This window comes from Mixophyes fleayi, chromosome 2, assembly GCF_038048845.1.
Source record: "Mixophyes fleayi isolate aMixFle1 chromosome 2, aMixFle1.hap1, whole genome shotgun sequence".
Classification (NCBI taxonomy): domain Eukaryota; kingdom Metazoa; phylum Chordata; class Amphibia; order Anura; family Limnodynastidae; genus Mixophyes; species Mixophyes fleayi.
The window spans coordinates 90,444,398-90,516,486 of record NC_134403.1 but is presented as its reverse complement, the minus strand read 5'-3'; the positions used below and the strand labels follow the sequence as shown (position 1 = coordinate 90,516,486).

The 72,089-nt window shown below is 41.3% G+C and overlaps 1 protein-coding gene across 1 annotated transcript; it reads right to left on the bottom strand.

The window, feature by feature from the left end:
- Nucleotides 1–12,713: 12,713 nt before the first annotated feature.
- On the bottom strand, nucleotides 12,714–67,812 carry DHH (desert hedgehog signaling molecule). Its single transcript, XM_075199630.1, has 3 exons — nucleotides 66,648–67,812; nucleotides 18,224–18,485; nucleotides 12,714–16,447 (listed from the first exon to the last, which is right to left on the bottom strand). Exons 1-3 carry the CDS (start codon nucleotides 66,945–66,947, stop codon nucleotides 15,819–15,821), a joined length of 1,191 nt encoding a protein of 396 aa, XP_075055731.1. The 5' UTR covers nucleotides 66,948–67,812; the 3' UTR covers nucleotides 12,714–15,818.
- Between the last annotated feature and the right edge of the window lie 4,277 nt (nucleotides 67,813–72,089).

Here is a 72,089-nt window from a genome sequence, read left to right as displayed (position 1 = left end):
TTCTACCATTAGTCCAGGGGGTAAATGTATTAAGCATCGGTTTCTGCAAGTCGTCGGATATCGATGACTCTGCAGAGGGAATTTTAAACGCCAATCGCTTTCAAGGCAAGTTTTGCCTTGAAAGCCATTGCTGCTTTAAATTTGCAGAAACCGATGCTTAATACATTTACCCCCAGGAGTGCTCACCAAAATTTTGGAGTCTCCCAGACATTCCAGGAGAATAAGCAAGTATGGGTTATCTCTGTCCAATATGTGACTGGCTATGGGAGCATGTGTGTAATATATGGTTGGCAAAGAGGTATGTGTGCAATTTAAAAATATATGGCTGGCAATGAGGTATTGTCTGTGCAATATATCTGTAAATAAGAGTCAATTTTCTGCAATTTATGAATACTAAAGGCTTAATTGCTTTGAAATATATATGGTTGGCAAAGTGGTTATGTCTGTGCAGCATAAGAATGGCAAAGGGGTTATCTATGTGCAATATATGTCTGCCAATAGAAGTATCTCTATGCAATATATTGTTTTATACCGGTTGTATAACGCAGTCCAACTTTGTTTCCTTTGTTAATTTTATATGGGAGATTCCACATTCCCTATGGACAGCTGCTGAGATAGCAGGTTGGTGTAATTATATTTTTAACTAGCGCCTATAGGGAATAATCTCTGGAAGCAGTCTGCAGTGCAGATTATAAAACTCTTATTTTTCTGCACACTCAACAAAGCTAGAGTATTTGCAATTACTCTATGCAATATATGTCTGGTAGTGGAGGCATCACTGTGCATTGCTGGTTGTGGAGATAACTACAGTGGTCGAAGTGGAAATGCAGAAGTGACGGTATAGATAAATGTATGTGAATGGAATTTGATAGTTTTACAATGAAGGCAGTAGGAGAAGTGGCGGTATGGAATACCACCTTATATACAAGCCCACTTCCACCGCTGGGTATCTCTATAAAATCAATGGAGTATCACTGTGTATGGCTGACAAATTTAGTGGGTTAATTTTGTGAATATTTATGGCTGGCAATAAGAGAAGATATATCTCTACAATTATATCCCCATATTAGGAATGGTGCTATATTCATAGCCACAATATGATGGAACTATGACTAGTATACTGATCGCTCAATGTTGTGACTCTGCATGCACGGCTTCCAAGAGGAATTCAGGGCCCCCGGTACAACAAATTCATGGGGCTCCCCTTGTAGTCGAGCATGCAAAAAAACCAAACGGGGGTGTGGTCATGCATTTGGGGGCGTGGCAAATGCACCATTGGGGCGTGGCTAACACATCAAAATCACTAGGCTCTGAATTCGCCGGAACGTCACAAATGTCCAAGCACTCCTGACTTTCAGGACATCTAGCACCACATTGTAGTATACAAAGAATGCAGTGTGTACACAAACAGTTCAGTCTTGGCCTGCACCTTAAATTGGGCAGAACACTCACCAGAAATTGGCATTGTCCCTACTAGAATCACAACATTTCACATACTGTCCTGCTTTCTCCTACCTGTTCTTCTCACGTCCACCACCTGTGGCTGCAGGTTTCTTTAGTTGCGGCTTGTCTGGATCCTGGAATGCTGGGGGCCCTATTTGGGAAAAAATGGCTACATTTAGATAATTCCAAACAACCCTGGCGTTAAATCAATACCACCCACGATTAATAATTAGGCCTTCCTCCAGCTCCAATATTACAATGATATGCCCCTTCATCATCGCCATGCCTTATGATCACACTGCGCCCTCCATGCTGCTTTTGCCCCCTTCACCTGGCTCCCCTTCATCACACTATACTATGCTGCTCCCCCTTTTTCAATCCCACTGTGCCATGTCTCCCCCCCCTTTTAACCCCACTGTGCCATGCTGCCCTCCCGTTTTTTAACCCCACTGTGCCATGCTGGCCCCCGTTTTTAAACCACACTGTGCCATGCTGCCCCCATTTTTAAATCCCACTGTGCCATGCTGCCCCCGTTTTTTAACCCCACTGTGACATGCTCCCCCCTGTTTTTTAACCCCACTGTGCCATGCTGCCCTGTTTTATAACCCTATTGTGCCATGCTGCCCCGTTTTTTAACCACACTGTGCCATTCTGGCACTGTTTTTTAACCCCACTGTGCCATGCTGCCCCCCTGTTTTTTAACCCCACTGTGACATGCTCCCCCCTGTATTTTAACCCCACTGTGCCATGCTGCCTCATTTTTTAACCCCACTGTGCCATGCTGCCCCATTTTTAAACCCCACTGTGCTATGCCCCCCCATTTCTTAACCCCTCTGTGCCATGCTGCCCCCGTTTTTTAACCCCACTGTGACTTGCTCCCCCCTGTTTTTTAACCCCACTGTGCCATGCTTGCTGCGAATCGCGTCATTTTGAGGATCAAGATGCCATATGTGAGATATTTGCCTGCTCTCCCGGAGTCTCCTGGACATTCCGGGAGAGTTGGCAAGTATGCTTATCACTCCATCTTCGTAATGCGATCCTGGGAGGCTTCTTTGTTCCTCCTGTCAAATCCTGTGCGCATGCGCCGATTGATAACTCGGGCATGTGCACAGGTATCCAAACAGCAGTGACCCCAAGGACCTGGGTCATGTGTCAGGGCTGCACATGCGCTGTAAAGCTCTGCTCTTCGGAGCAGAGCTTTACAGTGCTGAAAACGATCAGAAACGGTAATGTACGCCAGCCTGAGTTGGCGTACATTACCACAGGTGTAAAAGTTTTTTCGAAAGTTGCTAAATTGTGGTACATAGCAATCCCCATAGACATCTATGGGGACTGTAATGTATTTCGAGAAAAAAAAGCAAAGTAGCAGATATCTATGATATCTGCTGCGATTCACCAATAGTAAATTTGCAGGTTACTTAGATTAGCGGCTATTCCCCGAAAACGGCTGTTTTCAGGGGATTTACAGGAAAAAAATTATTGATACATAGGCCCCTTAGGGGCACATTTATCAATATTCACATAAAGTGAAAAGTAGTTTTCAATCCTTATCGCAATGATAAGGATTGAACTATTTCTCACATTTATGTACAACCCTGCACAGAAACAGCAGTTCTGAAAAACTGCTGTTTCTGTGATGTAAAAAAACATACTTACCCCCCTTTTCGGAAGCGCTGTCTCCGGGTCTTCTCCTCGTTCTTTTCATTCTTCAATTGCGCATGTCCAGTTCCAAGAACTGCACATGCGCACAGTGATCCCCTCTCTATCGTTGCAGAGAGAGAGCACTGAGTGACAGGGAGGGATCATGTGATCCCTCCACACATGCGCTGTCCAGCTCTGCTCTTCGGAGCAGAGCTGACAGCATTGCATTTCTTCAATTCTGATAATGTACGCCAGCTTCATGATATCTGCTGTGATGCACCTTTATTAAATTTGAGTAGGAGACATCCTGGACTAATTTACACGGTAAGTGCACGATAGTGCACTACTGTTATTTCTTAAATATACCCCTTAGTCTGAAACCTCACCTAAAATGAACAAATAGCACCCCACTGAAAGTAACACAAAACTCACAAAATGTGGTCTTTCGGTACAATGAACAATTAGGGAATGTCTTCAAGTTTGCCTTTAACCGATGTTATTAATTGCATTGCACACATAACAAAATGTTTGCCATATTGATATGCAAACCAGATATATTTTTATTCATCCTCCCATCTGCAGAGGTACAAAATTGCTCGTAAATCTGTGCACATTGAGTGCATTACAATTCAACAGAAGTAAAACTTTGTTTCGCAAGGCTTTGTAAAAGACCCCTTCAATTCGTAAACTGGACTATGCATGACCCTAGCCAGCAGGTGGTGCCAGACACATTATTTATGAATGGAAACGTTTTGTTATGAAAGGTTATGAGACATTGGATAAATGTTTGAATTTCCACATACTCGCACAAAACATACTAACTCACAAACTAAATAGAAACAATGAGGTTTTAAGTAATACTAAACTGTAGGCTGACATGTTCAGTTCCCATAACAAACATCTACTTGTCTCACTCCCCTGATCTACAGATATGAAGAACTCTGCATGTTGTCGTTGGGACATAGATCATCCTGCAGTGATTTACTAGGGGACAACACTGCTGCACCCACATGTTTGCATTGAGAAATACCTTTTTGTATCCTATAAACCAAATAAATAAATGATAGCACTCTGCACTCTATTAAACATTAACTGGGACAGGGTGTGTATTAAGGATCATAACAATGACAGAGTAGTTGAGTATTTGTGCTAAATGTATGCTCTTTAACAGTCCCATATCCAAAAATAGAAGCATGATTTGTCAGCGAGTCCTAGTAGAGATTGGTATAAACACAGGTATATATATCCAAGTCATTAACATGTAAGAAAACACAGATCAGATGGTTCAATTAGACTGTCAACAGCCTATATTTCCAAATGATTATGTTTTAAGGACACCAAATTCAAAACATTAGTATGTTAGTTAAGCGCCCCTCTGAGATTAGTCTTATTTTGAGTTATATGGATCATGAAATACATCAGCTATGAGACATAGGTTTTGCAGTTACATAAAGTGGGAGCAAATTTCGGGGTGCGTGATGATCATTGGCCCCTCAGATACATTTATATGCTAGATTGCACATGTGTGCAACACAAAATACAAATGTGGAAATGAAACAGTGCAGACGTGACCGGAGCATCTTTATGTGCAGCTTCAAATCAGACAAATAGATGAAAGTAACGCACTCTTACCCAGGGCCGGATTTACCATTAGGCAACCTAGGCAATTGCCTAGGGCCCAGCGGTCCCCCGAGGGCCCTCCCAGGGCCGGCGGTGAGACCAACCTTTAAAAATGGGCCGCTACTTATGGGCCAGTGCTATGTGCTTGCCCACCTGGGCTAAAGTCTGCCAGCCAGCCCCTGAATAGGGCTATATGTTATGCTAAAAAAACTATAGTGCTATGGATTTTTTCAGGGAGGGGGCCCCAAACCAGTATCTTGCCTAGGGCCCCATGAGGTCTAAATCCGCCTCTGCTCTTACCGTTACTATGGTAATAGTGCGCATTATTACCATTAGTACAGTCATTTCAATACTGATTTTTGCTCACAGCCTTGAGAACTGCAGGCAGAAATCCACGTTAAAATGACTGTACTATCAGGCCAATTAGACTCCCCCATAGTGTGAATTGCTAGGGTTTTATTTTGATTGCACCTCCTGCCCCTGTTTGCGATTTCTGGTGGTAAAGTAGGCAGGACTTACTGGGCATGCAATCATTTATTTCAAAAAGCCACGTCACATATATTAGTTGTAAGCCATAGGTGGGATGTATACAGGAGGACTGACCATAGTTGTCAACTGTCCCTAATTTCAAGGGACAGTCCCATGTTTTAAAAAAAATATTTGACTCATAATGAGGACAGTTACCATAATAATTGTGCTAGTTATAAGAAAAAGTATCTTTTAAATGTAGATTTAAAACTATTTGCAAAAATCCTGGCTAATGGGCTAGCAGTGGTTATCCCTACTCTAGTACATCCTGATGAAGTGGGCTTCTTTCCTGGCCCAGAGGCGCACAATACAAGAAGGGCTATCAATCTTATTTATGCCATAACCAAATCTGCTGCTCCCATCCTGGTGGTGACTCTAGATGTAGAAAACGTTTTCGATGGAGTGTCCCGACCCTTTATTCAATACCCATTTCTTCATATGATCTTCGGAGGCAGCTTTCTTCGTGGAGCATCAGCTCTATATTACAATTCAACTGCAGCCGTCTTAACCAATGTTTCTACTTTGTCACCATTTCAAATTAAAACCATGACCAGACAAAGATGTCCCTTGTCCCCTATCATATTTTTGTTAGTAATAAAAGTGCTTGCTGCTGATATTGTGGGGATGAGAGCTGGCCTCTGGGAGCGTGAGCTGGCCCCTGGAAGCATGAGCTGGCCCCTGGGAGCGTGAGCTGGCCCCTGGGAGCATGAACTGGCCCCTGGGAGCGTAAGATCACTTTATATAAGTATGATTCTCCTAAGCATCACTCAGCCAAATGTCTTGCTGCCCTCTCTGTATAAGGTGCTGTATGGTGAGCCATCAACCTTTAACATTAATGTTGACAAATCTGTTTTGGGGCAACCATGTAAAGTAAAGTACTTGACCAGACCATATAGCCAATTATACACTGCCAATTATCCCTCCCTTATAGCTGAAGGGTCTGTATACTTTTATTATTTATTTATTTCATGGACTACAGCTGCAATCAAAATTTAAAGAAATATTTTTCCTGGACTTTTATATTTTTTTTCACTCCCTCTTTAGTTAATAAACGTGGACAGCAGCAATATCCTGAATATCAAAGGGAGGTCTTTGGTTCAAATGCGGGTTTTGTTCAAACGTTCTAATAATGCAGGCCTAGGAATACTGGATACACAGAAGTAGTAAGCTGCCGCACATTTAGCGCTGTGTGTTCTCTACCATTTCAGCATAGTTTCTAGCACCCCCTCTCGATTATGAGAATCTAAATGTCAGGAGGTATGGTTCCTGAGAGTTACAGTCATACTTGCCAACTTTTCCTTGTTGGCTTCAGGAAGATAACGGAAGAGGTGGGCGTGTGGGGGTGGGGCTTGACAGATCGCATCATTTTGGCCCGGCTAAGATGACGCAATATTTGCATCATTAAGACCCGCCCCACCACTTATCTATTGCAGGGATGAGAACCGGGAGGTTGTCCTGCTCTCCTGGGAGCCTGGGAGGTCTCCCAGAGATGCGGGAGTCTCCCAGACATTTCGGGAGAGTAGGCAACTATGCGCTAAAGAAAAGCAGCTAATCAATCTCTAGAGACTGAAGTGTCTTTTACATTGTGTCTCCATTACTGAAGTCATGTTGTCTTACCTGTCAGTCTTTGATAATTTCTTGGTCTCCATGAAAATGGCCATAGGCATCAATACATGGACATAGGACACAATTTCTGAACTGTGTCATCATGCCACAGATGGCGAAGCCAACCACGTCTTGTACTGGCTTAGCATCAGGGAGAATGCCAGACTCTTCAGGGAGTGAGGGAGATCACCCCTATGTCAGGCAGTCTCCCTGACATTCAGGGAGAGTTGGCAAGTATGGTTACAGTGCTTGTATAAAATCACTGATAGCAACACAGTAAATAGTATATTAGTTTTAAGGAATGTCTTGGATTTCTCCAATCCCTGTTATTTCCTGGACTGATGCATATAACATAAACACAAGGGGCCTGATTCATCTTCGGATGCACCATGCACACAACCTGCAGTTACATTAACGAGCATGGAACTTGAGCGTATCTCCGACTGTATTCAAATACAAGCGGATCTCAATATACGTTTCCATTTGAATCTGGGTATAGGTAGACTCTATCTAAACTTTACATGTCGTGTGTAGACAGACGGAACAGACTGCAGGATACGCGGAAGCATTTGTGCCATATATAGTCCCATCAGAACGCATGCAAAAATAAATATTTTTATAGAACAAATGAACAACTGTTAATACTATAATCAATAAAAATATTTGTAAACATTTTTTTTAACAGTAAACACATAAATCAGAATGTTTTTAATGTGTACTGTACATACAATGCATTTGTATAGTCTCTCTTACTTACATACACATGTTCTGTGTTATCTAGTGGGACGTACAGATGTAGTTTTTAATACAAAGACTATGCCGTGGCAGTCATCACTAGCAGTCGCCAAGTACACCTGCCCTGGAGCTGGTGCAAATAAAATGGCTAAAAAACACATAGGGGGGTATTCAATTGACGGCGGGATCGCCGCAAATCCTGCGCTCTAAAAATATTACCGTTAATACGGTAATTTACTCACTGGATTTCAGCGAGCTGAAATCCAGCGAGTAAATTACCGTATTAACGGTATTTACGCATAGATTACCGTATTAACGGTAATATTTTTAGAGCGCAGGATTTTCCGCAATCCCGCCGTGAATTGAATACCCCCCATAGTGTAGAGAATCCCAGGAGTTGAGTCGGCTGCATCTGAGTCATTGCGCACTTACTGTACATTACTTACGCTCATCCGCCCCCTTCCCTCCCGCGTGCTTCCCTTCCAGGTATAGCCAGACCTGTCATCTGCACTCAGAAACGAATTGCATGCAATTCTATTCACTGGGGTAAGTTTTGTTTCTGTGCATGTACAGAGCTACTTCATGCAACATACGGAATACAAAGGGACTTACGTCCAAAGATAAATCAGGCCCATGGTGTGCATCTTTCCAGCTGCTGTTGAACTACAAACCCCAGCAAAGTCTGTTAAACTACCCCTGCCACAAACTTTTTTACTTTTCTTCACAATCTCTGCTGGGAGAGGAATGCAAATAATAAAACTGGTTTGAATACAAAGACTTCTCAGTTTCAATGGTTAATAAAGATGGCTAAACAAAGGGCAGGTATCAGCAGAGGAAGAAGATCATTAACTGGTTAACAATCATGAACTATTCACTCTTGGCAAATACTTCACAAGGAAGGCTGAGGGCGAACCCCACTGCCCTGAATATACACAATCTCAGATACAACCATAAATACACACACTCTGGTACACATACGGATATCTAGACAAACAGGCTTAAACAGAAATCCTACAATTGTATCTACACACACAACCTCCAATGCAAATACACACACAAGTGCTGGCACAGTCTTTTACACACAGAAAATGAAACACATGGCAAACATGCATGTATAAAGCATTCCATCTGCTAGTCTTAGGTATATAGATACTGTAAAGTAAAATATGAGAGGATTTTACACATATCAGTGAATGCTGCTACATACCCATAAGCAGAGCCGTAACTTAGAATCCTAGCGTCTGGGGCGAGAAAGACAAATACCGTCCCCCTAGCCCTCAATTTTAACCAAATGAACCTAAAATAATCCTAAACTGTGCCTCCCTTCAGCGTTGCGCCCTGGGCGGTCGCCGCTATCGCACAGCCATAGTTACGGTCTGCCCATAAGCCATCAAATACCCACACAAGCACATATGCATAATAAAGTGATAGGTTGTTGGATTAAGGTTCCTGTGATGAGATCTCACAGTATACAATATATAATAAAAACTATTATGTAAAGATTCTCTAATATCGCTTTCATACTGCCGCTAATGCAATTTCCCTGGTTTTTCAAGCCGAGTTTTTGCCAAGGCACAGAGGGTCCCAGCTCAGAGACCCCAGAGATCCCGGGTCAACCCCATTCATACTGAACACGGGTCTGCCCTGGCAATAAGTGTCAGTCATCACAAGAGGAGCTTCCATTGGCTGAAATATACTGAGGTCATTTAAAGGGGAATAGTTTTTTTTGCACACAAAGATGAGGTCCAAGTGGGTGGTGACTGTTCACAGTATTGCTTTAATCATGGCCGACGAGTCACTATTGGGTAGCCCAGAGTTCCTGTTTTATTGTGTTTATTTGCTGTTTTATACAACAATTGAGAGCTTGATGCAGCTGCACAGTGACATTTCAGGAGGAGAAAGGAGCAATTCCTGGCACAGAGGGAGAATACTCGGCGTCTGTATATACACAGGAGGAGAGTTTTTCTCAGGGCCAGCGTCCCAGACACCCAATCAGCTGCTTTATGTGAGACCCAGGTTGAAAAACCCGGATCTCACCATTCATACTGCAGGCTAACCAGGGCCAACACGGGAATTACCCCGCCAAAAGTCCCGGGTCTAAATCCTGGGTTTTCAGACCCGAGGATTTTTCACTAGCACCATTCATACTGCGCCTAAACCCGGCTCGTCTGGGCTTGCCCCAGCAAACACCCGGGTTTCTCAGGCAGTATGAATGGGGTATAAGCTGCAGTTAGGCGACCTATGGCTCTCCATCTGATGGGTTGCTACAAGTGGCCGAAGTCTAAACTGGTAAACTTTACAAACCAATCAGACTGAATTGTTGCAATCTAATCTGATTTGAAAGCAATTAGACCACAAGTGAGGACATCCAAATATCACTAATCCGATTAGATTGCATTGATCCAAAACAATCAGAATGAAATTGGCTACACACTTATAGGCCAGCCAATGACCACACATATGTCTAATTTTATTCTTTGATAGATCTAATCAGATTCTGATTGTCTTTCATAGTGCTGCACACTATACAATGGTTTGCCAGTTTGGTCAAATTGAAAACATTGATCAACCAAAATCTTATATTGTGTGAGTGGAGATGAGAGGAGAGTTGTAGTCAATTCCTTTATTTGTATATTCATTTTCATGGTGAAAGAGGTTTTACACACTGCATACTGTATTTGAGAGAGGAGAATAGTTACATGACTTTCCTCTGTTTCTCGGTGTTCTTTATCTGTACAGTGTTTCAGTTACTTTTCTCTTACTGTACCGGTGCTGTTCCTGCACTGACCCCAGTTGGTTCTAGTTCTAACACCATCTTTCCACTATCTATCCAGTACACAGATTGGGGGGAGACAGAGGGGTGAACAGCTGCAGGGGTTCCGCAGAGGAAAGCCCCCTCCCTGTACCCAGTGCTGCTGCCCTTGCATTGAGTCTGCTAATCACGCTGGGATTAGACTCATTAAACCCACCGTTAGCTTCCCCGCTTACCGTGGTAATCCCCTCCGCTCCCCCCAGATAAACACATTCTTTCAGGGCTTACACAATGTTTACTGGGGGCGACCGCAGAGTCCTCAATGCAAGTTTTGTTTTACATGTTCTTTTCCACTTGTATCTGAGTGCCCAGTGGGGAGGTGGGATATATATTGAGAAAAGGGAGTCAGATCACAGTGTTAGTATAACTCTGTCACAAGTTATAATTAATCATGATCTCGTTATAACCCCCCTTGGCTGCTGATTTATCAGTTTCATTGTTCGTTAGCTGCCTGTCTGATCACTTATCCACAGTGTTAAACTGTAAGAGTTTGTATTTGTCTCATTGCTGTATGGTATATGTACTGTCTCTCATTACTCTAAGGTTTGTCAGGTCTGCTCCACAACTATCCAACGTCAGAGGTGAAATCTTTCAGAATGATAATCCAGAATCCTCTTCTCCCAATATACCCCCTGTTACTTTCTGTTCTACCATTCTAAGAATACAAAAATGGACAAAGGGGATATCTCTATGGTACGTGTTTTTAATGTCATATCACTTGCACCAGCTACAGGTCGAATGACAGCGATGAAGGTCATGATCAATAGCTTCAACATGTGTTTGCAAACACGAGCAACTGTAAAAATGCATTTTATGTGCAGTAGTCATTTATAACATCATGAAAAAAAATAAGTCATATTTGTACCGTTTTTTTCCTTAATGACTAGGGGCCTGATTCATTAAGGATCTTAACTTAAGAAACTTCTTATTTCAGTCTCCTGGACAAAACCATGTTACATTGCAAGGGATGCAAATTAGTATTCTGTTTTGCACATAAGTTAAATACTGACTGTTTTTTCATGTAGCACACAAATACTTGATAGCTTATTTGTACACTGAAATTTAAAGTTGATATTTGTATGCTACATGAAAAAACAGTCAGTATTTAACTTATGTGCAAAACAGAATACTAATTTTCACCCCTTGCATTGTAACATGGTTTTGTCCAGGAGACTGAAATAAGAAGTTTCTCAAGTTAAGATCCTTAATGAATCAGGCCCTATATTATTAACAGGTGACAATAACTGAATATTTTCTGTGCATTCTCCTGGGGCTTTATATTGCACATATATGTTGTGCGCATCTTGCAGAATATTGTGCCTACCTCAATATGGCAAGTGCTGTTTAAGCAGAGCGTACCTAGACCCGTATTCAACAAGCGACAATTCTTCACTTCCACTTCTAGTTGAATACGGACTGTGCCTGATTTACGAGCGTTGTAAAAAATACATGTGTATATGCTTGTTTTGCATGTCTTAATGAATCAGGTCCCTTGTGTTTGTTTGTTGTTTGTATATGTTCTCAACGTTCCATCAATAAAACATTCTAAAACAAAACCCAAAAAACAAGAAAGAGCTCCAGTGGTGAAGTAGGTATTGATAGTGGAACACAGAAAAGTGATGCAAATATCCCCTAAAATTTTGGCAACCAACATTTGTGACATCAATGAAGATAATGCTAAAACTGGACTAGTTTAGCTAGCGTGATATATAGTAATCTATAATAAATTAATGAATCAGAGATTGCTAACTAATGGCTACAGTTAAACAGTAATGTTTAGTTTGGTATTATTTTAATTAAAAATATATTTTATAAATATATGGATACTTTTACTGCAAAATCCGGTGACGCCACAAATGCTTGGGCCCTGTATGATCATAAGATGACCATACACACAAGGAGATAGGGGTTACCTTCGAACCATAACTACAGCCATGCCTGACGATTTTTAATGGATCATTCTCCGACACCGCACTCACTTTGGTGCCGATAGGGAACTAAATTGCTGATATCACTAGCACATTTGTGGCTACATAATTTAGAAACTTTTTGGATTGTAGTTTTATTCTTTTAATGGTGTTAGTGATATTTTTGATCCTTTATGGCATAATGGACCTTGTACTATTTGTTCTGAATTAGTGTGCTTCAACTCCAAGCTTTGTTGATATGGAAGACACATTTTCTTAATTGATAAATGATGAACTAAAAAGGATTATCATGTACATTAAGAGAATCAAGGCTATTAGTCTAGAAAACTTATAACCTGGTTTATTATCAGAAAACACATTAAATCATATTACTTGTTAAAAAGATATTAAATTCAGTTTGAACATTCATTGTCTTACATCTACAGGAAGCTGGAACATTAAAATGAACAAATTAAATTACAATTTATAAGTAGAAAAATATACTCTAAGATTGATTGTGCAGCAAGTGTGTTAAAGCAGATTTCCTTAGGAACGTTACAGTAAGACTTGATCTAAAAAAATATATTTTTATTCAAGGAATTTGGCAACTCCCTTGAAAACAACACCTCCTACCCAACAATGTATTTTAAGTAAATAGCATGTGGCTTTAGTGATAGTGTTGTGTCTTATGTATTCATAACACACAAACAATGGCAATAAGAATGTTAGCATAGAATGGTAAAAAGGAACTCCACCCAATTATTAAACTTTATAACCTCCAAATGAAAATAAAGTGATTTACAAAACATTGGTATTAAATGTTCTGCTGACATGACGGACATAAGGCACATATTAATTCTGTTTTTGATGCGAAGTTGGTGTCCTTCCCCCCTTTTATTGCAGTGCACCCATTGGAAAAAGTGACTCCACCCTCTGCTGATTCTTACCTTAGCAGGCAGAAGGAGGGGGCGACATCTCTTGCTCCATTCAGTCTGGGAGAGTGGCATTGGGCAGTGACACCATAGTCCAGAGCCACTCTGCAAGCCCATCACTGACATAAAGGAGCAGCAACGGATAGCTTCACCCTTTCAGTGAAGCTATCCAGTGTCACCCATCCAGTGCTTTAGGCGTCCCCTAACCATTGGCTTCCTAGGCGATCGCCAGGTTCGCCAGATACTAGCGCTAGCCCTGACAGGTAGCAAGTGAATTGGAAGAGAGGATAGCCTGGATTTCAGTAGCCTTATTTCCTTCCTTAGATCTGATCTACAGACAGTCGGCAGAGCAGTGCAGTCACATTGCTTCAACAGTTTATCATTAATGCTGGGAAGAATCTGGTCTTTTTTAAATTATGAAGTTTAACCCAATTACATATCGGAATTATTATAGATACGTATGCTGAACACATTAATTTAGCATAAGGATTATTGGGGGAAACAAGCTGTGGTATGATTGGCTGTGCAAGAGAGTGTTCTGGATCTCCAGCTGGCATAAGATGCAACTGTGCACAAAAATATGATTAACAATGACATGTAAATCCATAGTACTATCAATTGCAGGATATAAATTTATATAAGTCAGATTCAAATACTGCAAGTTAATTTCACCACTCCTCTGTGTACAGAACATATCACGACTAAGAAACTATATTGAGTGACATTTGCAGTAGAAACAAAATGGCTGCCCCCCCCCCCCCACTAGAAAAAAGTGGTTGTCCTCCACAGTATTGTGTAGCTGGTTTTGCTAATAAGTATCTAAAGATTTACATAAAAATGATGGTAGAAGAACAATAAGGAAAAATTAGAAATGTTTTACTTGTACATACCATACCACCCAACAGTCCTCAAATTGGGTTTGATTTTCTGAACAAGTTGCGTGGTCTGGTAGAAAATGTATATATCATGGGTAGATTGGGTGTGGTTTAGATGGATCAAGGAGTGGCCTAATTTGTCCCAATTTCCTAATCATCAGGAATATTGAATAGTGTCCCATAGATTGCAAACTTGCGAGCAGGGTCTTCTTGCCTCTTTGTCTGTATTACCCAGTATTGTTTATTATTAATGTGTTTGTCCCCAATTGAAAAGCGCTACAGAGTTTGCTAGCACTATATAAATTAATGTTGATGATGATGATGTATATATTACTAATATTTCAAGGCAAGATGTCTGGAGTCACCAGGACAGTTATTGCACTTAGAATCAAGTTGTCTGTATAAGGTGATCCTCATATCTAGGTGTGTCTTGGCTTCCATTGTTAATGAGTCATGTGACACCAGCTTTATCTTAAGTACAAATGGATAGAATTGGGTGAGTGCTTAAGGTCATTCTTGCCTTTGGCAAAACACTGCCTGGAGAGCTGGCATAAGAATGGCTCTGACAGCAAAACATTTAAAGAAAATTAAAACAAAATTTATTTTCCTGGGTTTAGTTCCCTTATAACTCATTTTCAGATCACCAAAATCTTTACTTCTGTCATCATATATTTATTTATACCATCAATATAAATTAAAATTTGAACCCTTCTATAATCAGCTCTTAGGGAAAAGGCATATCTTATTGTTCTGAATCCTCTGAACTCCAGGCGGAACTCTGCGTTCACAAATATTCTGTGAGAATTCCCTACAGGACAATCATCCACAGGATGATCATAGCAGTTATTGACATATGTAGCAATAAATAATCAGTGCACAATGACATTGGTCACCTCCTATGTGTGTGGCACAACTCGATTAGGTTTGTATGCCGATGCGCTTATGTAGATGTTTGCATGCATGTCTGCCAGAACGCAAAGCTAAACAAATGTAGTCATGTGGGACCAGTGACACAAGATGGAAGACATAAGGAGTAAATATATTTAGTTGATTACTTTAAAATGTGTATATTCTACAGTCAGTTATTTCGCTCAATTACTGATATTTAAATGCTAGCTTACAGCTATGGCCTCACAAGATAAGATCGGGTTGTAAGATCTAGCTTCAAATTAGTATCTTCCATGTATCAACCAAGACTAACTCCTTCTCAGTTTGGTCCTGGGGTGTCAAAGAGGCCTGCAACACTTTACCTAGCATGGGATACCTTATGGTAGCTACAACAATATGACAGATTGTTAATATGTTTTAGGGATGTAATTGTAAAACTACACATTGTTATCTCATCCACTGATCAAACATCTATTTTCTGACCATCTTTTGCGTCCTCTCACCATATCACATGACCACTACCATCTTCTGACTAAATAGGACATTTTGGTAGACTGCAATTCATACAACTAAGTTAGCAGCTACTTTCTTAAGCAATTCATTGCATGAAACATTTAACATTCCAGGTCCATCTGATCAACGTGATCATTATTCATCAGTTTTTATGACATAGGCACTTTGGGAATTGAGGTCCATCAGAGCCATGGAGCATGACCTGTAATTCGGTTGAGTTTACTTAGCTGACAGTAAGCACAGGATACAAATCACACTGTAGGTCTAAGAGACCACACTTCAGCAGCATTTTCAAATAGACCAACACAAAAATCGCACTTCAAGGCATTTCCCAACTTAAAACTTTCTTGGCCAGCAGATAGAGGAAGTGGCAGTACCAATGAATCCCATCACTCCCTATAAATTCTGGAAATATTGAAAATATGCTGTGAAGTAGTCTCATAGGAGCAAATGATCTGTGTGCCAAGTCATGCCATTCAACGGTTGCATAGCAGGATGTCAGAATGCCGTCTACAAGTAGGGTACCATGGACAGTCAGTGGAGCATAAACCCCTGTCTCTTCCTGCATGGACACCTTCACCACTTTAGATGGTAGCAGCTGAGTGCCATTGACATAAATTTGAACAAAGTCCCCCACCTGGACACGATGAGCATAAATTGGCAAGAATCCAGCCAGTGGGTCTTTGGTTACAAAGAGTAAATGGTGCGGAGTAAGACGAAGCCTAAAGGAATGTCCTTCAACCTCAATAACAACAAAGGTGGCCTTTTTATCCAGGTCTTTGTGCAAAAACAGCAATACTTCTGTTGATGTCAATTGTCCTGTCTTGTCCGTAGTGAGGATCTTATCAGCGACCTGAATCTCAGAAAGACGTTTCTTTTGACCACTAACCAGGGTAACCGTGGCAGTGCCAGGAAAGCAACCCCCAGAACGGACAGCTAAGGAGTTGTCTGAAAGAGAACATAGACATTTGTCAGAACAATATGGTGGGACATGCGTGCAACAACAAAATGCTGAAATGTAAGTCTAATAACACAACGGTGAGAGAAAAACAGAATATGGGAGAGGAATATAGAGAATTGTGAAAATGGCTCTGCGCATGCATGACCAAAGGTCAGAACCCAGAGTTGTTAGGTAAGTGGGGGCATCGCTCGGACAGCCTTCTACCGCATGCGCTGTGCTGGCATAAAATTTTAACAAATAGTTGCAAATATAGCATACCTTATCCTTACAATAAGGTATAACGCTTAACGGGGGGATGGAAATATGGTCATTAGTAAAGATGCCCCTAAGTGAGAAAAATGTTATGGTATGAGACTGTGTGTGAGAAATTGTTGAGGTAGAAGATAAAAATGATATGTGTGCACAAATAGTACATAGGTAAATGAGAGAAGAAAAGAGGAGGCATTAAAGATTAATAAAAACAGAATGCTGAGAGGTAAGTGTATAAAAGAACACTAAGAAAAGACTGACGAGAGATAAGTGTGGCAAAAAATTTGTGTAAAAAGTGATACAATAAATAAGAAATAACTGTGATAACACAGTAATAAAAAAGGAGAGAATACAATATAAAAAATATTAAGAAGTAATTTAAGAACACACCAGTGAGATCTGAAGTGATAGATCTATACAATGGTGGGTGTTATGTAAAAACACAATCATCATCATCATTTATTTATATAGTGCCAACATATTCTGTAGCACTTTACAATGGAAGGTAAGTGTGAAATTGTTAGTGATGGTTGAGAACAAAGCCATGAGATGAAGTACACACTGGCCCGATGATTGCACGAAAAGCCTCCAATCAGACGACATCCGGCCGTTTGGTCAGATATCGTGTGAGTGTGTATAGTGACACGCTGAACTAAAGTCGTCCCAAAGTGCCGATCATCAATTCATTTGGTTGGTCGCACTGTTTAACATTTTCTGACCGATAACCTAACGATCATGTAGTGTGTATGCACTCATGCTCACGATCTCCATAGAGTTTACAGAGTCGTGTTTTTTTCAGCCGATGCTAGCGATGAATGTCCCAGTGAATAAATGTAGAGAGTGCTGTAGAAGGAATAATTCGTCTGTTTGCTCTGAGACAGAATGTTTTGTTTCAGAGTCACAGAAGCTAACGAAATTCCTTAGGACATGTGGACAGTTATAACTATGCGGTTTAATCAGTGTGACAATGTGACAATAATGAATGAATGAAGATTGTGCTGTCATATTCTGAATACAAGAGGACCAGATGAAGAGCACAGATCTGAAGATAAATCATGTCAGTGTGTATGCATGAATCGTCAGACTGATCGGACCTTCAGTCGTAAGTACAATCGTTTCAGATAAAATTCTTCACAGTGTACCTAGCCTTAGATGAAATACTCTACTTACAAGCAGTAGTTCTATAAAATGCTTTCATTGTTGTATAATTAGGTGACACAATGTTAAATATCAGTATGTAGTTACTCGCTTGTCTGTGACAATAAGAACATACAATGACATACTATATATTGTACAGTGTTTGCTATATAACATGGGTGCATTGCAATGATACATCTGCCACTCTTCTTATTGGTAATTGTACCACTGTCCAGTACAAATACATAGTGGATTGTAGTAATTATAAGAAGAGATCAGTAATCCCAGCACATGTATCACAAATATGCACAGCCATCCCCCAGCATGCACCTCTCCTCCTGCTGGCACTACGAGCTATATACCTCCTGAAATGGTACCTGCTTTCACAGAGACATGGATGTGTGCTTTGGATTCATAGTACACCCAGTCAAAACCAGCTTCTACGGCCAGGCGAGCCAACATGCCGTACTTGTTTCTGTCTCGGTCTGAGGTTGTGATGTCAAGCGCACGTCCTTCGTAGTGCAGGGAATCATGGGAGTGGTGTCCATCTTCATCCCAGCCTTCTGTCACCCGCAGCCTCACACCGGGCCACATGTTCATCACAGAGATAGCCAGAGCATTCACTCTATCCTTGCAGCGCTATAGTTATAAAGATACAACAGAGGTCATCATATGCAAATGTAAATAGGGACTATTTCCTTGGCCAACATGACAGATCTTAATCAGGATGATAAATGACATAATATGGATACCAGTGCCACTTCAAGAAATGAATTAAGTCTTGATAAAAATTATATTTCCAAAGTATGAGGAGTAACCTGCAACTTGAAACATATATCTATAATATTATTATTATTACCATTTATTTATATAGCACCAGCATATTCTGTAGTGCTTTCCAGCCTGAAACAAACAGTAATAAAACAAAATTGTGCATGAAGAAAGCGGACAAAGAGGTAAGGGGACCCTTTCCATACATTTACAATTTATAGGAAAAGAGGAGTTTGATACAACGAGTTAAGGTCCACAGATTACATACTGATCCAGCCAGATTGCAATGTGAAAAGTGCTTAATGAAGTTATATGATACAGTTAGACAGGAATGTTGGTCTGGTGGTCAGGAGGTTATTTGTATATAGAAGGAGAATAAATGTAAGTTTTTCCTGAACTATATAGAGGGGTAGTAAATGGGTAAACAGCCTAAAGAGGTTAAGAGAGTGATTGATAAGCTTTCCTAAAGAGGTGACAGCTCTCACGAGCAGAAACCTCCCTACTCTCTCACATCTGCACCTTCTTATGTACATATTATATATGATTTGTGTTTGTATGATTTGTTACACCAAAGCTGCAGACTCCCATTCTGTGCTCCACGGTGCACGCACACAGTTGTGCTAAACAATGATGATGGCGAGGATGATGATGAGGTGAGTTTTCAGCAAATGCTTTAAGGTTTGTAGGTGTCACAATATACGTAAGGGGTACCTGCTAACGTTGACGCAGCTCAAGTAGAAAGTGCGGAGTCTAACGCACCCCCTGGTCTTCTCCAGGAACCCCCGCAAGGTGGTATGGGTTTTTGCGGCAGGAGACGCGCAGGTCGCGGTCCTTTACTGAGCCGTATAGCGAGGTACAAGAGTGGTCAGATGAGCCGGTTCAGTAATGTGCTAGCTATGGAGGTACACAGGGAGGAATCCAGGTGAGTAGTCAAACAAGCCGGGTTGGTAACTGCCAAGGATAAACAATGTACAGGGAGAATCCAAATAGAGAGGTCAGGCAAGCCGGGTCAGCAGGGAACACAGGAGAGAGGGGTAGTCAGACTTAGCCAAGGAAACAACAAGGACGCTGGAGCAGGTTAGACCTAATACTGCCAGACTCAGACTTAAATAATGCAGGAGGCCAATAGGAACGCCGGCGGCGTGATGTCATCGGCCACCGCCGGCGATCCGAGTAGCATCCCATTGCCTAGCAACGGGACGCGCATGCGCAATAGAGCCGGCAGTTTGGCCGGAAGTATCGCGTCTGGCTGCCTGGCAACCAGACGCAGTGTGGGCAGTGACAGGCGGTTGTCCCAAAGGAGCGGAGGGACGGCGGCTGACAGTAGGCAATGGGAAAGTTTGATTATAGGAGGGAGGGAAGTCACATAATGGGCCTGATTCATCAAGCAACATAAATGCCAATACGTGCCGTACTTTGAGGAAAATTGCTCTGTGCACCCCAGAACTGGGCTATATACCAGTGAATGCAGCAACATCTAATTCATCTTCGAGAGCAAAAGACCCTTACTTCAACCTACGATTTCATGGGCAGAAAGGGGAAGGGACCGGGCGTATGCACGTAGTCAAAGTATGAACGTGCCAAGCTCGAGCGCACGCAGCAGCATCTGATTCAAGCTTTGGGCATCTCAAAGGTGCGTGTTTTACTGTCGTATCACTTGCACCAGCTGCAGGTCGGGTCTATGTGTTGAGTGATAGTGATGACGGTCACTTATGCATTATATAAATGTATTTTATGGCTAAAAAATAAGTTTTACAAGAAAAGTTTTTCCATTAATGATATTATTAACAGGTGACAATCATTGCATTTTTCATTTTTTTCTGTACATTCTTTGGGACGTAACCTGCAGTGTATTGTCTGTTAGAGCAGAGTGCACCTAGACATGTATTCAACAACATACGTATCTTTAGAGTCACTTCTAGTTGAATACAGATGTGCGTAACCCGATTTACGTTCATTTTAATAATAAAAAAACGTAGCCATTTATGTTCCTTTTGCGTGTCTTAGTGAATCAAGCCCAAAGGGTGCAACCATAAAAAAGTCCTGTAACCCTGCATGAGAGCAAGAGATAATTGCGGATGAAAGACTCATATCTTGGGCACAGCAGAAAAGTTGAGATAACTTGAGACAAGTGAAGAGATTTTATTTTTATTGGGCTTTATAAATTAGTAGAATTATTTTATTGGATTATGTGAAGTATAGGCAACCAATGTAATGACTGACAGAGCGGAGAAGCAGTAGAAGAACGTTCAGTTAGAAAAAAAGAGTGTACCCACTGCGTTCAAAATAGATTGTAGGGGGTGAAAAGCTGGTTAGAGAAAGACCACTAAGAAGGAGATTGCAATATTCAATGTGAGAAAGTATGAGTGCATGAATTACAGTTTTTGTAGTGTCTTATGTGGGGTATATATTCTGAACATCTTTCTTAAGCTGGGTACACACTACAGAATTTTCCACCAATTTTTTATGCCAATCGACTTTACATGCAATCGATGGTCCGATCCCTCGGTCCATGGACTGCATACACACTAGCCTTGTTTTAGAAGATAAAGGGAAGAGCGGACTTCCCTTTAGCGACTTTTTACAGCCATGTTGTCATGAGCAATGATTGCAATTTCGTACACATCGGTCGGAATTTTATACACACTATACAACGGAAACGAGAATGGAGCGAAAATATTAAACGGTACGACCAACCAAATGAGGTGACAATCGTCCATTTGGGCAGACTTTCGACCATCATGTCACTACACACACTGACCCGACTTTTGAACGAGCGGTCGTATGTCGGCTGATTGAGCCGATTATTGGACGAAAACCGTGTAGTGTGTACATAGCTTTAGATATATGTAACAGGATACAGATTAGCAGGGAACAAAGAACATTTCTGGGTCAAGGATAACACCTAGGCAGCGAGCTTGAGGGGTAGGGATTATTGTTTTGTTGTCAACAGAAACAGAGATGTCAGCAAGGTAGCCTATGTTGACTAGTGGAAAGATAATTAGCTCATTGTTTAAGATAATGAGTTTGACGTGGTTATAAAACATCTAAGGTGAAATAGCAGAAATACCATATGCTCTACAATTTTGACATTCAACTACTATGCTTTAAACCTGGCCACATATCGTAGTGTGTATAAGACCACTGATCCTGAAGGCAAATGGGGTCAGAAGATGACCTCATCTGACAAGAGTTTGTGGTCATCATCCAACTGAGCTAATTGCATCTTGACAGATTTGCCCAATGGGCCCGAACATTGGACAGCCAGATAATTTAGATTCCACCACATGTGTATATACATTTTGTGGGCAACAAAAGGGCAGATTCAATTAGCCATGAGGTTCCATAGTGACCTCATGACTATGTTTCTGGATCTAAGTACCACAGTTACGCTAATGAATAACCTCATAGGGATGTGCACAAGAACCTTGCAGCATCAGCCACAAAGAGACATATCTCCACTGAGCTCAACACTTTATCCTAAAGAACCCAAAACAAAACAAAAACTCTCCATAATTGCACTTCAACAGCTCCCTGCATCGACCTTCTATCCTGTGTGTTTTATGCCAGTACCATGTTCTGTTTTAAGAAGAAAATGGCCAATGTCTACTTGTAAGAATGCATGCTACAATTTGCTACTCTTACGATCATGGCCGATGCTGGGTTATCTATCAATCCGCCTTGAAGCCACATTCAATGCTTCAGGGTGCATGCACAAAAGAGGTGGCACTGTACATGCCTGCTCCTCCATATCGGTGTGCTTGCTCCAATGCCCTTGCTGACATGGCACCCAATAACCTGACTGCAAAAAAACATTTTCGTCACAGGCACGCAGGACGGGCGCCCTGTAGCATGGCACCCTCCTCCCACTATTACCAGACTCACCACGTTCCTCCAGTTCTGCACTTTTCTCACTGCTGGGGATGTCTTTTACTGACATATATCTCTACTCCAAAACACAAGGGGCGACCATGTGTCCTCGACAGAACCTTACACTGATTAGATCATCAGACAATTTTTGGTAATGGTCAATAATGTATTTATACACACTGGGCCCGATTCATTAAGGAAAGTAAAACAAAAAATGAGTACGTTTTCTCCTGGACAAAACCAGGTTACAATGCAAGGGGTGCAAATTTGTTTATTATTTTGCACATAAGATAAATACTGGCTGTTTTTCATGTAGCACACAAATGCTTGATAGCTTATTTGTACCTTGAAATTTAAAGTTTATTTAGGACATGCCCTACCCCAAATATTAATCTGCCATCACATTTTCAATTTACCTCCCACTCCAATACAACATGGTTTTGCCAAGGTGCAAAGTTACTATTTTTTTTGCTTTACTTTCCATAATGAATCAGTCCCAGTGATTCTCCCTCAACCATCTATTTTCTAGTATTCTCCTTAATCATATATCCAGCACAGTCTTTCCTCATAACCGAGATCTTCCACACCCATTTTGATTAGTACCGTTCATTTATAAGGTGCCACAGTGCAGAAGAGCTGGGAAAACAGGGTGTACGTGAAACAGGGTCATACAAGGTAGATAAAAAAAAATACAGATATGAAAACAAAGGGAAGTGATGGACTGTTCATGAGAGAGGTTACATAATAATTACACCTTTTCACTTTAGCTGCCATCCTGTGCATAATATCCAGTTCTTAGTAAAATAGCACAGAAAACTGATTGATTTGCATATTCAAGGGGAGGTCTCACCAGTGCTTTATTAAAGGGTTTAATGCTGCATTACATGTATGTTCCTTTTAATGCATGATAATATCCTGCTGGCTCGGGATGCAACAGATAAGATAGGCAGTACATTCTATTGCTAAATCTATGATCTATCTATGATCTAGAATTATACCTATGTTTTTTCCCCATCATTGATTCACCCAGCTATGTTCCAACGAGGGTGTAAGTTGTTAGTATATTTTGTAGGCGTCAAATGCATAACCTTAAATTTATTAGTGGCGCTATATAAACAGCTGATGATGATGATGATGATCCACATTAATCTCATTTGTCATGTAAACGAAGGGTTACATGAGTGACTAAAGCTGGGTACACACTACCGGGTTTTCAACCAATAATCGGCTAAATCAGCCGACATACGACCGCTCGTTCAAAAGTCGGCTCAGTGTGTGCAGGGACACGATGGTCGAAAGTCTGCCCAAATGGACGATTGTCGCCTCATTTGGTTGGTCGTACCGTTTAATATTTTCGTTCCAATCTCGTTTCCGCTGTGTAGTGTGTATAAACTGCCGAACGATCCACAACAGTGTGTACGAAATTACAGTCATTGCTCACGACAACATGGCTGTAAAGAGTTGCTAACGTGAGGTCCGCTCTTCCCTTTATCGTGTAAAACAAGGCTAGTGTGTATGCAGTCCATGGACCGAGCGATCGGAACATCGATCACATGTAAAATCGCTCGGCATAAAAAGTTGGTCGAAATATCTGTAGTGTGTACCCAGCTTAAGAGAGGAGCTGTCCACTCCTTATACAGGACAAGGCTGCCCTTCTATTGTGCCCATCTGTTTCCTTGTCTCTCCTCTTCTGTTGTCTTTCGTACTCAGATAGACTGATTTACACTCTATCTTTTATTATTGTCTCTTATATAATTATCCCAATCTCTCACTCCCCTATTGAGCCTTCACTTGTTCCTCTCATCCTCTCCTTGCTTGTTTATCTATATACTCACAATGCTTTCTCCTTTTATTGTATGAATCCATAAAAACAGTGCATCTTTTACACTGCAGACTGATTGATGCTTACTGCCCTATGAATGTGCTATGCCCAAGTCATTTGGTTGGTGCCCATCCTCCGCAAAGCACCCACGGGCACAGTCAGTTATCTCTGGTATGCCTTCTCAGTCCGTGCCCAGGGACAATTCCACATTTCTCTGAGACTGGTCAATGAAACGGAGATGTTTCATTAGAACAGACTTGTTCCCTACTACAACCTATATATATTTCACTTGTCTTTACACCGGCTGCCAGCAGATTTTATTAAAGGCAACACGTGTACTCAGCTTGTATCCCCTAAAAAACAGCTGTCCATGTGTTAACAAAGCCTCTGTAAACCAGGGTACCACAAAGAACCATTTAGACAGCTCTGTGCTATAATATCGTTTTACCCTTATATATCCAAATCCAACATTCATTTATTAGTAGTGCTGCTTTGTAGAGAGAACAAAGGCAAAGACACATAGTAGTGGATTAACTTTCATTTCAATTGCTTATATTAATGCGTGTGTATATGGACAGCCATGGTAAAAAATAAATAACTCAAATATATCATGAAGAGGAAAGTGATGAAGCACAAAGCCATGCCCTTGTCTCCCCGATATAGTGGAAATACTGCTTTGGCCCCATTGTGCACTATAACATGCCATAGGCATGTTAGGCAGGAGGGAGGAGCACAGCAGTGGCGGAACTACCATTGTTGCGGCAGGTCCGTGCAGCAGGGACCGCTGTATGGTAGATGCAGAGAGTCAGGGGCCCTGGTTCCCTCCCCTCTGCACCGGAGCCCAGACCTCACTAGTTCCGCCTCTGGAGCCCATATCAGGGTCACAAGTGTGCCTTGTTTTGTGGAGCTGTGCAGAAATAACATTTCATTTTGTGGAGCAAATTACAGTAACGGTATTTTCCAGGAGGGCGTTGCTTGTCCACAAAAGGACTTGAATTCTGCGGAGATCAGGTCTTGTTCTTTACTATTAATGAGAGAAAATAGTTCCCGTGCACAGTGCACCCCTCATACAGAGATAACTAGCCACAGTCTTGTCTACAGCCCATACGTGAGAAGCATATGTATCACTTTCCAGAGTGATCCGAGACTAATGTGTTGTGCGTTTCATGCTTTATCATGTACTGCTGAGGGGAGCTTGTCCTGCCCATGTCTTATGTAGAAAAGAAACATGATGTTAGAGTTGAACATGGCTGCACAAAGGTGTTTTATCCAGCCAGAAAAACACAGCATTCTGATGGTCACAAATTACTATTTCATCACTGTGGCAGCTGAGAGGACAGTAATTTTGTTTTTCACCCTTTGATAAATAAAACCTCATGCCTCTATTTTAATACATAATATAATCCAAATGGCTCTGCCTGCAGGAGACTGGCATTGTATGCTATTGCCAAGTAGATGGTATACTGGTATACAATTATACATTGATTCTTCTCCATCATAGATTCACCCAACTTACAGGGCAGGCGATACTCTGGGCATGTGCAAAGTGATTTTGCGGACTGTACACACAAAATCAATGTTTACATCCCTTAATTAATCAGGCCCTATATATATATATATATATATATATATATATATATATATACTGTTATTCTGGACCATAGGCAGTGTCGGACTGGCCTGCCGGGGAGCCGGGCTATCCCCCGGGAGGCCCTGTTGCCTGATAACCCCGTCCTCTTTGTTGGTGGGGCGGAGCAGAGAATTACTGAGTTGCGGTCAGTCTACATATGAAACGGAGACTGTCAAACTAATAAATCCTTCCCTACAGCCAGCACGTGAGAACACTTCCTGCTCCCGAGACAGAGAGAGGCAGAAATGCTTCACAGTGACACAGATCTCAGATTACTCCTTCTGCTGTAGTTGCAGGCGTCCTGTAGTCATAAAGTTGCCGTCCTAACTGCAGTGTGAGTCCGTGTAATCAGTAAGTGTAATAAATCGTGCAACTTCTCTAGAGCTCTCCACTGTGTGACCTCGGAGGGAGGGAGATAAATTAGAATGGCTTCATGGCAATATACGTCTTCAGTGCCTCTATAAAAGGATCCTATTGCAGCTGACCAAGGAATGGATTCCTAATAAACTAGTACCAAATTCACTGTTTATATCATGTTTCATGTTTATTTGTTTTCAATCAATTTTGGGACTCTATTCCCTATAGAAGCATATCTTAATCAGAATAAAACACATTGAGACAGTTAGTTCCTTATAGGATTGCATCTGCTATATGCTTTAATATTAATGTTTTGCTTTTGTCCTTTGTAGTGGCATTGGATTATTATTGATTGTACATTTTGTGGATAGATCATTTTTTAGAGTCCTGTTTTTATTTGCCAGTGTCTAGAGTGTAGGGAGTGTGATTAGTTTTATGTAATATTTTAAATGTGCATATATTTTTATGCTAATAAATTTGTGGTTTCTATAGTGCTTCATGGATATATAAATTTTTAGTCTATACCCTTATATTGTGGTTTTCATATGATGAATGGTTGATCTCTAGTGCTGTACTATAGCATTTCTTTTCTGTGTACACTATGAGAGAAGAGAACACTAACCACAAAGAATGGACAGCACACAGAGGGGGAGTGTAAGGGAAATGTGAGCAGATGGACACAGAGGGTATAGCCTTGCATTTAATATGTATCTGTCCCTAGTGATACAAAGCATCTAAAATGAATTCAATGGGGGCCCCTACCGCTGCATTTCCCCCGGTGGGCCCTTCATGTCCCAGTCCGACACTGACCATAGGTTTTGCTACTCATTTAATGACATGCCCACACTAAACATGGCTGCTGGAATGTCCTTATATGACTTAGTATAACAAAAAAGGGAATTCATTATATGTGCCACTGAGCCCAGATTTCTGTAGAGAAATGTGGCAATAAATGCCAGCATGAAGCCACGCACCCTCTCCCGTCACTCCTAGGGGCCTGGAGCATACGGCTCAATGACTTCACTTTAATAGCTGGTCATTAATTAACCAGTTACCATGCAAATTTGTGATTAGGAATGTAGAAAATCTAAAAACTTCCAGATTTGGCTTTCTGCAGCACTCCCACTTCTGGCATTCTTCCTGAGACACCCTGCATGAAATGTACTATGTTACTCATTTTAACTCATCCATAACAAATGCGCTCCAGAACCTCTATTTACAGGTCAATTAGGGAGCAGGTGTATCACTTCCTACCCCATTGTGATCTGAGAGTACTTTGTGGCGTTCTCTATCAGATACTGATGAGGAGAGCCTGCACTGGCCCACGTGTTACACGGACGTGCATAGAAATGAAACACGAGGTTAAGGATTGTGCATGGCTGGTGTCACACATGTATTATCCAGCCAGAAAAATGCTGCATTAATCAGAGCCACTGCTAGCCAGGGATGCTGCCACCCGCCTACCAGCAAAAACGTTACACTAAAACAGAACCACACACAACAGGAAAATTATTAACCTTCATTCATAGTACGTGAAGGGCCTAATTTGGAGTAGGACGTACATCTGCATGTATGTACATACATATAAATAAATATATATATACATACATACACATAATGTGTAATAAATCGTGACCATATCAAGATCTTAGTGTATCTTAGACTTACGGCTTCTTACACCTGGAGAGCCGTAACAGACAAGCATAAGCTGAGCACAGTTAAGGCGTAAAGACTATGCTGATGCCGGCAGCAATATCTCGCCACTTCTGATTGGCTGCTTCATATTGAACCCTTCAGCTGATCGTACTTCATTCATTAGCTTCACAGGTATATTATGTTAAGCTGCGGCCATCTAATCAGATTGCTTATTTGTCATTTGCATTTGTGCTACTGCAGGAAAGAAGATTCTTATCGGATTTATAAAGTGGTAAACAATGAATGAGGGGTGATGTATTTCATTACATTTTATATGAAAAATGTGACTTTCGGATTTATTTATTAATAACACTGTCAAGTGCTATACTATTTTCTCTTGTTCATATAACAAGTCATTACATTATATCCTGTACAAATAGGGTACTGTGACACACTACTAACACTATCAAGCCATATCGCTACGTTAACCTGGGTCGTAAGTATTCGCATCTGCGCACTTGACGCTGTGTTTTGAGTTGGCCGTATCTTGAGATATGCGCGACTAGACATACACACAAATATACACAAACATTATATAGCTTATATTATATATTTTTTTTACATAAACTAATAAACACTATATATTTATTTTAATAATTAAATGTTTTTATGAACATTACTGCATTGAAGAATTTCAGAAGAAAGCATTTTTAAAAGATACTTTTGTTGTGATACAACTGCTGCACTACATGTTTAATAGACTGGTATATGTAAAACAGAGTACATTAGGCATTAACAGTTTACCTGTGGTAAACCCCCCAACTGTTACGATTTAGGCAGCACAGTTCCAATCATATCGTGACAGCGTTGGGAGATAACTCATTCACTGCTGTTCTGTGTAGCAGTACAGTGGGGGAACTGCCGCGTATACCAGAGGGTGCATTCCAGAGGTGTTTTTAGGAGAGTGAAAGGGCCAGTCCAGCTCGCTGACAGAGCTGGACCCACCCCGGGAAGAGTGGCCATGTCCCGATTTTTAAAGTTGGGAGGTATGCCTATGGCTCCCATAATAAAAGAAAAATGACACCAATGTGATTTGAAGCTTGTATGTCCACAAGATCCACCTTATACTTTTTTTTTTGGTCCAAAGTATGGTAAAGCTGTATCCTATTCCAACTTATGATACAGCAGGAATTTAAATCCTGGGGAACTAATTATTGTGGTTTAAAGATTATGGTAAAAATGGGGACCAATCTACAAAAAACAGGACAAATGGGTGCCCTAAATATTCCTAATGTACATATGCCCTGTTTTGTTAATATACTTGTAAATCAGTTCATCAGGACACTGAAGCATGGGTGGGCACTGCTGAGCTCTTTATTCAGCCATTTGCAGACTCTGGGTACATTGCACACTGGCCACACCCACTTCCCAGCATTCCCCATGGTCTTAGGGACCATCACTAAAGATTCAAGCTTAAACATATAAGGGAGTGTCTACAAACATTAAGCATATCTAATGCAATAACATTACATCTTCTTTTCTTTAAAGATATGCCCTGTATCCTTCAGTATAACAATTTAACGATATAACATTAAGAACATCATCTAACACGTTTCAATGAGTCTCTCAGGTCTGCGTATTTCTCTTATGGGTCTTTCACACAAAGTCTGTGTATCGTCAACCATGTTGGACCTTTCTTCCATCATGGTTTGTTCACCATTATCAAGTCCATCATACATGTCAGATAAAGGGTATTCTTCAGTCGTGTTGCCATCACTATGGTTGGGTTGAGATCTTAAATCGACCCGATTTCTTCTTACTTCTGTTCCACGATCTGTACGTACAATATAAGATCTTGGTGCTACTTGTGCTTGCACAATACCTTTCTGCATCCAAATGCCTTTCTCATGATCTCGGAGACGGACTTGGTCACCTGATCTTAGATCAGATAAGCTTTTTGCTCGCCTATCATGGTACAGTTTCTGTTTCTCCTGTTGACGTACCTTACTCAGTCTCACCAATGCTGAGTTATGCGTATTAAGCAGTTCATCACTTATCGGAAGATTTGCTCTAATCCTCCTTCCCATCAGCATTTGTGCAGGAGAGAGTCCATTCTGTAGAGGTGTACTGCGGTAGATTAAAAGACTTTTGTAGAAATCTTCTTTGCCGTCTTGTGCTTTTTTCATTAGACTCTTTACAGTTTTTACTGAACTTTCCACCAACCCATTTGACTGTGGATAGTGGGGACTCGATGTTGCATGGACAAATTCCCACTCTTCAGCAAACTGTCTAAATTCAGCGCTGGAAAACTGAGGTCCATTGTCAGTGAACACTTCCATAGGAACACCATGCCTTGCAAAGATTGACTTCATGCAACTGATTACGGCTTTACTAGTAGTTGTAGGTAGAGTCTGCACCTCAGGGTAATTAGAATAATAATCAGTCACGACAATGTGCGTTTTTCCAATACAATCAAACAAATCTGCGCCTACCTTCTGGTATGGTCTCTCTGGCACTGCATGAGGACTCAGCGGCTGGACTTGTTGCTTTGGTCTGTACGTAAGACACAGTTCACATGTAGCTGTTGTCTGTGCTATGTCCTGGTTCATTCTTGGCCAATACATCACTTCATGCGCCCTCCGTTTACATTTCTCTTCTCCTAAGTGGCCTTCATGTATCTTGCACAGCATAATTTTTCTTAGTCGTGCAGGTATAATAATTCTATTGCCTTTGTAAATAATACCATTGACAACCGTAAGGTCAGTGCGGTACATCCAATAATCATGAATAGACAGTGGGCACGCATTTTTTTCTGCTGGCCATCCTTTCAGAATGATGTCTTGTAACACTTTCATTGTGATGTCTGTCTCTGTTTCTTCTCTTATCTGTTCTTGTCTTGCAAGAGACACAGGTAGAGAAGCTACAATCAAATTAACATATGCGTCTATCTCTTTATCCATCAGACTTTCGGAAACTTCACTTTTGTTCACAGCACGGGAAAGTGTGTCAGCAATGTACATGTATTTACCAGGACAGTACAGCAATTGGACATCATATTTCTGTAGTCTTATAAGCATTCGTTGAATTCTCATGGGACAGTCATGTAACGATTTAGCCATGATAGCTACCAATGGCTTGTGGTCAGTTTCCACTGTAAACGCTTGACCATACACAAATTGATGAAATCGCTCACATGCATATGTGATTGCTAGAAGTTCTTTTTCTATCTGAGCATATCTTGTTTCAGCACTTGTCAATGCTCTTGATGCATAGATTACCGGTTGCCATGTATCCTCATGTTCTTGTAACAACACTGAGCCTAGCAGTCCAGTTAAAACTTCTTCTGACACCATGTTTTGTTAATATACTTGTAAATCAGTTCATCAGGACACTGAAGCATGGGTGGGCACTGCTGAGCTCTTTATTCAGCCATTTGCAGACTCTGGGTACATTGCACACTGGCCACACCCACTTCCCAGCATTCCCCATGGTCTTAGGGACCATCACTAAAGATTCAAGCTTAAACATATAAGGGAGTGTCTACAAACATTAAGCATATCTAATGCAATAACATCACATGCCCTACCGCTGCAGCTTGATGCTACCTCTTGCATGCCCCTCTCAGTTTACACCATCCTGTTAGTTCTGGATCCACAGGACATATGTTTAGCTTATGTCATACACCTTCCAGCACCCTCCAGGAATCACCTGATAACAGCGACAGAACAGTGCATCACCTCCTCTGTGCATGCAGTCAGGCACATGAGCCAGGTGGCAGTAGACAAGGCCTAGGTCCTGAGCCGAGGTCCCTGAGCAAGTTGTGGCCAACGAGTAGGAGGACCCGGCATTGCTAGGACCTTTCATATCCCATGTACGATTGAGGCTTTACTGAAATGTGTTCTCCACCATAAATTGTTATTCCCTGCCCCGCTCCTTAAGAAAATACATTATTTTAATTTCCTTGACCAGGCATTACATTATAACAGTGATTAAGAAGCCTATTTATCTATAGGTCCATTTGACGATCGATAAGGCTGTTTTATTATCGTTGCTTATTGCAGTGATGAAAAAAATTCTTTGATCACCCAAATTTACAATAAAGATATTGTGGATATTCAGATGACCCCCCGATACTGGCCAGCAGCAGAAAGGTTTAACGTCCCGATTCACCAGGCCACTCTCTGCAGATGTGTGCATGTGTCAGCCGGATAGATTTACTGTAGTAGAAGTTATAAATCTCATAAACAAATAAAATAGCACATTCTAAACGATGTGCTGAAATATATAATAATGTTTGATATACACTATAAAATATAATCTATAACATGAAAGCTAGCGAGACCATTGGAAAAAATGATCAATAAGATCCAAAGGTATACAAAATTCACTGGTGTTCTGATGCCCATTACAGCCCTATAAAGGTTACAGAGCTCCATGCCCCCCGTTTGCCACCACATCCCAAAAGAAGTCAGGCAAATTGTAGATTTTAGGAGTTGGAGAGGCACTCATAGTGACAGCCATGGGATTAATGTTCCAAATATATCCGAAAGCACTGGACAGCCGCAATACCTTATGGCGCCCAAAACATGCTCATCGCTATGCTTATCTTGGATAAACATGAAATGAAAACCAAAAGCAAACTATAGACAAAATGTTAATAACAATAACAATAGCTGAAAAAGACCCCTAACACATTATGCCAGTAGTGTCACTATGTTTTCAACACACTGAAAATTATTATTATTATAATTATTATTAATAATGTACATATATATGGCCTGACTCATTAAGGAAAGTAAAGCAAAAAAAAAAGGTAACTTTGCATCTTGGCAAAACCATGTTGCATCGGAGGGGGTGGTAAATTTAAAAAGTGGGGACAGATTTATAGTTGAGGTAGGGCATGTCCTAGACCAACTTTAAATTTCTTTGTAAAATCAAGTATTTGTGTGCAACATGAAAAAAAAAGGCCAGTATTTAACGTATCTGCAAAATAATAAACTCATTTGCCCCCTGTGCATTGTTACATGGTTTGCAGGAGAAAACCTACTCCTATTTTTGCCTTACTTTCCTTCATGAATCAGGCCCATAGTGTTATTCGAAGAAATGCTAAGGTGACTCACACAAATAGAGTGAAGAAAGCTCCCTCAGAAGTAGACAGGGGCCTATTTATTAAACCTTATTTTCATGCAAATTTCCTGAAAATGTCCGTGGAACAGACACAAATCTAAGTATTGTGCATATGTATTAACACTGCATCGCAGCAGATATCGAAAATGCATTTACACATGCAGTAATGTACGGCAGCTCAGGCACATACAGCTCAGGCTGACGTACATTACTGTATGTGGAATTTATTAGGTCTGCTGTATGAGGAGAGCATTGTGGTACAGGGATCTTCAGATCCCTCACCGCATCTTACTGCTCTCTCCTCTGGTCACTATCACAAAGGTGGTCACTGTGCGATAGGGACCATAGGAAAGACAGGAGAGGGGTCTTAGTAGGAACAGCAGTTTTTTGCGACTGCTGTTCCTGTTGAAGTTTCTTAATAAATATGCATGATATTTCAATCCTTATCTATGCCATGGGGATTGAAATCAATTGTGTATAAAATGTGGTGGGTAATAAGTATGGGCCATTGTATCTATTCCACGGCTGTACAAACAGCACTATATTACACTACTGAACTCTATTTTCAAGACCATCCATGATATATTAATCTCTATGAGCATTCAGTGCTGGCAACAAATCACCTGCAAAACTTTACCCTGTCACTACTTTTTTTCTTATCGCTTCATTTCATTAAATATTTTACAAATTCCATTAACTATTTGAAAATGTAGCTGCCTTTGTATGTATAAGAAGAATCAGAAACTGAAGTGATATTAAGCACCTTTTTTTGTTTGCACTTTTAAGTACTACTATGTGTAAAGCTAGCCAGACCTGCACCAATATCAGCTAATTGGCTCAATATAGGTAACTGTGACCTTGACATGATCGTCATGTCCATGTATGATCTGATCTAAACTTAATTTTTGACCATATCCAAATACCTTGTTGGTAGATGGCTGCTGTTGGCCTGTGTGTATAGTAATCGGCAAACTGTACTAACATGCCTTTGAGTGCTCAATTGCCAAATCTGTCTAACCCATACTTCCGGGAGCCTGCCAGGGGAGTTGGGCGTGATGGGGGCAGGGCTCCAAAATGTGCGTCATTTTGGACCCGCTCCGTGAAGTAATGACGCAAACGCGTAATTTTACAGCAGGGGGCGGGGCCAAACGCCGCGATTCCCGGTGAATCGTGGCGTTTTGGACTTAATTCTGCCTACTTCACTAGGAAGTGGGCAGATGCGGGAGATTGCCACACTCTCCCGGGAGTCCGTGAGACTCACGCGAAATGCGGGAGTCTCCCGGACATCCTAGGAGAGTTGGCAGGTATGGTCTAACCCGGCTGCCCCAGTGAGTGGTAATTTGGAAATGAATCAGGTCATTAGGTGCTCAAGCAAGGATGGATCCAATGATTGGAATTGTTCTAGTGTGATCAGCTTAAATGACATAGACTGTAAGATTTCCAGTACTGAGTATGCATTTTCTCCTTCCTGCATTGAAGCACGGCATATGTAAAGTGCTGTTGGTGCTCTATACATAAATACAATTCTCATTCATGCATACTGGATCCAGGTGTGACAAGAGGGCGTTGGTTACCAAGGTAGAATATGTTGAGAGTAGATGGGGCTCCATGATTACTGCAGCCCTGGGTATCACTGTTTAATTATGTTGCTGTGTAAAGCCTACCTGCTGTGCTTTCATGAGTGGCAGACACAAAACACTATAGACCAGTGGTTCCCAAACTGTGTGCCGTGGCTCCCTGGGGTGCCGCTGCGATCTCACAGGGGTGCCTTGGCCAGGGCCATTTGTAAGCAAGGCAGGGGACTTCTTGGTAAATATTTTGGCTTAGGGGTGCCTTGAAAAAATTATGGAGGCCCTAAGGGTGCCTCGAACTAAGAAAGTTTGGAATTCACTGCTATAGACGGTGATATTATTGCCATCACATGTGTGTAATACTGAATTATATGGCATAATAACATCACATAAAATAACAATTGTTTTAAGAGAAGTGGTTTCTGACACCGGCAGTCACCATTACTAACAAAAGAAATGAAATGACAGTTTAACCTTTCACATTTATCTAATATATACAATATACTTGCCAACTCTCCCGGAATGCCTGGGAGACTCCCGCATTTCGCGGGAGTCTCACAGACTCCCGGGAGAGTGTGGAAATCTCCCGCATCTGCCCACTTCCTAGAATTAGGTCCAAAACGCTGCGATTCACCGGGAATCGCAGCGTTTGGCCCCGCCCCTGCTGTAAAATGACGCGTCTGCGTCATTACATCACAGGGGTGGGTCCAAAATGACGAAAACTTTTGAGCCCCGCCCCCCATCACGCCCACTCCCCCCGGCAGGCTTCCGGAAACCAACTTTAGAAAGTTGGCAAGTTTTATATACAATATTCAGCCATGAGACAAGCACACTCGATGTGTATGCGTTAGGTGTCATGCATATGCAGTTAGCGGTGTAGGAACAAACATTTTCACGGGGGGAGGAGGGGGGGGGGATAGTCGCAAAATACCAAGGACTACTATAGGGCTTGGATCCCCTTTTTCTTGCCTTTGGTGTCTCGTTGTACGACAGTTGTAACAGTGACTGTAGATATACAAAGACCCCCAATTCTATGTTCATTTTTGGCAGTGTTTCAGGTGTTGCTCAACCCCAGTTTCATTCTTTATTTTACTATAAAAATATATTTATACATTAATAAATAAATATTAATTACCAATTAGTACAATAGCTGTTAGAAAAATAGATAAATTAAATAGTTCATCTTAAAAATGTACAATTTCATAGTCATTAACCTAGTTTTTATTCAGATTTCGTTGGCAGCCTAATCTCATTTGATTTTGAGTATTTGTACATGTACAGTCACTGCCTCACTGGTTGTGGTCTGTGCTATAAATTCAAATTGCTATATCTCATGTTTGTTACTGGACGCACCGCACAAAATTCAGGGTAAAAGTAAAGTGAATAGTTGTTCATCATCAATACAGGTTATTTATGAAATGTTTATGACAGAACACTTTGATTTGCTTATTTAAAAAACTCTATCTGTATTAAATCTATACTAAGACAATCTATAATTTAAAAAACTTTCGCAAGTTCAGAAAGATACCGTGACTGCAGTAGTGACTCATATGTTTTAAGTGACCTGGTTACTAAAAAAAAAATTCACATACTCAAGTAGAAAAGACAGCTCAAAGGTCTTGCTGGAAATGAAACGTGCATTTCTTACCATCAATCAGTAGTTTATGGCTTGTGAAGAGTTCCTAGTAGCAGCAGAAAAAATGTTATAAAATATGTTCATGACAGAACAAATATTATAGACAAACAGAGTCGTGGATTAAAGGTATTTGCCATTTTTTACTTAACAAGATAAAAACAAATATTTATATATTTATGGAGCCCTGCTACCTGGCTACGGGAATGCTGATTAGTGACAAGCAAAGAAAAACATTATCCAGGGTGACTTTGCCACTCAGCCACGCAAGTTCCATGTGGTACTATCTGGAATGAATTTAGAGCACTACATCCCTATCATGTCATGTTTGTTGAAGTACAAAAAAATAATAATAATTTTACAATAAATACTGAGCAGGTGGTCTCTGGAAATATTCCTCTGCTTAGACTCACACCTAGAATACCCAGGGTGTACCTGTCAGGTGCTAATTCTTATCATGGCATAATCCATTACACTGATTTAGGTGTCAAGAATTGATCTGTATGGCTGTAGGCTGCTGCCACCAAACAAATACGGCAATCAACAGAATAAGATTGGCCAGTCCTTGTAGTCACACTGAACTATATTACTGAACGAAAAGAGTAGTCCGAAGGTTAGGAGACTAAGGAGATCACCTTCGTGGCTCCTGCGGCACTTGGGTGTAAGCAACCTGACCTGGGTGGAGTACATTTACAAAACTAGACACATCACAGTGTTTTCACAATCATTTCATATATACTTAATTAGGAAATGTAATAAACAAAATTTACATAATATTCCCCTTCCATTGTGTCTTTGTTGCTCTTTATTAATAAAATAATTCTGTTTGGTTCTCTAGTGAACCTAATTTTGGCTTCAAATGCCCTTTTCCACTGGCTCTATGTTTGCATAAAAAAACACATGTCCAAAAAATAATTGATATGTGGTTTACATGTGGTTGATATGCATTGTGAATGCTAAGTTGCATTTATGAATCCATTCAGAACACTGGCTATACAGAGCTTTGCCCATTATTTTCAATAGCCTAAGTTGGTTCCCTCTATTAACATGGAACCAAATAGCAATATTAGAAACCAATACTAGGCTGCACAGCCTAGTATTGAGAGCCTGCAAAAAAAAACAGCATGTCCCCCAATAAACTTCCGCCACCTTGGGCCCTTGGACCAGGGCAATGAGGAAAATTGGGGACCATATAGTAGTAACTCTGCCACCTGAGTGCTTGTAGTATAATGGTAAGGGGTCCTCACCACAGATTGTAAACTGAATGGACCTGGACTCCCCACTGAGCAGATCAAAGTGGTTTCCCACGCTAGTTCGATTTGATTGGCTGGCTGTGAAGGAAGTCATTGGTGTCCCTGCTTTCATCACACATCAACAGAAATTAATTGAATCTCTACGATGCCTAAAAAAATTAGATTTATGTCAGCCCCTTATTCAATGGGCTATTGATTTCTATTGGTTTTCTACATATAGAGCACAACTCCATTGAAATTAATTGGCCATACGAATGAATGGGCTGTTGATATTAATGGAAAAATACAGCACAACACTGGTGTAACTACTCTTGTTAACCCCTTATGGGTTAACAAAGTGCTCCCATAAATATGAATGGACTTTTTACGTGTAGTAACATGCTTTGAGTGCATGGAAATGGAACAATCAGTGTCAAATAAAAACCCGCAACACAACTCATAAAGATGCAACATTAACACAAATGGGTAAGTCAGATGTAGCGTTTATACGTCAGTGGGTAAGGGCCCTTAGGCAGTAAACTATGTCTGCAGATATCAAGATATTAATACATTTGGCATCTTAATATAGCGAGATTTGTTAAAATTCAAAGATTCAGATTGCTCAATACTGTACTGCTGTGTGTGGGTGACAATCTATTGAAATGTAGATTGCCAAATCTATCAATAATATGATAAGATTAGATAAATTTTCCTTTAATAGGATTGGATGAAAGCGTGTGTCACACGATTAAAATCTAATACACCTACAACTTTCCTACATTGTCCATGCGCTAAAAATATCTTTGCTCTGTGAGATCAAAATTGTAAAGTGTGTACAACAATCATTTGTTTTTTTACAATCTGATTAAAAAGGAAAATATTTAAGACAATTGAATTGTAAAGTGCTTGTGAGAACGAGTAGCCAGCTTTGGAAAGACATCAAGTACAATGCAATGTAGGATTGTTTATCATGGTGAGTTCCTGACATGTTCAACACCGAGATGATCCACAAATGTCAACAATGGGCAGCTCTAGTGACTTAGCACAGACATTTTTCTTGACATATACGGACTATGGAATGTCATCCAGCCATTTACTATGTCTAGCTTTCAACAGTATTCTGAGATAATCTACATGTCTACAAGATATGTATTAGCTAGTCAATATGAAGTTCACAAAAGTGTTTTTCTAAACACATCTTTCAATTAAGTTACAATAATTTTCCATTTTCTTGATAAGACTTAGGACTGCAAGGACACGGGCATGTAGTCTACCTTCACTTCTTCATGCATATCCTGATGTTGGGTACAGCCCACCTTCCAATACTTCAATACCTGTCCAGAATTGTTAAGCTGTTTGGAAAATTTGAACAGAGGGAAATAAAAAGTAATTCAGGGTTATCTATCCAAATTCATCCTTTTTAACTTTGAAAATAAGTGATATTTTATTTTAAAATATCATAGAAGTCAGAAAATGAAAGTAATTTCTTTATTGTGTACAGTAAGAGCAATAATTAGTAATTTTGTATTCATTATTATGGAAATGTAAGGCTCATGCATTTAGTACAATTTTAATTGTTGAATGTAAATGTGATTTTATGAATGCTTTTAATGAGATTTTGAATCTTTTGCAAACATCTATTTCTATTCATTACCTATGGTTGTAAAACCCCTTCAAAACCAATCAAAAAATTAAAAGCATTTTCTAAGACCTTATCAACTTTTAAAATAATTTAATACAAATAAAACAAAAAAATCCTACAAAAAATGAATACAGCATTTTATAAAATGTGAAGCAACACTAGGGGGTATATTTACTAAACTGCAGGTTTGAAAAAGTGGAGATGTTGCCTATAGCAACCAATCAGATTATAGCTATAATTTATTTAGTACATTCTACAAAATGACAGCTAGAATCTGTTGATTGCTATAGGCAACATCTCCACTTTTTCAAACATGCAGTTTAATAAATATACCCCTAGAGCTGCTACGTGTTTTATTGCAAGTAATAGGTTCTACGTTTGGAGCGAGTCTTCTATCTGCCTGTGTCTGCAGTTTGCGTGGGCCGATATGATCTGACGTGTGGTATATTGTCCTTCCTGTGTGTACAGCAGAGACGCGCAGACATCCGGGTCAACGGTGCTTGCGGCATTTTCAGGACGTTTTTTTGAAAATTGAACTCATCTTGAGAAAATGATCAACTGGAGAAAATGCTATATAGGGTAATACAGGGGAGGCCATCTCAAAACAGAATCTTAGAAGTTCACAGCATTCCATTGTCCATTACTGTATGTGACAGCAGAGAACCTCAGGTCTGTGCATTGGACATAATTATTTGCAAATAGATCTATTGTTGCCAAGAAGCATTAGCCCTACATTAGGACATGGCTGTGCGAAGCACTAAGCCGCCCACTAGTCCCCTACAAAGAAAACACCTTTGATGAAGATAATACACAAAGCGAGAGGTGGGTAAAAGCTGGAGCTGACAATGGGCATCAGTCACATACTGAGCTAAAGTAACTGATTATCAGCCACTCACTAATGTGCTGGCGCTACAATCGTTAGAAACTCACATACAGACCATGGATGTGGTAACCAGTGGTGCTCACACAATCACTGTATGCCAAAACTAAGATGTAACTGGCAATGATTCACAGGTGGCCTCAGCTGACTGGTCACTCGCTCACCGCATGGGCACAGGCACTCACTGTGACGGTTACCTAAACTTATAGGCAGTCATAAACTAAATGGTCACTCACACGTGAATGATTGGCAACTGAATGGTCACCCTGTTTCTGAAGTGCCGCGTTATGCTACTTGTCTCAAAAAAAAAGAAGTTTGGAACTAGTGCATGTTTCATACAAGAAAAACAAAATCAAAATCATTTACCAAATGTTCATACTGTAGATTACTGAGTATGTAAGGTATAAAATATACATGCTACATAAAATATAATTTCAGTTCTACAGTGAGGCACTACATATACACCAGTGAGCACTGCACATTCCAGTGTGAGTTCATCATAAAACTTGATGTATGCCAGGATAAGTGGAGGTGTTGCCCACGGCAACCAATCATATTTTAAATATCATTTATCAAGTATATTCTATAGAATGATAGCTAGAATTTGATTGGTTGCAATGGGCAACACCTCCACTTTTCTCTTTTAAAAGGTTTGATACATTTACCCCCAGATCTCCGGACTCCTCTCCGCAGAACTTTCTAAAAAAATTCATAGTTTAATTGTAGGGATATTTTTTACGTTGTTCTGTTGGCAGACCCTGCAACATGAAGCATTCTGCCCAGTCAGACAAAAAGCTGCTTCCGAACTTCCCACTTATTACCTAGACTGCATTAATTAATGAGAAGGGGTGTCAATTAATTCAGTTACTGCAGTGGAAAGATTGGGAGCAGAGTGCACTTGGTAAACGAGGTTGTGTTGGAGGGTCAGTATTCTTGATCTTTCTGCTTTTCTTATATCAGTAACCTGGGCTGAATTCATTACAGAACAAACCCACAGGCAGGGCCGGTGCTAGGGTCCTTGGCGCCCTAGGCACATTTTCAAAATCGGCGCCCCCCCTCCGTCTTTTCTTACCTCAACTTGCCGCCTCTCTGCTCCGTCTCCTCCCCTCCACTCACTGACACTGTTGGGCCGTGATGATGATGTCACGCCCGACAGTCAGTGAGTGGAGGGGAGGAGACGGAGCAGAGAGGCGGCGGTGGTGAGCAATAGCCTCTTCCCCCCTCCCCGTGAATGTATCTGAAGCTGTGTGGCGGCCATGAAAGGTATGGTCAGCGGTCGCCGCACAGTTTTAAATAAATTTTTAATCTGTGGCGCCCTCCAGAGCCCGGCGCCCTAGGCAACTGCCTAACCTTGCCTAATGGGAGCGCCGGGCCTGCCCACAGGATGCAGCAATTGAATACTAGTGGGAGGAGTAGGACTATAGCAATATGTACCAGGAGTAATTGATCATGCTACGATTGTAGTACTCTATCTGTAACTCTAACTGGTCACCGCCAGTGTGGCTAGTTTAATAAAAGTCATATGTTACAGAACATGCAATTTTTTGGTAGCCCTTAGGATGACTAATTAAACTCCTCCAAGCACTGCAAATGGCCAGTGTTATACCGACACATACTAATACTAATTTGAGTCATTAAACTAGTATATATGGGAGAGTATGCACACTAATCCTGAATTAGACTGCTCATATAGTAAGCCCATTTATGAACAAATAAATGTCTAAATTTAAAACCTGGGTGCACAATTCACCCATCTAAGTTAGTACAGGATTCACAGAGATGGATGCACCCTTTTTTGCATTCCAGCAATAGATGTAGGAAACCCATTTTTGGGCAAGCAAGTGAAAAGGCAATTTAGAATATACAAGTAACAGGGAACAGTGTTTCAGCGTATATTACAGCTTTGGTTTAAAGGTAAATTAAATGTCCTCACCCTTTGTTCCCCTACAGGTAAGGAACATATTAGTGAAATCATAGGGCTGTGTGACCCACTGATTATGGGGCTGTGGAACTTTGTGGTCATTTTAAACAGAAAACCAGGACAAAAAATGGATTGTCCTGGAAATCCTGAGATAACAGAGTTCCTAATCATGGTGCAGGGGGAAAGAAAAGGCCACCTGGATACATACAGACTTTATTATTAATATATACTGTATAGGTATTTATATAGCGCATACATATTATGCAGCTCTTTGCAGAGAATATTTAATCATCAAGTCCCTGTCCCAGTGGCGCTTACAATTTATATTTCATACCACATAGAAACGCAGACATAGGTTAATTTTATCAGCAGACAATTAATCTACCAGTATGTCTTTGACGTGTGCGAGGAAACCAGAGCACCGGAGGATACCCACACAAACGTGGGGAGAACACACAAATTCTATACAAATAGGGTCCTGATTGGAATCAAACCCATGATTCCAAATGTGTGATGCAGCAATACTAACCACTGTGCCACCATGCAAAGCAGACTTTCTGTATTTATATGTACAAACCAATTCTTTTGTTCTGTATGCCAGGTGTAGTTATTTGTAAATACAGCCACATATTTGGGGAAATGGATATTTGAAGATCATGCAATTAGCGCAATGCATTCTTAATGCTAAATATAGCTTAGTATGTTTTTCACTGTTCTGCTGTAGACTTCTGTAGAATGAGCCTGTACAATTGTTCTTATTTTAGAATGGTTTCACAGAGTTTCATCCTGTGTGTACCACCAACATTCCATTTCCTTCTCGATAAAACTCCTTTGTTGATACATTTCAAAGTCATGTGCCTTTTTTGTTTTTCAATTTGATTGGCTGTTGTGACTCGCCTTTTCATACCCAAGCTACAACAAAGGAAGTAGGGGTACTTGTTACTGTCGCTGCCTATTTAAAACACTGCGGGCTGAGCTCATTAAGTGGTGACTAGAACTTTCTTCCTACTCTCGCCAAACTGCAACATGAAGATGACGGCAGCTTCCTTTCATTTCACTATGTCTTCCTTCCTTTTAGCATCTGTAGTAAATCTCTGTGCTCACCACTTCAAAGTACACAAATAGTGGTGTTTAGCAACAAGGTATAAGGAGAAAATATTCCTACAAAATACTCAAAATGACTAATTACATGTATGAATAAAGCAAATCATATTTCAAAACAAAAACAATTTTGGGGGGAAAAGAAAAACGTCTATTTGTATATCCAAAATCAGCAGACAGGTCCAAAACAAGGTTTTTGAACTTGAATAAAAAAACATTGAAGTTGGATATTAATTTATAGGCAAATGCAGAATTGCCCTAGTACCTGCAGGGATGGTGCCTTCCTTGACCTTGTGTATATGTGTTTTTAACCCATAAGTGTTGTCTGTCACGGACCTTCAGAAACCACACCAAGGTGCATTGTGTAAATGGGGACCCTTTTATAATTTTGCTGTCCTACCCTCAAATGTCTAATTATATGCCGGGTTACAGGACAAGTAAATGCCATTTTGTAGATTACAGACATAATTTTATTACTTGCTAATCTATGTATTCAGGGTTGACGCTACCAGTAGGCGAGCTGAGATGGTCACCTAGAGTGCTAAGGTTCAGAGAGTGCATAAAAGCATACTTGTCCACTCTCTCAGAATGTCCGGGAAACTCCCAAATTCTGGGCAAGTCTCCCGGGAGATCAGCCACTTCCTAGTGAAGTGGGCAGGATTCGCAGCCTCCATGACGTGATGTGCAATGAATATCGCCATTTTGGCCCCACCCCGCAGCAAAATGATGCTTTTGTGTTATTGCATCGTGGGGGCAGGATCAAAATGATCCCGTTTTCTGCTCTCCACCCCCTTCCATCCTGGACGGGAGGTGCAAAAGCTTGGTAGGTATGGCTAACACAATGCATGAGCGCTGAATGCTGGCCACCTGGGGATTTGTTAAACACACCCCTATTCCACACTGACTGACAATGTAAATGTATTCTGTCCAGCCCTCCCCTGCTACTTCATGAGGTGAGGAGGCAGCAGAGGAGATGGATGTCAGTCTGTAGGGTCATGTGATCATACATATCATCCTCCCTGTCAGTGATAGGCTGGAACCATGGCGCTGTAAGTTAGTGGGTGGTGAAGAGGAGAACACAGGGGGTTGAAGTAGGCAATAAATACAGGACATGGTGAGAGGGGGAATTAATCACAAGAGGAGCAAGGAAGACATAAGTTCCAGAAGAGATAGGGGAGAATGAAGTACCTGACAGGTGGTGGGGGGGAAGTTACTGGTGAGGCTGAGAGAGGGAAATACATTGGAGTGTGAGGGCTGGAAAGAAGGCTGAGTGGGAGAAATGAATTACAGGGGAAGGTGAGGGTGGTGGGGAGGAACAAATGACTGGTGAGGGGGCTGTAGAAATTAATTGAGAGGAGCATGTATGGTCCTGATTGCAAGGTCAGTCTGGAGGTATGTCCAAGTCTGCAAAAGCAAATGGACAGGGACAGAGTTAGACAGAAGACCACATGAACATGACGCCATCTGGTAAGGGAGCACAGGCTGATGCTTCACCTAGACTGTCTAGTACCCTAGGTCTGTACCTGCACATAATGGGCCTGATTCATTAAGGCATGTAAAACAAACGTATTGTGCAAAAAAGCACGTTAATCGGGCATATGCACGACCATATTCAACAAGGACTGGATGTAAAGATACGTCTGTTGCTGAATACAGGTCCTAATAACAAAAACTATTAATGTCACCTATTAATAATATAGTCATTAATGAAAAAACATTAAAAACATTTTTTGTAGAGAGGGGTTTCCAAGCCACACGACCAGTGGGCGTGGCCAGCATGCTTCAGGCGTGGCTATAATTTTAGACAGTGCTTTGCTGCTCTCCAACTCTTCCTATCCCCATCATATACACAGGCCATGCTGCCTGCACTACTGATAGGGGCAAACAGCTCTCCATTTTCGAGCAGAGCTGTGTGAAGCGGGACATACCTCCCAATTGTCTCTACAATCAGGACAAAGTCCTGATTGAGTCTGTCAGAACAGTTGACAGACTGCCCTGCTCTCTCCTACCTGTTCTTGCTGCTTTTACTGCTTGTTGGGAAGAGATGGCTGTGAACAGTGCACACAGAAACGACCTGCACACAAGCTGCAAAGTGGCTGGTGCCAGGGCAGGGTCCAGCCACCTCAAGCGTACAGTACCCTAGGCTGGGAGGGGGGTTTCCAAGCACTAGGAACCCCCCCCCCCCCCCTCGGTTTGCCTGTGGCCCCTGACATCGTAGGCTGTAGTAAGGGTCCTTTGCACTTGTTGCTGCGTTCGCTGGTGTATGGTCCAGTTCTGGGCATGCACAGAGACATTTTATGCAAAAAACATGTATCTGCATTAAGCTCCTTAGTAAATCAGGCCCAACATTTGTAATATTGTCCAAAGCGCTTAATAAAAGCGCGTTCCATTTGGAATACATTATATTTGAGCAGACCCTGTTACAAAGAGCCTTCTAAATGCTGATTGTAAGCTGTGAACTGTACAAGGGTTGCACTTTTCCATCTGCAATAAAACACTATAAATATTAGATATCTGTGCTCCTGAATCTGGAAGAGCATTTGTGTGAAAAGCCCCCATGTGACACAACCTTAAGTCAAGATTATCTCCCTCCCCCGCGGATTCCCCTTAATTTTGATAACAAACTGTAGCCTTGTAGCTATTATCATGACATGTAATGTATACAGATGAACAAATACTATTGATTGCATCCTGTGTGCAATAATCGAGGCAGTCTGCTTATGTGGGTACACAGAGCGTGTGTCTAACTATTTCTGCTGGTTGTGTAGAGACTCGTGGGTTACTGTACGTAGTGCAGCTGCAGGCCACTGAATGAGCCTTATGTTATGTCTTCATATCCCATTGAAAACTGAAATCACCTCCTCCTACACTCTGCTCATTCTGTGTCTGTCTTGCACATATCTTTCCATGAGATTCCCTTCCAGTACACACTGGCAGCACAGGCGGAGAGTTGATGGATGTTGATTTTTTGATAGTTCAGAGTTATTCTGCAGCAGAACAATGCTCTTTGTTATGAGCGGCTTTGTAAGCTGGCTACAAGTTTTGTCATTTGGGTTCCAAATTTCATTTCACACATCCTCTCGCTATCCTCCCACAGACAAAAGATGAGGACAGTGACCCTGTATTGCACAGACATAAGCTTCAGAGGCCCCAAGTGAAAAAGGAAATGAGAGTGAAGGAGGTGGAAATAAATGCTAAAACTGCAATACTACAGCTAAGGAAGAGTTAATTGGAGTGTGCATGCATTAATTAGTTCTGCACCTTTAAGCATCTTGAACTGGGAAAAGGTCTACAAGTGGAATGGTACTTGGACTCCTTGCCAAGCCCAAACAATAGCCATTTTCCATTCTCTAAATGACTTAACAAGGCGAGAATTTGCCAGCGCAGAGTTCAGAAGCAACATACCAGCTAGCTCCCCAGCCTGCCCACAAAAGAGCTTTTCAGAGACGTCACTGCTGTCAGGAAGCGGGGCAAACGGGGAAAAGGGCAACGTGGGACTGAAGCGAAATCGCTGTGCCCTATGTGCGTCCTCCTCCTTCCCCTCCTTTTCCAGCAGGCACAAATGATCCCTTGTGGACACCTCTCCCATGCCAACCTGAACTCCCTCACCCTGTGAAATGCAAATTCCCCATGTTTGCCTTCTACATTGAAATATGATACACAAGTGAGCTGCACATAGCTCACTATATAGTACTGGTGCCAGAGATACATATAGATACACATTTAATTCTGGGTTTATAAATAGATATTTCACAATAACTGTGATCTGTCATAATTATTTTGGATATAACTTAAGTTGTTTTTAAAGTATAACTGGAAATGTTGGTCACACTGGTAGTGAACTAACTTCAAAGACTGTTGGCAGGTTTCAGATTGTTTGGCATCACTGACTTGTGCATGTTGGTCACTGACATGTGCCTCTGATGGAGTTATTACATGTAGTAGCCAATACTGAAACAATTAAGTGATGCTGGAGTTTAGGTAGATGATCACAGACCTGCTCCGTCACTGGGGTGGCGCTGTTTATGTAGTATACCACGGCAAATGTTCATAATGCACAACTTTAAAATGGACACTGAGATAGTAGTGAGCAGGAGAACCAGTAGAAACATGCAATCTCAATGCCTGTGGCTTTATATTGGTCGATACAGCCACATTCATCTCCATCACATCACAGAGACTCCAGCTTTCAGGCACTAGTCCATGCAGCCATTTCCCTGGGGCTCTGGTGATGGAAGAGGTGGCTACACATGCAGCCATTTCCCTGGGGCTTTGGTGATTTAAGAGGTGGCTACACATGCAGCCATTTCCCTGGGGCTCTGGTGATGGAAGGGGTGGCTACACATGCAGCCATTCCCCTGGGGCTCTGGTGATGGAAGGGGTTTCTACTCATGCAGCCATTCCCCTGGCGCTCTAGTGATGGAAGGGGTGGCTACACATGCAGCTATTCTCCTGGGGCTCTAGTGATGGAAGGTGTGGCTACACATGCAGCCATTCCCCTGGGGCTCTAGTGATGGAAGGGGTGGCTACACATGCAGCCATTCCCCTGAGGCTCTAGTGATGGAAGAGGTGGCTACACATGCAGCCATTCCCCTGGGGCTCTGGTGATAGAAGGGGTGGCTACACATGCAGACATTCCCCTGGGGCTCTAGTGATAGAAGGGGTGGCTACACATGCAGCCATTCCCCTGGGGCTCTAGTGATAGAAGGGGTGGCTACACATGCAGCCATTCCCCTGGGGCTCTGGTGATAGAAGGGGTGGCTACACATGCAGCCATTCCCCTGAGGCTCTAGTGATGGAAGAGGTGGCTACACATGCAGCCATTCCCCTGGGGCTCTGGTGATAGAAGGGGTGGCTACACATGCAGCCATTCCCCTGGGGCTCTAGTGATTTAGGAGGTGGTTACACATGCAGCCATTTCCCTGGGGCTCTGGTGATGGAAGGGGTTTCTACTCATGCAGCCATTCCCCTGGGGCTCTAGTGATGGAAGGGGTGGCTACACATGCAGCCATTCCCCTGGGGCTCTAGTGATGGAAGGTGTGGCTACACATGCAGCCATTCCCCTGGGGCTCTAGTGATGGAAGGGGTGGCTACACATGCAGCCATTCCCCTGAGGCTCTAGTGATGGAAGAGGTGGCTACACATGCAGCCATTCCCCTGGGACTCTAGTGATTTAGGAGGTGGTTACACATGCAGCCATTTCCCTGGGGCTCTGGTGATGGAAGGGGTGGCTACACATGCAGCCATTCTCCTGGGGCTCTAGTGATGGAAGGGGTGGCTACACATGCAGCCATTCCCCTGGGGCTCTGGTGATGGAAGGGGTGGCTACACATGCAGCCATTCCCCTGAGGCTCTAGTGATGGAAGAGGTGGCTACACATGCAGCCATTCCCCTGGGGCTCTAGTGATTTAGGAGGTGGTTACACATGCAGCCATTTCCCTGGGGCTCTGGTGATGGAAGGGGTTTCTACTCATGCAGCCATTCCCCTGGGGCTCTAGTGATGGAAGGGGTGGCTACACATGCAGCCATTCTCCTGGGGCTCTAGTGATGGAAGGTGTGGCTACACATGCAGCCATTCTCCTGGGGCTCTAGTGATGGAAGGTGTGGCTACACATGCAGCCATTCCCCTGGGGCTCTAGTGATGGAAGGGGTGGCTACACATGCAGCCATTCCCCTGAGGCTCTAGTGATGGAAGAGGTGGCTACACATGCAGCCATTCCCCTGGGGCTCTAGTGATTTAAGAGGTGGTTACACATGCAGCCATTTCCCTGGGGCTCTGGTGATGGAAGAGGTGGCTACACATGCAGCCATTCCCCTGGGGCTCAAGTGATGGAAGGTGTGGCTACACATGCAGCCATTCCCCTGGGGCTCTAGTGATAGAAGGGGTGGCTACACATGCAGCCATTCCCCTGGGGCTCTGGTGATAGAAGGGGTGGCTACACATGCAGCCATTCCCCTGAGGCTCTAGTGATGGAAGAGGTGGCTACACATGCAGCCATTCCCCTGGGGCTCTGGTGATAGAAGGGGTGGCTACACATGCAGCCATTCCCCTGGGGCTCTAGTGATTTAGGAGGTGGTTACACATGCAGCCATTTCCCTGGGGCTCTGGTGATGGAAGGGGTTTCTACTCATGCAGCCATTCCCCTGGGGCTCTAGTGATGGAAGGGGTGGCTACACATGCAGCCATTCTCCTGGGGCTCTAGTGATGGAAGGTGTGGCTACACATGCAGCCATTCTCCTGGGGCTCTAGTGATGGAAGGTGTGGCTACACATGCAGCCATTCCCCTGGGGCTCTAGTGATGGAAGGGGTGGCTACACATGCAGCCATTCCCCTGAGGCTCTAGTGATTTAAGAGGTGGTTACACATGCAGCCATTTCCCTGGGGCTCTGGTGATGGAAGAGGTGGCTACACATGCAGCCATTCCCCTGGGGCTCAAGTGATGGAAGAGGTGGTTACACATGCAGCCATTCCCCTGGGGCTCAAGTGATGGAAGAGGTGGCTACACATGCAGCCATTCCCCTGGGGCTCTAGTGATTTAAGAGGTGGTTACACATGCAGCCATTTCCCTGGGGCTCTGGTGATGGAAGAGGTGGCTACACATGCAGCCATTCCCCTGGGGCTCTAGTGATGGAAGAGGTGGCTACACATGCAGCCATTCCCCTGGGGCTCAAGTGATGGAAGAGGTGGCTACACATGCAGCCATTTCCCTGGGGCTCTAGTGATGGAAGGGGTGGCTACACATGCAGCCATTTTTCCTGGAGCTTCTGTGAGGTAAGAGGTTGGTAGAGTGATTTTATTCATCCTACCTAGGAATGCGACTTTAAAATGAATATATGTGAATTGAGTAATTGGTATAATTAGGGGTCTTTTTATCAAGTGTTGAAGAGTTAAAGTGGTGGCGTAAATGCCGGCATAAGGCTCTTTAACTGCTTTTTATTTTATATTTAACAAAGGGTTAACGCTGGAGAAATCTGAGATTTTTCTGGCCTTGACCTAATTAATGGCATTTACTGCTGCCCCCATAGATCTCTACGCTGCCCCCATAGATTTCTACGCTGCCCCCATAGATTTCTAGAGGACCGCAGCTTTAGGTAGTTTATCTCAGGATGGCGTCACCTGACTGCTACAATGGGATTCAGCACAAGCTTCACTGGGTATCACTGCGATTTGCAGCAATACATATTGATTGCTACCGCACTGTGATAATCAATAGACACCGCAGTGTTAGAAAGTGATTGAGAAAGCATTGTTTTCCGTTATGGCTTGGAGAAAGGTTAATGCTGGGCAGGTGGTATGTTCTGCTTGCTGTTACCTTGCAAACATTAGACACCATGTATGTGACTCAAAGATGTCTGTCTACTAGCAAAGGATAGGTGGTTTCTGCACTGCCCATGCTTTCCAATAGCATTGAGAATCATTCCATGCTATTGGCTCTTGCCATGAGTTTAATATAAGCAACACTAGTTAACTACTTCTCAAAGGAACACAAGTTAAAAGAAATTGAGTTTCTCGTGGAAAAAAAGTTTTTTTTTATTGTACATGTGAAATTTCCCTTATTTGCAAGGTATAAATATTCTTTAGACACTAGTGGTTCCCAAACATTTTCAGTTCGCAGCACCATAATTTTTTCAAGGCACCCCTCCAAAATAATTACCGAGCAGTACCGTTTTATAAGTAGTTGGGTCAAAATAACGTAATAAGTATTTAGGTCAAGACAGAAATACTTTACTTTACTGTATATATGTTTTTAAATTATATTTCTGTCAAAGAATAATTTACAGCTAATACTAAGAGGAATAAGATCAAACAAAATAAAACAACATGTACAAAAATCATCACACTGTGCACCTTCATCCTCACACTCTGTGTCCTCCTTCATCCTCACACTCTGTGTCCTCCTTCATCCTCACACTCTGTGCCCTCCTTCATCCTCACACTTTGTGTCCTCCTTCATCCTCACACTCTGTGTCCTCCTTCATCCTCACACTCTGTGCCCTCCTTCATCCTCACACTCTGTGCCCTCCTTCATCCTCACACTCTGTGCCCTCCTTCATCCACACACTCTGTGCCCTCCTTCATCCTCGCACTTTGTGCCCTCCTTCATCCTCACACTCTGTGCCCTCCTTCATCCTCACACTTTGTGTCCTCCTTCATCCTCACACTCTGTGCCCTCCTTCATCCACACACTCTGTGCCCTCCTTCATCCTCACACTTTGTGTCCTCCTTCATCCTCACACTCTGTGTCCTCCTTCATCCTCGCACTCTGTGCCCTCCTTCATCCTCGCACTCTGTGCCCTCCTTCATCCTCGCACTCTGTGCCCTCCTTCATCCTCGCACTCTGTGCCCTCCTTCATCCTCGCACTCTGTGCCCTCCTTCATCCTCGCACTCTGTGCCCTCCTTCATCCTCGCACTCTGTGCCCTCCTTCATCCTCGCACTCTGTGCCCTCCTTCATCCTCACACTCTGTGCCCTCCTTCATCCTCACACTCTGTGCCCTCCTTCATCCTCACACTCTGTGCCCTCCTTCATCCTCACACTCTGTGCCCTCCTTCATCCTCACACTCTGTGCCCTCCTTCATCCTCACACTTTGTGTCCTCTTTCATCCTCGCACTCTGTGCCCTTGGCAGACTACTAATAGTGCAAAACTCTGACAGGCACCAGACAGGTACTCTGACTCCCTAGACAGGTACTTGGTTCAGGGACCTTACCCTACACCTACACTAAGCATTTGAGATATTTTTCCATTATGTCTAGACATCTGTTATTTGAAAGGGATCTGCAATACATTGCAGTCAGCCATACTGTCATCCACTCACCTACTTTATGTAATAGGTCAAAAAAAAATAATGAAATAATGTCCCCTTCTGGTATTTTCATGCCATAGTATACATTCCACTGTAGTTACACAAAGTACAGTAAAGTGGCACTCAACAGCTTCACACAGCTCTGAGTGGCACAAGAAGTTCAGGCTTTCTTATGGCACGAGAGTCTGACAGGCTGAATAGAGCTGCATAACTTGCATATATAACCTTCTAATGCAATAGTCATGTTGTAGCTCTGGCTCCTGATAACACTGCACTACTAGAAGAATGTCAGATGCATCCTATTATCCAAAAAAACAATATAAAGCACACATGAATTACTATGTACATTCCTAGGTTTCTACTTCTATTTCATTGTAATTATCTCATATAGTAGATGTCTCTAGAATTAGATTTAATCTTTTTTGGAAGTTGTTTTGGGCTTGATTAATATATATATATATTAATATGCATATATATGTCCGCCATAGTGGCTTCAGTCTGTGTCTCACAGGACACCAGACACCATTCTTGGCTGGACGAATACATTGGGACATAAGGCAGCACATAAGCATACCTGCCAACTCAGTCCTGGAGGTATTAGGACAAGTTTTGTTGCTTTGTGGCAGAGTATATGCAAAAAGAGACTTGGTCACACCACATTAGGGAGCATTAGGGAGCATGCCTAGCAGGGTGATGTCACTGCGCACACCTCCCAACTTCCCACCAGTCAGGATAAATGGGCTGCCATGCAGAATGGCCGGTCCGTCTCCTCAAGTCTGGACATATTGGCCAGACCAACGGTTCCCAAGGGGGTGCTGCACAAGGGCCAGTGGTAAACTGGGTAAAGCAAAGCTATTGTTATTTTAGAGCATACATTAATTTAATGGTACCTCATCATCCACAGTCACTACGCGCTGTAGAGAGAACTCACTCACATCAGTCCTTGCCCCATTGAAGCTTACAGTCTAAATTCCCACACACACACACACACACACACACAGAGACTAAGGTCAATTTAATAGCAACCAATTAACCTGTAGTGTGGGAGGAAGGAAACCCACTCAAACATGGGGAGAACATACAAACTCCACACAGATCAAGTTCATGGTCAGGAATTGAACTCATGACCCCAGCGCTCTGAGGCAGAAGTGGTAACCACTAGGCCACCATGCTGCCCACTACTTTTGACCAATACAAAGTGCCATAGTGTATAAAACTTGTAATTCTAACTATTCTTGGTTATCTCACTGCAAAAAAAAAAAAAAAATTGAAGTTGGCATGTTTGTGTACGTCAAATTATTATATGTTTAAACTTATGTAAACTAGATATAGGATAATGTACCCACTACTATAAATTATATGGCTATTAGAAGGCACAGTGGAGTTATGTGACAATATAAATGGCAGAGTGGTTTTCTACGGGTCACAAAATACATAATAATTTATAGTACAAAAGCATTATTTATTATACTACACAAGATCTTTTTCCAAATGAACACTGAAGGGATTACATCAGAGGTCGCCGATTATAAGTTTTGACATCAGAACTCACTGTTTATATAGATACTATTTACAGGCGTTACAGTATTACTAAAATCACTTATGCATTATAGCCTTATAAATGGTGCTGGGTGAAGTGTTCAGTTCACTAGTGTTAAGAAGACTTATGCTAAAATAACGAATACAAAGAATAAACGGTAAACCCTTAGGATATATCAGATCAACTGACATTTCTGTGACCACTGTACATTTTACTGTATATAACTTTCTATTCTTTTTTATGAAGAAGGACAAGCATCATGGATAAAATGGATAGGTATACAATAATCAATGTAAAAATATTAAGTGGACATTTATTTGTGTGCGCAGGTCACCTGTGACTCATCCTGCCTCAGGTAAGTGGGCTCAACTCATGATAGTGATCATTCAGATTCCTATTTACAGTGAAAAGTGAAAACACATTGAGACAAAAGCTGACTCAAACACTGTTTGTTCGACATGATGCCAAATGACCATATCTGTGGTTAACAAGGTCAGATAAGGTCAGACATGTGGATAACCACACTGGATCAGCATGGACAATTTAACATATTACTACATGGGGGCACATTCTTGGTTGTTAGCCAATAATAACTATTCAAACATAAATATAATAATGTATAAGTAATTGGGTTTGGCTTAGTGATTAAATTTAGAAAGCACTATTACTGGCCCATGCTGCTTGCACGTGCTACAAGATCTGTGGCAATATAACAGCGTATGGTCCAAACCCAAAGCCTGGTAATAATCCAATCAGTCAAAATAGCTTGGATCACTCTAAGGAACGTTGGCAAATGCTCTTGGATATAAAGATGACCACACTGACACATCCTAGGGACACTGGAAGTGATCTGGCCTCCTGTCCACAAGCGCTGGTTCTCATCTAATTTGGCCACTCATGTCTGAGACTATGCTGGACAATGATCTTGTCACTTGGCGATTGTGCCAGACGGCAGGATGGACTCATGTGTTGTAAGCATTAGACAGCTGAACTCCAGCACATTAAGGTCTGGATGTTCTGGGTGAATCCCATGTGGTCATCAGTGCACAAGGTGGAGACACCACAATGGTGGAGTTTAGCATCTGATGCACACAAAGGGCTAGATTTACTAAACTGCGGGTTTGAAAAAGTGGAGATGTTGCCTGTTGCAACCAATCAGATACTAGTTACCATTTATTTAGTACATTCTACAAAATAACAGCTAGAATCTGATTGGTTGCTATAGGCAACATCTCCACTTTTTCAAACCCGCAGTTTAGTAAATATACCCCAAAGTGCCTTTGCATTGGTGACACTAGTGTGTGTGTGTGTGTGTGTGTGTGTGTATATTTATATATACACAAGTTAACCCGTGCATGATACTCATGCATTCTAGTCAAATCAAGCTACTTAAGGTGTTAAAAAGGTTCTTGTCATGCATTTGGGCCATAGCCCAGGCCTCCTCAGGGGAAGAGCGTTACTTCCCGGCGCAAGCGCCCTTTTTTAACGTGGTTTTGTCCACATGTCACCACCTCATCATTCTTCTCCATCACCTCATCCTTCATTTTCTCTCTCACATCTATCCAGATGTCTATCCAGACACAGGGATCTCTCTCAGCGGTCCTGAGTATCACACTCCTCTCGCTCTGTCACCCCCGGAACCACCAACCACTCCCCACTGTCACCCCCGGCAACCACCAACCACTCCCAACTGTCACTTCTCCTTCAAGATATATATATATTTTTTTAAAATCTTTATAAACACTTTTAACAATTAACCAATTAAAAACATCTTAGTATACCAAATTTCAGCTCTTTCTGAGGTTTTTTTTCCACACACACTAAGATTTTAGTAGGTCAGTGAATAACTCCGCCCAGCAGGTGGCGCTGCAGCTTGGTTTTATTTTTTCCACACACACACACACACACACACAGACAGACTAACACACGCCACTAGGCATTTATAATAATATATATATATATATATATATATATATATAATATGTTTGTTTGTGTCCTGCAATCATTTTCCATGTAATATACAGTATATATATGAACACACACACACACACCATTATAGTATGCATAATTTAACAAAAATACAAATGAACTCCTTTTATCATATTACAAACATAAAAAAAATACATAGTGAGAAGGATACACTGTAGAAATACATTGCATGTCAAAGTTTTAAAGAACCCCAATATAAAAATACTACAAGCAGAGACATACACATATTAGCTCATACCAGTAATCAGTTACAATAAGGTTTATCTACATTAAGATCTGTCTTCTGTGCTGGTATAAACTGTAAAAGTAATATCTATAGAGCTAGGAGTCTGATATTTACTATTAACAAAGTGTAACAATGTAACAAATCAATAGAAAACCCAATCAATACTTAGTAACTATTTCCCTTGACCTACTGGAAATAAAGCTATAAAGTTAGAGAGCAGAGTCTAAACCTGTTCCCTGCCCCCATCAAGCACTCTGCAGCACCAAGGCCTGTGCAGGTCTAGGTGTAAGGTGGAGGGAGAGATCAAGGTGTGTACCCAGGAGGAGGGAGGGGTGCTCTGTTTTCTGAAGGGGGTGGCGCTTTGTGAGTTCAAGGAGTGCCGCAGGGTCAGCGAGAGTTTATCATCCATAAAAAGAAAAAAATAAATAACACTTCAAAATCCTTGAAATTACTGCCATTCCAGTGGGCTGAGAAGAATGTAATAGAGATTTTTAGAAAAAGAAGGATTAAATTTAGGTAGATGGGGTCATGCTCCTATGACCCATTGTGTGATTGAGGTATACCCACCCTAGCACTGCACAATATATGACATACACTAAACTAAGATCAGTCATGTAACGACACCTGTCAGTGTAGGTGTTGCCAATATAGCACTTACCATTTAGGAATACATGTATCCATAAATACATCCCATCATATATAATGTGAGAACAGGGTGATTTATATGTGTAATACTGGGTGAAGATCATTAATGCTGACTTATGTTTGTAACAGCACTAAATGCCAGTTACCAGCAAGGAAGTGAGAGCCCAGGTTGTAATAATCTGAAGGGTCCAAGTAATGTGTAATAGGTACTTCAGGGAAAGAGTGGGACAGCCTAGCATGTATTCATTTTTGGGGACAAGCTGGGCTTTCGGTTGCACTGTTCATGTGCAAACCGGGTCACACATGCACACATCTGTAGTTAAGTAGTATGTCAACCATTATCGGTCAGCTGCTCCAGCGATGTTTATTAATGGAAAAAAAAATCACAAGAGAAAGTGAAAAACTAAAAGAAAAAAATTCCTTATGGGCAGCACGGTGAATCAGTGGTTAGCACTTCTGTCTCACAGCGCTGGGGTAATGAGTTCCGTGTTTGCGCATTTTCTCCGGGTGCTCCGGTTTCCTCCCACACTCCAAAAACATACTAGTAGATTAATTGGCTGCTGACAAAATTAACCCTGGTCTGTGTGTGTGTTAGGGAAGTTAGACTATAAGCTCCATTGGGGCAGGGGCTTTGGCTAGGGTGGGTTGACACGTTAGTAAAACATTTCCATAGGTGGAAAACCACCTTAAAATGAATCTTAAAATATAGGTTATAAAAACAATGCAAGCAATGGGATTAATAATTCCTTAATTTCCATAATTGAAAAAAATTATATATGAAGGTAAATTAAATTTTAAAAAAATTGTAAGGTATGTATATTACATGTGTTACCAGTGAAAATCATAGTAGGAGAGATTGTGGTCACATTTCATGCAAATCAAGTTTTGTGGCAGAACAGGCAGATTTTATTCACAAAAAAAGGGGAGGTTTAGGTCCACTGAAGGGATTGGACTATGCTCACTACCATATACACATCAATATTACATTGGTGTGCTTCCACATTCAAGCAAATATACATTGATTTACAATGTGGCCACAGGATAAGAAATGGATATTGGAGCACTCCAGTCCAGTAACAATCAAAAAAACATTTTATTAATGATACATTAAAACATTGTTATTTTTTATTCAAGGATGTTTTAATGCATCATTAATACAAATGTTTTCATGATTTTTAGTGGACTGGAGTGCTCCAATATCAAACTCTAATCCCGTGGTCCACATTGTAAATTGATGTCTGTTTGGCAGATTTAGCAAGAGCTAACTTCCAGCAATACAATGTTCAAGAAATTATAGTCTACGACTAGAACTTAGACAACGACGGTTAATTCATTCTGTTGGGCAGCATGGTTTCGGTAGTATTCAGGATACTTGAGGGAAAAATTTTGCCAGCGAAGCGAGTGCTGTTTCATCGTAAACTGCACAACCAGGCGAATGTTTTTTGTAGAACAGTTTTTAAAATCTTATCTGTAGGGCCAGTTTCCCTTCATACTGCCAGCTTTTGACTGGTGTTATTTTCAGTCCTTTTATTCTTTAGTGAATTCATCTTTCCAATGTATTTGTTTCCTGCTTCTTATACATGACATTCTTTTCACATGAATGTTGTGTTTTTGTTACCAGTTTTCATTATCCATTGATATCTTGCAGAAAATAGTTCAGTGAACAACATGGTAATTTTTAAGCTGGAAAAACTTTCATCCAGTGACTAAATACAATTGGATTCCTCTCAACCAATCACACCATTTATAGTCATCAGTCAAAAGAGACTGAAGCACTGGGTGTTCTGGCTAAAGGAGGTGTCACATTATTGGGTGTCAGTGTTTAGTGATCACTTCATATCCAATTACATGATGTATTTTCTTTCATTTGGGTGCAGTGGCAATACTCATGGACCTTATATTGCACCAAAATGACAAAAATACACCACATAATTGGATATGGATTGAATATGAGTATGACAGGTTAGACATATATGCACCTTATATTGCACTGAACTACCCAGCTCCTTTCTAGGCAAGGAGCACAATTCACCATTATCATTTTGACTAAGCCTATCGTTACAAGCGGAAACAGACACAAAAATTGGCACATGATATCAAAATACATAATCTACATTGCAGGCTGGCATTAAAATTATATTTAAAAACTATCTGTAGTAATTAGGCAAATTTTAGCCCATGGGGAAATACTTGAAAAAATGCAGATGGCTCAGTGAATCATCCCAAGGTAGCCCACTATGGGACGGCCTGAGGGGCAGATGCCCCCTAGCCCAGCATGCTCCTGTTGGACACATCTGCCCATGGTGCATTATGGTTACTCCACCTTTGGCACCTGTTCCCTGAAGAATACCTCCGATAGATTCAATGGGTTCTTCAGTATGTTACATATAACTCAAAATTATATGAAAGGTATTAGTAAAATTAATAAATGAACCCACTTTAGAAGGCACTTGAAAAATATTTACTATCACGTGGTGGTACAAGTTTTACAGTATACATATTTGATATGAATAACTATGGCATATGAATATGTAACCCACCTGTAAATATTTGATCGCAACTGAAAAGTATGTACTGCAATGTGTTGTTGATCACCGTGGCAAGTTATGAGTTAAGTCAACTTGCCCTCATGCAAGAACATCCGTCCACACAATATCGGTCTTATATGGGTGCAAGTTACTGCCTTACACCAGCAGTGTAAAACCCTGATGCCTCATACCCTGAGCGGATTTCCTGGTCACGGTGGGGCTGAGGATTACACATAAGGCACCCAGCACGGCTCACCAGTGACGTGACTCACACATTCTCCAAGGGATCATGGACAACCTTGATCCTATTTAAACCAGAAGCTTGGAAGTACAGTGCCTGTGTTTATTGGATGGAGGGGAGAATAACGGGGTGGTAAGAGGTAAAAAAAAATGATTACATTATCTTAAACTTGGGGATTTGGATACACTTAAACAGCAAAAATTGTCCTTTTCTATGGAAGCTGCTGTAAATTGTGGGTGCAAATTAATTTATAAACACAAACTGTAATAAGATCTTATATCTGTTTAATGCTGTACTTATTAATTCTGTACAGTCAGTACAGTAACTGTATTGATAACAAACAGCAGCTAAGTGAAGTATTCCATATTGACAGAACAATGATACAGTGTATTTTTACTTTCCCTAGTGGCAAAGGGCATTACATTAACTATTTGTGTAGAAAATGTAAAATTACAAATGAGGACCAAACAGTAGCTGTTTCTGAGTCCCCTCGTCTGATACCACTGATCACCCAGACCACCAGCCGCATGCCAAAGTACATTGTACAGACCATTCAGCCATATACACTCTGAATTATTAAGAACAATTATTACTCTGGTACTCTGTCTACATATTTAAATATAATATTATCAGTGCAAAAGCAATATTATATTTTTAGATTAAAATTTGTTTTTTTTCTGAAAAAAAAAAAAAAATCATATACACAAAACAATAAAAACAGCTGGCGGTTACAGTTACAAAAAGACCCTCCTGAAACTCCATCCTGCAAAACATGAACTGCAAGCTGAAGAGAACTAATGCAATTTATATTTTATAAAATATCTATGGAAAAAAGTAACTCCTACGTGCACCACAATAAAATGTCAAGTACAGCCGACATCAGTCTAATAGCATAAACTAGTGAATGCTTGATGAGTCAGTGTGAGGGTCCCTAAGCTACCTGCTCCAAACATTATTGAATATCTCAGGACAACCTCTGTTTACATCATGGTTTTGAGATGAGGAAGGACATCAGTAACAGAATCTCCATTATGTACATTTCCGAAGATTCCTTTAATGCTTTGTTGCGACAACATGGCCATACAAAGGCAAATTTGAACATACACAGGTGCCAAATCTAACATTTATGGCCGTATGGTACTCAGGACAGGACAGCCCACAGAATTTGGATCTCAGGACAGAACACCCAACAGAATCTGACAAGACACCATTACTATAGTGAAATGATAAACCTCTACACAGTCATATGTAATCATCTTCCAATCGAATTACCATCCATCCAGATAGACACCAGATGTCAATTTACATCGACTTGTTTGTGGGCACATAGATGTAAATTACACCTAAAAAGACCATCATGAAAATGAAGTGTATGGGCACCTTCAGTCCTCCACAAACTCCCAAATTTGAATCCACGTATCACTAAAAGTTGACATAGAGGGGGCTACCCAACTTCTTAATAGGTTCTTCCCTTGGGATGCAGCTAGTTAAACCCAGCAACCCATAAACACTATACACCAGACATTCACGGCCATAGTTTACCTACAGACCAGTCAAATGAACTGCTCTACCAGGACTGGAAAGTCTCTGTAATCCTCCCAATAAGGTGCATACAACATCTGTAAACCATGTCTGGGATATCTCAATACAGCTACAAGCTATAGATTGTTGTTGTTTGGTGGCAGCAAGATCCCACTTACGATGTAAAATACAGGGGAGGCTCTCCTGCTAATATGCTAAATATTATCTGTAATACTGAATGGCCATCCTCTTTGACACAGAGAACCTGAGATTCATTATGTCAAATCAAAATGTTAACATGTCAGTTAGATACATTGGAGTGAATAGATTTGTGCACTGTACATTTACAACCTACTGATGCTGCCTGATTATGCAGCAGTACATACACCTGTGTGGCCAAATGGGAAAAGATCGGTGCTAGGGAGGAACAGACAGACCTAACGGAAGACCATTAGCACTGTCAGACGCCATCATCCAAACAGATTCACCAGCCATCCTGATCTAAATGATGCCAGTAATATGTTGATCTAGGTCAGCAATCTTTTTGGGCCCATACACTCTGAAGTTAATAGACAATTAGGCCGCAACTGGCCTAATTGGCTGGCAAAATTCCAGCATGCATGCATGCACACCTTTACACTTACACAAAGAATCAGTGTACTTTGCTAAACCCAACAGAGGGGCTTTCCTATGCTCTGACCAATCAAAATGAAGCAGCTCTGTTTGGTTAGAATGATTGGCTCTAAGCCTGTCATTTGCAACACGGCTCCTGTAAGGCGCAGTCCTTGTGAAATTCTTATGGTTTTACAGTTTTTATTTTCATGGGAGGGTTTCCCTGCAGTAGAATCACCAGCCCAGCTTCTCAAAAGCTTCTGCTGGTTGCTGCATTTTTTGGGCAGACCCATGATATTTGTCCAATGATTTTGCCGCTACTAGTCTAGTCTGTAAGAGCTAGCGCTGGATGCACTTTTCAGCAGGAGGCGTGGGCACACTGTGTTTTCCGTTATTATTTATTTTGTAACGGATCTAAACACCAGTCATCATCATCATCAAATATGCTTTAAATGTATCTTCATTCAGTAGGTGCATTTTAACGTGGTGTCTTATGATACAGCAGCTCTGCATACACAAGTAAATGCATCTTTTTTAGATGCAAATTATGTCTGCATTTTTACATAAATTGCTTCCATCCCAATGTCAGATCCATAAGGACCAAAAATGACCATATTTCCTTGACTACAGTACAAAAAAAACAAACTAATCTGTCTCTCAAATATGTATAAAAATCTGACAGCGAACTAGACACTTGATAACATGGATAAATAAAAATACACCAAAAACGGCAATAAACAAATTAGAATTATAATTTAGTTAATATATTGAAATTGTAGTTACTTATCCCTTTGCACAAAACAACATATATAGTCAATGGATTTGACTAAATTGACTACATATGCATATGTAAAGTAATATATTTAGTAAAAGACAAAAGTATTTAATAAATGCGATAGAGTCCTGCGTTCAAAATAATGATTACAGACATTGGGCGCTAAAATGGACAATGAACATGCACAATACAGGCGTGAACCTATGAATGTATTTATCCTGAAAGTAGATGTAATTTCACATATAGGAGCACTGGGTTACAAAATCTCTACATTTTGTTGAATGACCACCTTGTAAAGGAAACTGTTTATTTTTTAATTGCTCCCCCCAAAGTCAAAGGGTCAGGGACTGTGTTTCAGGTAAACCAACTAAAATTCCTGCTTGTTTCTATCTCCTCCTGATCATCCGCATACAAAGCAAGTGGCAGTACAGGGGACAAAACATGTCATTAGTATAGAAAGCATTTCTAGGACAAGTGGCAAGAATCATATATAGGGTTAGTGGGTATTTTCATTGAATGTGCCCTAATTAATGATTGTACCCCTCACATGGTCATGCAACTCATTTCTTTTTAATTATTTTTCGAGGAAAAATAAGTGGTTGGTAAAAAGGAAGTAGAAAATAGAACAATACAAGGAAACAAGTGAATACAATCTACATAAATCCATTTGCACTTATCACAGGTGCAGTCTTGGGCTAAACAGAAACTTGCAGAAGTAGTTCCAGAGTTTTCACCAATGGGAAATCTTGACTTTTGCAGAGCATTTGTTTAAATTCCGCCCTTTATTACACTAGCTTTCTAGCAGCTGAAAAAAACAACAATTTGAACAGAAAGGGGCTTGAAATGAAGCAAATTAAGAAATAAAATATTTGTAAAATTTCTAGGGAACTTAAAGGATATATGCACTCAAATCCACCTCCAGAACGGTTCAGGGATGCCATTTAAGGGACATCCGCTGTTTAGGAGAACTCATCGTGACAGCACTATACCGAAACATCTCACACGGTTATAAGATGGGAGACTTCAAATTAAACAGAGATGTTTTACTTTCTAAAGCTGGGTACACACTACAGGTTTTCCACTGGATTATTGTGACAATTACATGATAAACGATTGTCAGGTCTGATATTGCATAGAGTGTACGCTCCCACGATCCTGTGTTATCACACCACAGTACATCGTATTCTTTCATTTGATTTTATAACTGGACTAAAAATCTTTATAAATGACGGACCGACGTCTGCAAATCCTGGTGTGTGCTCTCACATCCTGCAGAGTAGACAGAACTCCATAGAGGTTACAGAGTCACGATCTTTTCAGCCGACCGATATGACAGATGAAGAGCACAGATCTGAAGGTAAATCGTGTAAGTGTGTACACATGAATCGTCATGCTGATCGGGACTTTCAGACGTTGGTAAAACCGTTAAAGATATTGTCGCATCAGGAGAAAAGACTCTGGGTCAGAATTCAGAGCTAACTTTAGAAAGAAGTCATCGCAGGGACAGCCTACTAATGGATGCGTTGTCCATGTTAATTCATCTGTCATCGCTGCAATGACAGATGATAATTATCAAGGTAAAGTCCGATTGTAAATAAATAGGCCCCTTAGTAGAATAATATACTGGTAATAAAACTTGGTTTTATTTTCAAAATAATAGAAATATGCATCACTTATTTATAAAACAAGAGCAAATAGCTTCTGTTACAAAATAATTGAGGTTGACATACTGTAACAAAGCATGAACCTAATTAGCTACTTTGGGTCCGATTTAAGTCTGAAAGCAACTTGCACGCAAAAAAAGTGCATGGACCTTGAGCCTCGTTCCCACTGTATTCAAATCAAAGCAGATCTCAAGATGTGTTTCGATTTGAACTAGGGTGTTAGTACACTCAGTCTAAACATTAACTGTCATATGTAGAAAGACAGAACAGACTGCAGTATATGTACAAGCTTATGTGCAATATAAGCGCACATCAGAACGCTTAAAATTAATGAAAAACTTTTACCAGTATTATACAGTACAGTAAACAAAAATATGGATCCAAAATATATATATATTTTTACATTAAATACACAAAGTTTCTTTCAATGCCTCCCTTACACACAATGCGTTTTGTATAGCCTATCTTACTTGCATATACATGTTCTGTACTACCTATAGCACACACACATGTGCTAGTTATAACAAAGACTATGCAGTGTCAGTCATAACTATTAGCCAGCACTTACACCTGCCCTGTAGCTGGTGCAAACCAAGCATGCTTACAAGCCAGCATCTGCGTTGGTACTCCCTTACTGTACATGGCCAATGTTGGTCCACCCCTTCCCTTCCCTGTTAAACAAATCAAGTTGTAGGCAGTGCTAAGTGTAATCTGTGTAACTCTTGTTACAGCGGCCATTAAACACGATTCCCAGAATTATTGTTCCTTTTCACAGATCAACACAGGGGAGGGGAAACATCAGCACTGACTACACTGCAAGTGATCCAACAAACTCTACATAATCAGTAACTGCTGATTACAAATAACACTAACAACTCCAGTCTGACTGATAATGTGTATATATCTGCCCTAGTAGGACTACTGCTGCAAGCAATATTTATATATAGGCAATATTTGAAAATTATTTTTTTTTTCTATTTTTAAGCACATTATATGTAAATTGTGTAAATGTAAAATAATTATTGAAAATAATAACTATAATTCCTGATAAGGAGAGAGCGAGGGAGAGGGAGAGAGAAATATTAATACCAACCCAAAGTGATCTAAGGAAGGACAACCGGTGAACCAGCAAAATGGCCATGGGTGCCCAAGGCTCATTGATGTGCGTGGGGAGCGAAAGCTATCCCATCTGGTCCAATCTCACAGAAGAGCTACTGAGGCACAAATCGCTGATAAAGTTAATGCAGGCTATGATAGAAAGGGGTCAGAACACACAGTGCATCGCAGCTTGCTGTGTAGCCGCAAACTGGTTAGAGTGTCCATGCTGTCCCCTGTCCACCACAGAAAGCGCCTACAATCTGCAAGTGAGCGTCAGAACTGGACCATGGAGCAATGGAAGAAGGTGACCTGGTCTGATGAATCATGTTTTCTTTTACATCATGTGGACTGCTGGCTGCATGTCCGTCATTTATCTGGGTAAAAGATGGCACCAAGTTGACTATGGGCAGAAGAAAAGCCGGCGGAGGTAGTGTGATGCTCTGGACAATGTTCTGCTGGGAAACCTTGGGTCCTGGCATTCATGTAAATGTTACTTTGACATGTACCACCTACCTAAACATTTTTGCAGACCAAATACACCCCTTCATGCTAGCAGTATTCTCTTTTGACAGCAGCCTCTCATCAGGATAATGCGCCTTGACACACTGCAAAAGTTGTTCAGAATTTGTTTGAGGAATATGACAAAAAGTTCAATATGTTGACCTGGCCTCCAAATTCCCCAGATCTCAATCCTACTGAGCATCTACTGGAAACAAGTCCGAGCCATGGAGGCCTCACATCACAACTTACAGAACTTGAAGGATCTGCTGCTAACGTCTTGGAGCCAGATACCACAGGACACGTTCAGAGATCTTGTGGAGTCCATGCCTCAACGGGACAGAGCTGTTTTGGCGGCATGAGGGGGACCTACACAATATTATGCTTGCGATTTTAATGTTGTGACTGATCGGTGTATCACACACACACACATTTAGTTGTCAATAAAGACACATGTTGACCTTAGGCTCATTGCCACCTTATTGTCCTGTGTCCCATTGGTAATCATGGGCTGCTGTGGCATGCCTGGTGCACATGTGTTCAGATACTGCTGTGCAAACAGTGCTGTGAATACATGTATGGCAGGAACACGGATTATAGCAATAAGGATCACTGTAACATTATCAGATGAAATACATATGAAGGAACAAGCCTTAAGGCAATGGCAGAAACTTTGTAAAAGTGACAATGAATGCTATTGGAAAAGTTTCACTTGAACTATGATTGGACTTGGGTCCAATCATAGCATTAATATATATTCCTATCATATATGCCTATCACTGGCTTGGCAAAATCTCAGCTGCAATATGGATCTCAAAAGGCGAGAAGTGTCTGAAATAGCAAGTGAAAGCATTCCAACCCCTTCCATTCAATCATGTTCATATCCCTTTATTTGTTGAAACACACTAGTAATAAAATTATCTAGAGGACTGGTTGCTTTACCTATGTCTGAATATATTAGCAGGCCACATAAAGAATAAGGTTAGTTGTGTGCATGTTCTAATGACCCAATAAAAGGAAGTAAATAAGACACAGCAATAAACAAAAGTGTGTGTATATATATATATATATATATATATATATATATATATATATATATATATCTGATCATTTGTAACATAAAGTACAATTGGTGACATTTATAGGTATGGGTGTCTTCTTAAGCAGATGTTCAGAGTAATCATCACCGCTTGAGGCTATTCCTGTCTCTTAACTTTCAAAATACATATTTGTTAATGGATTGTTGTACAGTATATAAATTTCTGCAGGTTTCTAGAGGTGTTCAGTAAAAAAAAATAATCTGAAAAATATCAATGCAAGAAGTAAAAGTGTATCTCTGAAAAGGAGGAACTACTGTATAAGATGTCAGATGATGTGGATATAAGGAGAAAGGACTTTACTGGCGTTCTGATTACAATGAAACAAATGAGTGAGGGGAGAATAAGAGGCTGACAGGTTGTACCCACCTCGGTCATAACGCGGTCTGCTCGGGTGTTCTCCTCATCCTTGAAGATGATGTCCGGGTTATAGTTAAGAACCAGCTCCCGGAACCGCTCGGAATCCCGGCGGATTTTGCCCTCAGTCTTCCCGCTGGCTCCCAATGTCTTCTCCGGCACGTTGGGCACAAACTGCTTGTAACGGAGCGGAACCAGCTTGCGCATGTAACGGCGCCGGCCCACTGGACCCCGGCCAGGACCACAGCACCGAACCGGTGCCAGGAGGAACCAGAAGCATGCCACCAGCACCAATATCCGGGCAGCTGGCATCTCCCCTCTGGTCACTGCATGCCGGACACCCCGAGGATGGCACAGTCTCGGCGACCAGGTACCCCAACTTGTTTCTTGGTCTAGCGGGGGTGATGGCTATGTGGTATCCAGACTCCTATAGTCTCTCGGTATTGTGTGCACTAATAACAGGTACCACAAACCCTGGTTACAGGCGCCTGGTGCACCTGCTTGTAAATACCTGCACCAGGTCTGTCTGCCACCCCCGGTCTCTTGTATGATCACCAGGTAAGTATGACAGTAAGTATGTCTGGCTGTACCTGCCCAGGTCACTGAGTACCCAGAGTATTGCTGTCAGCACCGTTTAGCAGGGGAGAGTTACTCTGCAGTGTAAGACTTTCTCATAGATCGATATCTGTATGACCTATGGAGGAAGGTATGTAAATTCCGAATTAGGTTAATATTTCCTGTAGACAGTTAATGACATCGTTCGGCTATGAATGTTGGCATGGTAAATTGTGACGATACATCGATAAACTCGGTGGACAGACGTCAGTAGATTCTGGTCACTCTCGGGCAGGGAGCTCGTAGTGTCCTGTGATTTGTATGAGCAGAGCTGGTGACTTCTGCAGAGTGCAAGTAGTATAATAATAGTCAGTTATAGGCTGTCAGGGCATTCAGCGAGTCATCAGCACAAGGGTTGGGACACTGTCACGTTACAGAGTTATCCACACAGGTAGCTGTTCCGATCACCTGTCACCTCCAGCAGGGGCACTTTGCTTCTCCTGCGCTCTGTGTAACCAATTCCCTAGATACCATTTATGCAGCCTCTGTCCGCTGCTTCTGTGACCCTCTCCGAGCCATCGCTTGGACTCTCTTCCAGCACCGGCTATTTGCCTCTCCCCGGCCATCGTCAGCCTGATATAGGGACAAGGACAGTACGCGTCTACGACCCCCACCCCTTGGCACGCCCCTTTACAATATACTGTGCAATGACTGGGCGCTGTCCAGGCATCAGGGTGCAAGAGTTCTCCCGGGACCTGAGCATTTACCTAGGCAAGGAATTATCATCATCAACATTTATTTATATAGTGTCAGCAGATTCTGTGGCGCTTTACAATTGGAAACAGACAGTAATAAAATAATACTGTGTAATGCAAACAAAGAGGTAAGAGAACCCTGCTCACAAGCTTACAATCTATAGCCTAAGATTTAGTAACTGCTCCAGTTCTTTTACAAATTAAAGTTGCTGTTATTTTGCTTCATGCTTTTATAATATATCCCTATGTTAACACCTTCACTGCCAAGTAATTTTCCTCTGCAGTACATACACAGATCCTACTTTTTTTTTTTTATTTGGTTTATAACACCTGGTACAGCCAAGATGATGTATCCAAAGTGGTCAAACGTTTTTCTATTTCAAGAAAGTGAACTGTGTTTTGTTTTTCCTTCTAAATTAAACCAAGAAACAGTTTGTGGTTACATGTTTGTTATTAATCTACCTTTCCAAAACAACAAATTCAGTGTTATACACTGGGATGGATTGAAAAAACAATTTGGCCCTGGAGGTACCGAGTGAGCAGCCTATAGGGTTACAATGCTGTAGACCAATAGGAAGCCAGCAAGCCCCTATTAACCAATAAAATATACCATGTGATGTAGCACCAGGAAAAACTGCTTTAGTGTGCAGTCACCCAGGCGCAGAACTTTTCCTAATAAAATCAGCACATGAAGAAGATTGGTCAACAAACCACACCCCTTAAGAAAGTAGACATTCTTCTGCATCTAATTAGGGCTCACAACTTTATAAACACAATATTGGAATGCACAATAGTTTCCAGAAGATGACACAATAGCGGGAAGAAAAGCATATTTTTCATTCATCTTCCAAATAAAAGTTTGGTAAATATTTACATAGCAAGTGATCAACAGACAATTTCTGGTAAGTGGCACCGCTGTTTGAAACGTGAGTATCCCCTCACCTAAGACTGGGTACACACTACAGAAAATCTCCCACTGTGATATCGTTATCAATTTTACCAACAACAAAGTCCTGATGAGCATGCTGAATCATGAGTACACACTAGTCTTTTAACATGATTTACCGCCTGATCTGTGATCTTCATCTTTCATAACTATCATCTCAAAAGATCGTGACTCCGTACACACTGTCCAGATATATGCCGGGCTGATTGTCTTGAGTATGTACAGATTGCAGAACTGGAACAATATTGTTTCCATCGTTGACTGAGATTTTTAATCCATTTATAAAATCAAACAGTACAATTTGCTTTGGAACGATAATCGTTCATCGGTGTATACATACTAATGCGATATCGGGCCAAACTGTAGTTTATCATGTGATTAGCCCGATAATAGGGTGTGAAAACAAAAATTGTAGTATGTACCCCTGTACACACTACACAGTTTTCATCCAATAATCGGCTAAATCAGCCGACATACGACCGCTCGTTCAAAAGTCGGGTCAGTGTGTGCAGTGACACGATGGTCGAAAGTCTGCCCAAATGGACGATTGTCGCCTCATTTGGTTGGTCGTACCATTTAATATTTTTGTTCCAATCTCGTTTCCGTTGTATAGTGTGTATAAACTTCCGACCGATGTGTACGAAATTGCAATCATTGCTCACGACAACATGGCTGTAAAAAGTCGCTAAAGGGAAGTCCTCTCTTCTCTTTATCTTCTAAAACAAGGCTAGTGTTTATTCAGTCCATGGACCGAGCGATCAGACCATCGATTGCATGTAAAGTCGATCGGCATAAAAAATTGGTGGAAAATTCTGTAGTGTGTACCCAGCTTAAGAAAGATGTTCAGAATATATACCCCACATAAGACACTACAAAAACTGTAATTCATGCACTCATACTTTCCCACATTGAATATTGCAATCTCCTTCTTAGTGGTCTTTCTCTAACCAGCTTTTCACCCCTACAATCTATTTTGAACGCAGTGGGTACACTCTTTTTTCTAACTGAACGTTCTTCTACTGCTTCTCCGCTCTGTCAGTCATTACATTGGTTGCCTATACTTCACATAATCCAATAAAATAATTCTACTAATTTATAAAGCCCAATAAAAATGAAATCTCTTCACTTGTCTCACAACGATGGTCGAAAGTCTGCCCAAATGGACGATTGTCGCCTCATTTGGTTGGTTGTACCATTTAATATTTTCGTTCCAATCTCGTTTCTGCTGTGTAGTGTGTATAAACTGCCGAACGATCCACAACAGTGAGTACGAAATTACAGTCATTGCTCACGGCAACATGGCTGTAAAAAGTCGCTAAAGGGACGTCCGCTCTTCCCTTTATCGTCCTAAACAAGGCTAGTGTGTATGCAGTCCATGGACCGAGCGATCAGACCATCGATCGCATGTAAAATCGCTCGGCATAAAAAGTTGGTCGAAATTTCTGTAGTGTGTACCCAGCTTAAGAGTTAAGATGAGCTTTAGAGCTTCTCCCACTGACTCTGCATCCCTCACCAGACATTGAAGGAATACATACTGGTCCATTGCCATTGTATTTCTTCATGGCCCCTGAACCCCTTCTGAGGAAGAGTGGAACAGTCATGGGATGTATCTGCAGGAAGAGTCCAACTCATTCTTGGCAGTAAAGGGATTTAAATATGATTTATAACACTCCAAGTTTCATGCAGAAAACAGTGTCTTGTCAGATATTATAATTCTCATGTACTGTAAAGCATGTTTTCCAAATGTTCCTAATTTCCAGGGGCTGTCCCAGGTTTTTGAATGTAGCAGGTGCAGCCTGTCCTGTCACACTTGCACTTACCTGCAGCTCCAGTTTTCTTCAGCATAGCTCAGTCTCTTACACCTGGGCTCTGTGGGTTGTAAGAATAAAAGACAGGCCCTTGCACATGCAAGTATGAATAGCAGTGTAAATGCTTTCCATACAGGCATAAAGCACAGTTCACATCGCAGTTGTTGAAATAATGGGCAACAGAACGTCTCTCGTTGAAGTTCACTCATTTATTGAATTCCTCTATCACACACTTCGTAAATGCAAATAAATAACAGTGTCTCATTCCTATCCCGCAACTAAATATCATTCATGCCCATGCTATGGTACTTTTCCTTATCCCAACCGTAGAGCAGTTGAATAAAAAGTGCTTACTGTAAGGGTTGTTACACAAATTTGTATCTATGTTTCTTTCCTGGATTTTTCCATGACAGTAGGAACCCACTGTGTAATCTGCCTCTAGAAGTGGTGAAGAAAGCCAACACGGGTGTGTAAGGAGATAATTCTTTGTGTGTTCTAATTCAGCCTTGTGGGAAAATAAGTTTTGTCGGGACTATCATGATGATATGACAGGAGATCAATCAGGACAGCAACTGCCGGATATCTTGGAATCAGTTAAAGTGAACGCAAGCATGTCAATGGTGTGTCTGGATACACACCGCATGTAATATCACTGGTGTTCCTTTAATGCTAGTGGGCAACTATCCTAAAGGTGGATTTAGCTATTGCCAGCAATGCATGAAAATCATCGTTATTAGTAAATATATGTATATTATATTGAAAGACCCATTTGAGAGAAGACAAAGTGGGAAAGAGGGCCTAGCGATAGAGGGGCAGCAAATATGCAACCATTGTTATCACTGATTCAGAGATATCAATGAGTTTGTGTAGAAGACCTCATTAACAGAATATCATGAGAGATTATAGAAGAACAATAAGAGGTGAAACTGGTAGCAATTTAATTATGCTAAAACTGGCAGCTACGTCTATGGATTTGTACATGCTGATAAGATGTCTAGTTAAGACAGCGTCATGCTGATACCACATCAAAATATGATCTTTGTCTAGTTTCATATGAAAGAGCTTCTTTTTGGTTTCAAGTTGAATTAAATTATTGCCAATACTTCAGCTGACAATATTTCTACTGGAGAAGTTGCAGCCACACCAAAGGTTCCAGTAGAACGTCACCTACAATATAGACCCACAAGATTCTATAATAGACAGAGCTGGAGAAAGGCACAGCTTCCATTCTTTCTAAACAAAACATAGGAACCATGTCCAAAGCAAGGACAAAGCTTTGTAGAGAAACATAAGCCCAACAGCCACAAGTAAGGAGACATCTCCACCCTTGCAGGGCTGTCTGTTCTTGTCCTACTCCTAGTAAATGGGGCAAATAATTCATTGAAAATTC

Bases quoted from the DNA above. Each gene is read 5' to 3' on its own strand.
- DHH (XM_075199630.1), bottom strand. From the start codon at position 66,947: ATGCCAGCTGCCCGGATATTGGTGCTGGTGGCATGCTTCTGGTTCCTC. The intron at 18,486-66,647 runs GTGGGTACAACC...TTATAACTATAG, and splicing joins CAGACCGCGTTATGACCGAG to CGCTGCAAGGATAGAGTGAA. The intron at 16,448-18,223 runs GTACCATTTCAG...GTTCTCTTTCAG, and splicing joins CCATGTCTCTGTGAAAGCAG to ACAACTCCTTAGCTGTCCGT.